The following is a 72,089-nucleotide window of genomic DNA, read 5'->3' as shown; positions in this document are numbered from 1 at the left end:
AAAGATTTCGAAACTGCTGTGAATGCCAATGAAGGCGTTGCCATATTATCAATGATATTTCATGTAAGATTTAATTTCAGTTATTTGTTGACTTTGAAGGGCGAACGAAGGCCACTCTAGAGTGGTTACATTGAAACAATGTCAGGGAATTATTGGTTCTTCGATCGAATATCGCACTACAGTAATTTTATGATATTAACAGAACTCGATAATTTTATAACATTTGCTTTTTTACAAGAGAGATAATATATTTCATGTAAGATTTTCGAGAGAGTAAAATTCCATCATCTGTGCTCTCCGCAAAAAGAACAAGTTAAAAACATTATGTTCGGCCGGGCCGAACTTTTTATATTCTCCACCATAAAATATTCTGAACCAAAATGGAATAATTTGTTTCGTGCTAGGGGCAAAAATTATTTTACCACCTAAATAAGGTCAAAAAATTTATCTTCAGTTCTGTTGGTATGTCTTCAGTCTGTTGGTACCTTTATATGGGGTCTATAGCAAACAACTAAAAAAGTATCAGTCGGCTTTGTCGACAGAGATATACATACCCTCAGCCTATGTGAATTTCAACTTTCATCTACGGACAGATCGAATGTGCTTAGGGTCTTTACAGAATTTTGTGGCCCTTTTGGGACATTTGAGCTTGCCTACAAAAATGTGGATTAGGATTAAAGTTCAAAAGTGTTGCGGAGAAGGTACTTTAAGGTATAGACGGACATAGTCCATTATGGTAATGGATCTTATTTTTGGAGTGATATCTTTTCGATAGATATAGAGCCCATTAGTCATTTCAGTGGGTCATGGGATAACTTTTGGTCCACAGATCTTCGAACAGACGCTAAACTGCCCTTAGACGGGGGAGGGCCATTTTAGAAGTTAAACTAATTTTAGACAAATTTGTTGCCTCGTTCAAGATATCGTGCATACCATTTTAGTGACTTTTTTAAATATTGGGAGGAAGTACCTGAAGTTGCGGACCGGTATTGCCCATCTTCTAACTGAAACTAAGTTTGGACAAAATATGACGAAGGCCAAATTTTGGACCAAATCACAGGAGTTTTTTTACACCTTTCGGGCTGTTTTCTCAAGAAGTATGGACTTGCCCCTGAAAAAACTTTCACCTTGGTAATTGAGGCAGCGAATGCCAATTGCTTCAACAAAAATCAAAGTGATTCGAGAGCAGGTCATAAAGTGAACTTATCCGAAATTTTGCGTGGGAGGACAAATATAGTCCATATTCGAACCTGATCTTTATCTGGTAGATATACTAGGATGTGTAAAGTATGGACCAAATCTGTCACTCCCGTCAAGAGTTATCGCGCGCACAATTTTTCCGAACATTTTTTAAATTTTGTGGGGGAGGTACCTGAAGAAGTGAACTAAGTTTGGACAAAATATGAGGAAGGCCAAATTTTGGACCAAATTGGTTAATCAGTTCGAGAGTTTCCTTGCGCTCCTACCACTATAGGTGTTATAGGTGTTTTTTCACCTTTCAGGCTATTTTCTTAGGAAGTATGGACCTGCCCCTGATGAAATTTGTACCGTCGTATAGGGGACAGTGAATACAAGTTGTTGAAACAAAAATCAAAGCGATTCGAGAGCAGGTCCTAAACTGAACTATTCCGAAAATTTGTGTGGGAGGTAGCCGAAGGAGTGCACCGATTAAGTGCATATTGGAACCTCCTCTACGTTCGGTAGAAATTTCACGATGTGCAAATTGATTCAAATCGGTTACACCTTTCAAGAGTTATAGTGCGCACAGATTTTCCTAACATATTCGAACTTTTGTGGTGGAGGTACCGGAAGGAGTGTACCTATATAACTTATCTTCGAACTTAAACTAAATTTGGACAAAATATTACGAAAGCTAATTTTTATGTGGAATCCGTTGATCCGTTCGAGAGTTATCGTGCGCTCCAGCCACACAGACAGACGGACGGACATGGCTAAATCAACTCCAAATTGTCTGAAACGGATTTCGTCCAAACATACTTGTTGTCTAAAAACATTATTTCGATGAGGCACATTTTGCCCGTATGAAAGTGTATATACCTGAGGGTCTAAAAATGGACCCATGTGGACTATTTTTGGTGGAGAAGTCACGGGAAGTTTTCAAAATACCGGAAATCGGGGGTACCATAACGGTACCAATGCTTCTATACCAAAACATGACGATTTGTGGTGGAGAAGCTTCCTGACCGTTAAAAACCTCAATTTTCAAATGGCAGCTGGTTCGGTAAAAAATTGTAGCTAAAATCCTCAAAATACCGAAAATCGGGTGTACCTTTGTATGGGTGCTATTCCAAAACATGGACCTACATATATTGGCGATTTTTGGTAAAAAAAAGTTTCGGGACCACTGAGAACCTCCAATGTCAAATTACAGCTAATTCAGTCAAAAAATGTAGCTAAAATTCTCAAAATACCATAAATCGGGTGGTACCGTTATATGGGGGCTATGCCAAAACGTGTACGTATCTTGGCAATATGTAGTGGGGAAATTTTTTGGTTATTGAGAAGCTCAAATGTCAAAATTTCAGCAAGTTCGGTCAAAAAATTTAGCTAAAAGCCTCAAAATACTTTAAATCGGGAGGTACCGTTATTTGGGGCCTATACCAAAACGTGGACATATCTCCACTATTTTTGGTGCAGAAGTTTTCCTTTGAGTTGTTCAAACTCCAAGTGCCATATTGGAGCCAATTTGGGCAGAAATTTTGACTAACATCCTCAAAATACCTTAAATCGGGAAGTACCGTTATATGGAGACAATTTTTAGTGGAGACATTTCTTGGCCATTGAGATCCTAAAATGCCAAATTGCAGCTAGTTCGTTATATGGGGGCTATACTAAAACGTGGACCTATAAAGCCCATCTTCGGACTTGGCCTGCCTATGGAAAAATACACTCGGGTGCAAATTTTTAACGTTCTTTCTCAATTATTGCGGACAGAAAAACAGAAAAACAAACTTGATATGTCCACCATACTATGGTGGAGGGTATAACAAAACCCTCAAAAACAAAACTTTGTTTTAGGTCAATCAAAATATGTCCAGTTTCTTAATGTCATCAATGAAATTGGCATTGACAGATGTTATTCATCCCTACACCAATATAGTCATACCCATTGGTGATGATAACATAACACTGAACAACTTCTTACCAAGGTCTATCGAACTTTTTCACACATATGAGGGTACCATGACTATGCATGATACCCCATGGCAATCTAACTGTAAAGCCAAAGTGATATGGATTGATATCGATGAATCATTAAACATTCATCCGGATGATGTAAGAAAATCGACTGAATGTGATACAAATAGTAATATTATTAACAAAATATACATACTTATATTTTTATTGATGTTGTAGGTTATGGAATTTAAGAAGTTGCTCAATTTTCGTCGCTATCCACAATTTCCTCAAGTTGAAAGATACAAAAGTCCAACGGGCATAATTTATAGCTCACAAATTGCAAAGGAGGCACAAAATAACGAAGGAGTCAATATGGGGTCAAACGTGTGGTATTTTGTTGTTATTATGGAAATATTTGTACATTTATGCCTACGATGTAAATAAATGAAAAATTAGTAAACAATTGTCTTTCAAAATTCATTGACTGATTAGATAGTCGTAGGGGATGAAAGATACTAAGCAACGGCCCTGACCAGCTTTAACATGGCAATACCCAGGGGCCTAATTACGACATTCGATTTGATCGAGTATTTGCTCGTGAATGAAAAAAGTCGAACTAGGTGCTAGGTGCATTAGCAATTTGTTACAACAATGTCAAAAAGTTTTACAAAAATAAATCATTCCGTGCAGTTTTCTAGCACAACTTCATCCCGAATTTGTTACCCTAAATGTCATTCAACAATCTCAACAAATATTTACATTTTTCATTAATAATTTTATTTTTTTAGTTTTTGCCTTAAATAAAAAATATTTTTTACAATCTACCTTCTAAATGTTCTTTGAAGAACACATAGGTTTTCATGATTCGATTTTTTATTCACGAGCAAATACTCTATCGAATCGAATGTCGCAATTAGGTCCCAGGATTTAACCTGGTTAGATGAATTTAATGGGTGACGTAGGGGATGGAAGATACCAAGGAACGGTCCTGACCGCTTTTAACATGGCAAAGCCCAGGATTTATCTTGGTCCCTCTTTCATCTCAAGTGGACACTGACCTCCCCGTGGTGTCACCTGGGGAACTGCCTTTAACACCCGTTAAAGGTAGTGAGCTAACATGTGCCGCGCGTTCTCCCATACGAACGTTAAAAACTTGGGTTTGGGCGTCGGGTTAGTAACCCTCCCCTAGAAAAAAAAAAACAGCCTACTATGAAAAAACGAAAGAAAAGAAAAACAAACCCCTCTAAAGTTGACGAACCCCGCAAACGTTTTAAGGACCATGATCTGCGAATCTGCACCTGGAATGTTCGCACTCTTTATAGAGAAGGTGCAGTCTTCGCATTGGCAGACGTACTTGGAAAGTACAAAGCCGATATTACTGCCATACAGGAAATACGATGGACTGGGAAAGATGTCACAACAACACCTAAAGGTGACGCACTGTATTATAGCTGCCATGACACAAAGCATGAGTTTGGTTGCGGTTTTGTAGTTGGTCGGAGGTTAAAACATCTGGTCTCCAGCTTCACCCCAGTGAATGAAAGACTTGCTACAATTCGATTTAAAGCAAAATTCTTCAACATCAGCTTTATCTGCGCTCATGCCCCAACCGAAAACAAGGACGAACAGACCAAAGATATATTCTACGAGAGCTTAGAAGAAACATATGACCGTTGTCCTGCCCATGACATTAAAATTGTTCTAGACGATTTTAATGCCAAAATTGGAAAGGAGAATATCTTTGGACAAACAGTTGGGAAATTCAGTCTACATAGTGAAACATCAGACAATGGAATGAGGCTGATAGACTTCGCAGCGGCAAAAAACATGGTAGTTAGCAGTACCAGATTTAAGCATCTCGATATTCATAAGGGCACTTGGCTGTCTCCAGACCAAAGAACAATAAATCAAATTGATCACGTTGTGATAGATGGAAGACATTCATCGAGCGTGTTGGATGTACGATCGTTCCGAGGAGCAAACATAGATTCGGACCATTACCTCGTTGCAGCAAAGGTACGTACCCGTCTAAACGTTGCAAATAAAGCACGGACAGACACAACACGAAAGTTGGACATCGCCAAGCTGCAAACACAACAGATAGCCACAGCATATTCCACTCAACTGACCCAATTGCTTAATGATAGCGCTTCTCGTCCCGATAACATATCAGCACAATGGCAAAATATTGCCCATTCCATGCAAACAGCCGCAAAATCAGTACTTGGATACCAGAGACCTCCACCAAAGAATCCGTGGTATGACCAGGAGTGCCGTGCTGCTACCGAAGAAAAAAATACGGCATATAGGGCTACTTTACAATCAGTAGCAACGCGTAGCGCACGAGAGAGGTATCGGGAGAAAAGGAGAGAGGAGAAACGTCTTTTCCGCAGGAAAAAGAGAGAAATGGAAAAGAGGGAGTGTGAACAAATGGAGATGTACAAGAGACAGAACGAAGTCCGAAAATTCTACCAAAGAGTGAAGCATCAAACTGATGGCTTTGGTACAGGAATATCCTCCTGTAGAGATCAACAAGGTAATTTGGTAACTGATACAGATAGTGTGCTCAGGATATGGAAAGAACATTTTTCCAAACTGTTGGTATCCGATAGCAGTGAAGACGGCGAAGATACCACATATCCAATCCCAGATGATGGTATTGAATGTATACCGCCCAGCCAAGATGAGGTAAGGACAGCAATAAACCGGCTGAAGAATAATAAGGCGGCAGGAGCAGATGGCCTACCAGCCGAGCTGTTCAAAACCGGAGGCGACACGCTGATAAGGTGTAAGCATCAGCTAGTTAGCACCATCTGGCAGGAAGAACGCGTACCCGACGATTGGAACGTGAGCATCCTATGTCCAGTCCCCAAGAAGGGTGATAAGACTGTGTGCTCCAATTATAGGGGCATAAGTCTGCTCCCTATTGCATATAAGATAGTATCTGGCATATTGTGTGAGAGACTAAAGCCTATGGTCAATGAAATTATTGGACCCTATCAGTGCGGCTTTAGACCTGGCAAATCCACCATTGACCAAATATTTACCTTGAGACAAATCCTGGAAAAGACCCAAGAAATGCAGATCGACACCTTCCATCTTTTCGTCGATTATAAAGCAGCATTCGACAGCCCTATACGTTCAAAGGTGTTCCAAGCCATGTCTGATTTTGGTATTCCTGCAAAGCTCATTCGACTTTGTAGAATGACATTAACTGAGACGAGATCCTCAGTTAAAATTGGAAAGAACCTCTCCGAAGAGTTTATTACCAAAAGAGGTTTCAGACAAGGAGACGGCCTGTCGTGTGATCTATTTAACATCCTACTGGAAAAGGTCATACGAGACGCGAAGGTCAAAAGAAATGGAACGATATACACGAACAGCCCCATGTTACTGGCTTATGCCGACGACATTGACATCATGGGTCGATCGGTAAAGGAAGTAACTGACACCTTTGCAAAAGTCGAAAGAGAATCTGCTAAAGTTGGTCTGGCAGTAAACTGCGTAAAAACCAAGTTGATGGTATCGACGCGTAATATGTCCATAAACACCGCACCATCTGTGAATGTTGGTACCTATAATTTTGAGGTAGTAAAGGACTTCGTCTACCTCGGCATCGCCATAAGCACAACAAATAACATCAGTTGTGAAATACGAAGAAGAATAGTGTTGGCTAACAGATGCTACTTTGGGCTGAGTAAGCAGTTTAGGAATAAAGCCACCTCTCGTCAAACAAAAATAACACTGTACAAAACACTGATACTACCCGTGCTAATGTATGGTTCCGAAGCATGGGTACTTGCTCAAGCAGATAAGGCAGTGCTTTGTGTGTTTGAGAGAAAAATTCTTCGAAAGATATACGGGCCAATCTGTGTTGACGGCGAATATCGGCGTCGTATGAACATCGAGCTGTATCAACTATACAATGACATCAATATAGTTGAACGAATCGAGATACAACGATTGCGATGGCTAGGCCATGTTATAAGAATGAGTGATGATGAACCCGCTAAAAAGGCGTATAAGTACGGGCCGCATGGAGGTTCTCGCAGATCTGGAAGGCCAAAGCTTCGTTGGAGCGAACAAGTGAAACGAGATATCACAAAGCTACATATCCCAGATTGGGAAAATACAGCAGCAAACAGAGAGGATTGGAGATTTTTTCTTAGTTCGGCTTATGGAACAAATGTTCTGTAAAAGGCCAGCTAAGTAAGTAAAAGTAAGTAAGATGAATTTAATACCCCTTAAAGCTAGTGAGCTAATATGTGCCGCGAGTTCACCCATAAGAACGTCAACAAATAAAAAGTCGTCCGGTCTGAACTTTTATACCCTACACCCATAGTCTTTACAGTCGGACACTCAGCCCAAACTAGTTAGCCCTGACTACTTAGGTGGCTGTCAAATACATTATTGTGACATAAAATACAAAGGAAATCAAATCACAATAATGAACAATCTATTATGTTTGTTGTCACATGTTGTTAACAGAACTCTGAATGGCCGACCTCCCGTAGGCCTTGCCTACACCATAAAATATTCTTAAGTAAAATGGAGTAATTAGTTGCATTTCCTGTCCACAATTTTAGGTGCAAAAAATCTCGACCACGAATACCCCAAATACCTAAATTATGTAAACTAATATGGGCACTAGGGTTATGACTTTTTGACATTTTTCCTCAATAATGATTTAATAGCAGGGATGAATGAACTTTTGCCTTTTAATCACTATGCTATCGTTTATTCCATTGAAATATAAAAAAAGTTCACGCACAAACGATTTAAAAAAAATATTTTTTTGAAAAAATATATGAAATGAAAAAATAACGTTTATTTCATTCAAATATTAAAAAAGTCGCGAAAAAAGTCACTTTGAAAAAATTTTAAATTTTTTGTATTTTGTTAAAAAATTATATTTTTGAATAAAAGCGTTTACGACATTTTTACGATTCTCAGGAATGAAGAAAAATAGTAAGAAATAAATTTTATGTCATTTTAATTATCTCATATGGCTCTAAAGTTTATTTTCAATTATATATCTGTTTTCAGTGACTTCAAAAAATTGTCCATAATTTTGATAAATTCAAATTTTAAAATCATTTTGTGCGTGAGGTTTTTTCACCGAATCACCTTATAATTAAGATTTTATGTAATCTCATGGCAAAACTCATCACGCTATGATACAGGGATATGAGGTTGCAAAAAGTCATAACCCTAATATATATTCTTGATCAGGGTAAAATTCTGACACGATCTATGAACGACCGTCCCTCCGTCGTCCATCTGTTGTAATCATTCTAGCATCCACAAAAATGGGGATAAAAAAATCGATGAAATAAATTCATAAGTCTACACTAAATAGTGTCAAATATTATTTTTTGGAACCCACTGCGTGTAGTTATGAAAAATATATACGTTTTTTTTTTGTCTAGTAAGTGGATGTAAAACCAGGTCAAAAGGAACCTTTTTGGAAGTTTTTTTTGTCTCAATTTTTAAGTTGTTTATAAAACTATGATAACACTGTGCAATAAAATTCAATTTTTTTCAAAATGATGGGAAAAACCGAGTTCATTATGAAAGTAGGGCTAAAAATATGAGACACGTATATCGGCGTTTTTAAAGTTTACGTCGGAAAGTAACCAAAACAGGCGGGGCAAGTTCCGCCCATTTTTAAATTTTTCGAAATATTCGAGTTTAGATATCTTGGTGTGGGAAATATTTTTGTTAAAAATTTTAACCCTCACGCGGTTCATCAAAGGGGTCTTTTTTGTCCTTTTTTCGAAAATCTTTCAAAAACTCATTAAAACTGTGAAATGTATATTTAAATTCTATAGCATGAAAATATCAGTATCAATTTTGCTAAAAAAAAAACATGAAAATATTTCCCAATTTTTTTGATGAAAATTTTTTCCTTCTTTTTTAAATGGTTTTATTTAGCTCACCCCGTTTGTTTTATTATTTATTCTTTGGTCAAATTTAGTAATTCAAATTTCACCCTCTTCCTGTCAACCGATTAATCTGAAATTTTGTATACACTTTGGATTTTGGTGACAATAAAATTATGTTTATTCATTATCATTATAAATTCAAGATGGCCGCCGCTACAAAATGGCGGATAACGTAGGTTTTATCAACCCCATCAATATGGGTATCAAATGAAAGGGCTCAACAAGCAGAATACAATATTCTATAAAAAATTGAAATCCAAGATGGCGGCCGCTACAAAATGGCGGATAATGTAGGTTTTATCAATCCCATCAATATGGGTATCAAATGAAAGTGCTCAACCAGTAGACTACAATGTACTATATAAAATTAATATCCAAGATGGCGGCCTCTACAAAATGGCGGATAACATAGGTTCTATCAATCCCATCAACATGGGTATCAAATGAAAGGTCTCAACAAGTAGAATACAATTTACTATGCAAAATTGAAATCTAAGATGGCCGCCGCTACCAACTGGCTGATAACAATTTTTTATCAATCCCACCAATATGGGTATCAAATAAAAGGGCTTGACAAGAAGAATACAGTGCACTATACAACCTCAATATTTAAGATGGGCGCAGCCACTAAATGGCGTATAATTAAGATTTAAATTTAGAAATTGTATCTGTAATTTAGGATTAATCCAGCCTGAATCCACCACCCAAGTCAAGATTTTTTATCGTGTTGAGGACTGTGTGGCGTTAGGGTGGCTAAAAATTATACGTCGTTAGCGGTACACCACCCAAGTTAAGGTGAAAGGTTAAAACGCGCCGAGAACTGTATGGCATTAGGATGGATAAAAATGATATGTCGTTAGCGTTTTCCCCTCAAGACTCAGGCGCATCTTGTTGTACATAGCCTTGCCCCTTTATTGGACCTCTGTGGGGGTCGACCGTTTAAATGTCCATTACTCGTGGGAACAAAATGGTAAAAAAATATATAGAAAATACAAACACAAATAAAACAGAAACTGCAACACAACGTAAACGAAGGCTTCAAAAAGCGAAAGAAAAGTATAAAGCAAAACGAGCTAAAGAAAGTGAAGGTGATAGAAATAGTCGATTACAGAAACGACGGGAACAATTAGCGTCAAAAACACCTGAGCAATATGAGGCCAGGTTAAAAAAGCAACGTCAGCGATATACACAAATGATGGCGTCAGAAAAGCCTGAAGAATATGAAGCCAGGTTAACAAAGCAACGTGAGCGATACACACACATGATAGCGTCAGAAACGCCTGAAGAATATGAACCCAGGTTAACAAAACAACGGGAGCGATACACACAGATGTGTGTTGCCTTTAATACTATCATGGGCTTCTACAATACATAAAATGCAGGGCAGCACTGTGGATCACGCAGTCGTATACATAGGTGCGAAACTGTTTGAAGAAGGTCAAGCCTACGTGGCTCTTAGTAGAGTAAGATCTTTGCAGGGACTACGTATAGAGGAGTTGGACTGCAATAAACTAACGGGCAAGAAACATTGCAATAATGAAGCACTAAATGAATTAAACAGAATGCGAAATAAAAACTAAAAACTTGAAAATAAAAATAGGCAAAAAAAAAACTTTTTAAGTTAAACGGTTTTATGTTAAACATACATTGCAATGTTTAAGATAAATGTACTAAAAACCAAATAAAAATAGGTAAAAAAAAACTTTTTAAGTTAAACGGTTTTATGTTAAACATACATTGCAATGTTTAAGATAAATGTACTAAAAACCAAAAAATAATAAAATAGATACAGTCGTGGGAATTATAAACATATGCATAGACTAGACTAAAATAAAACCGTGGGGCACGTCAATTGTCTACAATCGTTGATTAAAATGTTTGTTTTGTAATGTTACACTATAATTAGGCAGTTGTTCAACCGACATGGATGGACATGTGATAAGTAGGGCTAGAATGTGGAAACAAGCTAGCAAGCTCGATTATAAACGAGTTTTAGGGTTTCATAGTGGTGAGCGAGTAGTACTTTGTCGATTAAAGACAAACTACGAGCAGTGAAACGATTCCTCGCCAGCCAGCAGTGTGAATGTCCAACGAAAAACTAGTTAAAACATCTCTTTTATTTACATGGAGTGTATAACTATTGGAATTTCCATGAGCAAGAAAATAGTAAGTAATTTCCTCACCGTCTGCGGCCCAACTGCCTAACGACGAATTAAACGATTCTTCTATCGCACATTAAGTCGATAATTTGTAGACAATTGACGTGCCCCACGGTTTTATTTTAGTCTAGTCTATGCATATGTTTATAATTCCCACGACTGTATCTATTCTATTATTTTTTGGTTTTTAGTACATTTGTCTTAAACATTGCAATGTATGTTTAACATAAAACCGTTTAACTTAAAAAGTTTTTTTTACCTATTTTTTCTAGTTGATGCATGGAAGTAAAATAAAACTTGGTTATAGGTGAAAAGGGTCAATGGATGAAAAATTCTACACAAAATTTCACTATGAGTTTCAAAATAAATGATAAATCTATGTACACTATTTCCTTAAAAATTAGATTACAAATTTATATTTATTAGGATGAAATTATATGTTTTAATTGGGTGACGTAGGGGATGGAAGATACCAAGGAACGGTCCTGACCGGTTTTAACATGGCAAAGCCCAGGATTTATCTTGATCCCTCTTTCATCCCAAGTGGACACTGACCTCCCCGTGGTGTCACCTGGGGAACTGCCTTTAACACCCGTTAAAGGTAGTGAGCTAACATGTGCCGCGCGTTCACCCATAAGAACGTTAAAAACTTGGGTTTGGGCGTCGGGTTAGTAACCCTCCCCTAGAAAAAACAGTCTACTATGAAAAAACGAAAGAAAAGAAAAACAAACCCCTCTAAAGTTGACGAACCCCGCAAACGTTTTAAGGACCATGATCTGCGAATCTGCACCTGGAATGTTCGCACTCTTTATAGAGAAGGTGCAGTCTTCGCATTGACAGACGTACTTGAAAAGTACAAGACCGATATTACTGCCATACAGGAAATACGATGGATTGGAAAAGGCGTCACAACAACACCTAAAGGTGACGCACTGTATTATAGCTGCCATGACGTAAAGCATGAGTTTGGTTGTGGATTCGTAGTTAGTCGGAGACTAAAACATCTTGTATCCAGCTTCACCCCAGTGAATGAAAGACTTGCTGCAATTCGAATAAAAGCTAAATTCTTCAACATCAGCTTTATTTGCGCTCATGCTCCCACTGAAGAAAAGGACGAACAGACCAAAGATATATTTTACGAGCGCTTAGAAGAAACATATGACCGTTGCCCTGCCCATGACATTAAAATCATTCTAGGCGATTTTAATGCCAAAATTGGAAAGGAGAATGAATATCTTTGGCCCAACAGTCGGGAAATTCAGCCCCCACAGTGAAACATCTGACAATGGTATGAGACTGATAGACTTTGCAGCTGCAAAAAACATGGTAGTTAGCAGTACCAGATTTAATCATCTCGATATTCATAAGGGCATCTGGCTGTCTCCAGATCAGAAAACAAGAAACCAAATTGATCATGTTGCGATAGATGGAAGACATTCATCGAGCGTGTTGGATGTACGATCGTTCCGAGGCGCAAACATTGATTCGGACCACTACCTTGTTGCAGCAAAGGTACGCACCCGCTTAAACGTAGCAAACAAAGTACGAACAGACACAACACGAAAGTTAGACATCGGTAAGCTGCAATCACAACAGATAGCCACAGCATATTCCACTCAACTAGCCCAATTGCTTAATCAAAGCCCTCCTCATCCCGATAACATATCAGCGCAATGGCAAAGCATTGCCCACTCCATGCAAACAGCCGCAAAATCCATACTTGGATACCAGAGACCTCCACCAAGGAATCCATGGTATGATGAGGAGTGTCGTGCTGCTACCGAAGAGAAAAATGCGGCATATAAGGCTACTTTACAATCCGTAGCAACGCGTAGCGCACGAGAGAGATACAGGGAGAAAAGGAGAGAGGAGAAACGTCTTTTCCGCAGGAAAAAGAGAGAGATGGAAAAGCGGGAGTGTGAAAAAATCGAGATGTACAGGAGCCAGAATGAAGTCCGAAAATTCTACCAAAGAGTCAAGCATCAAACTGATGGCTTTGGTACAGGCACATCCTCCTGTAGAGACCAGCAAGGTAATTTGGTAACTGATACAGACAGTGTACTCAGGATATGGAAAGAACATTTTTCAAATCTGTTGGTATCCAATAGCAGCGAAGACGACGAAGATACCACAGTCCCAATCCCAGAAGATGGTATTGAATGTATACCGCCCAGCCAAGATGAGGTAAAGACAGCAATAAATCGGCTGAAGAATAATAAGGCAGCAGGGGCCGATGGCTTACCAGCCGAGCTGTTCAAAACCGGAGGCGACACGCTGATAAGGTGTATTCATCAGCTAGTTAGCACCATCTGGCAGGAAGAACGAGTACCCGACGATTGGAACCTGAGTATCCTGTGCCCCGTCCACAAGAAGGGAGATAAGACTGTATGCTCTAACTATAGGGGCATAAGTCTACTCCCTATTGCCTACAATATCGTGTCAGGGATATTGTGCGAACGACTAAAGCCAATGGTCAACGAGATTATTGGACCATACCAATGCGGCTTTAGACCTGGCAAGTCCACCATTGACCAGATATTTACCCTGCGGCAAATCCTGGAGAAGACCCAAGAGATGCAGATCGACACCTACCACCTTTTTGTCGATTATAAAGCAGCTTTCGACAGTCCGCTGCGCTCAAAGGTATTCCAAGCCATGTCTGAATTTGGTATTCCCGCAAAGCTCATCCGGCTTTGTAAAATGACTTTAACTGACACGAGGTCCTCAGTTAAAATAGGAAAGAACCTCTCCGAAGAGTTTGGTACCAAAAGAGGTTTCAGACAAGGAGACAGCCTTTCGTGTGACCTCTTCAAGATCCTGCTAGAAAAGGTTATACGAGAGGCAAACGTCAAAAGAAGTGGCACAATCTACACCAATAGTCACATGTTACTTGTTTATGCTGATGATATAGACATCATGGGTCGATCAGTAAAAGAAGTAACTGATACCTTTATAAAGGTCGAAGGAGAATCTGCTAAAATGGGTCTGGCGGTAAACGGTGAGAAGACCAAGTTGATGGTGTCGACGCGCAATGCGTGCATTGAGCTCGGACCGACTGTGGAAGTTGGTTCCTATAATATTGAGGTAGTAAAAGACTTCGTCTACCTCGGCACCTCCGTCAACACAACAAACGACATCAGTTGTGAAATAAAAAGAAGAATTGTATTGGCCAACAGATGCTACTTTGGTTTAAGTAAGCAGTTTAAAAACAAAGCCACATCTCGTCAAACAAAAATAACGCTCTACAAAACACTGATACTACCCGTGCTGATGTATGGCTCCGAAGCCTGGGTACTTGCGCAAGCAGACATGGCAGTGCTTGGTGTGTTTGAGAGAAAAATTCTTCGAAAGATCTACGGACCAATCTGCGTTGACGGTGAATATCGACGTCGCATGAACCACGAGCTGTATCTGCTATACAACGACATCAATATTGTTAAACGTATCGAGATGCAGCGATTGCGTTGGCTAGGCCATATCATAAGAATGAGCGATGATGAACCCGCTAAAAAGGCGTATGAATACATGCCACATGGCGGTGCACGCAGAATTGGCAGGCCAAGGAATAGATGGCGCAAACAAGTGGATGATGAGATGACAAGGCGCGGTATTCCAGAGTGCAAAGCAACAAATAGAGAGGAATGGAGATCTCTTCTTAGTTCGGCCTATAGAACAAATGTTCTGTAATGGGCCAGCTAAGTAAGTAAGTAAGTGCAGTTTTCTAGCACAACTTCATCCCGAATTTGTTACCCTAAATGTCATTCAACAATCTCAACAAATATTTACATTTTTCATTAATAATTTTATTTTTTTAGTTTTTGCCTTAAATTAAACATATTTTTTACAATCTACCTTCTAAATGTTCTTTGAAGAACACATAGGTTTTCATGATTCGATTTTTTATTCACGAGCAAATACTCTATCGAATCGAATGTCGCAATTAGGTCCCAGGATTTAACCTGGTTAGATGAATTTAATACCCCTTAAAGCTAGTGAGCTAATATGTGCCGCGAGTTCACCCATAAGAACGTCAACAAGTAAAAAGTCGTCCGGTCTGAACTTTTATACCCTACACCCATAGTCTTTACAGTCGGACACTCAGCCCAAACTAGTTAGCCCTGACTATTTAGGTGGCTGTCAAATACATTATTGTGACATAAAATACAAAGGAAATCAAATCACAATAATGAACAATCTATTATGTTTGTTGTCACATGTTGTTAACAGAACTCTGAATGGCCGACCTCCCGTAGGCCTTGCCTACACCATAAAATATTCTTAAGTAAAATGGAGTAATTAGTTGCATTTCCTGTCCACAATTTTAGGTGCAAAAAATCTCGACCACGAATACCCCAAATACCTAAATTATGTAAACTAATATGGGCACTAGGGTTATGACTTTTTGACATTTTTCCTCAATAATGATTTAATAGCAGGGATGAATGAACTTTTGCCTTTTAATCACTATGCTATCGTTTATTCCATTGAAATATAAAAAAAGTTCACGCACAAACGATTTAAAAAAAATATTTTTTTGAAAAAATATATGAAATGAAAAAAATAACGTTTATTTCATTCAAATATTAAAAAAGTCGCGAACAAAATCACTTTGAAAAAATTTTAAATTTTTTGTATTTTGTTAAAAAATTATATTTTTGAATAAAAGCGTTTACGACATTTTTACGATTCTCAGGAATGAAGAAAAATAGTAGAAATAAATTTTATGTCATTTTAATTATCTCATATGGCTCTAAAGTTTATTTTCAATTACATATACAGTGGTGTGAAAAATAATAAGGACACTTCAATCCATAACCAAGATTACATTGAAAACTGACTAAAAAAGTGAAAATTACATTAGTTTATAAAATTTATTGTTTTCTTAAAATGTTAAGAAAAGTATTATAAAAATATTTTGATTGCTTGTAACCATATTTTATTTATCTTTTATATTTTATGCGAATTGTCGTAGTTTGGTGTGTGAAAAATAATAAGGACACTTCATGACATCTTTTAATAAGGACCAAACTTGAAAGGAATTAATGCAGGTTTTTTCTAAATAATGGTAGATAAAGTGTTTCAGTGTCATTAATACTTTGTAGACGATCCTTTGTTTTCTAAAACGGAAGCGCATCGTCTGGGCATCGAGTCGACCAAATTTTGGCACTTCTCCACTGGTATCGCGTCCTACGCAACCTGTATAAGTTGCGAAAGGTCGCCATAATTTGATGGACACTTTCCCCTGCTTGATTTTTTAACTTCATTCCACAACATTTTTCAATCGGGTTCAAATCAAGGGATTGTATGGGCCATTCTAACAACTTAACTTAATTATCCTGGAACACCTTTTTTCATTTTGCCATCATTTTTGGGTCATTAACCTTGCTGAAGACTCATTTGAGAGGCACACCCCCTTTAGGATACGGAAGAATTATATTTTTCAAAATTTCAATGTAATCTGGCGATTTCAAAAACACTTTGAATACTGTATAGAGACCCCACAGCATAGTTAGAAAATGAGCCCCACACCATGCTGTTACCTCTGCCATATTTAGACGCCTTCAGAGTATATTTTGGGTTATATTATTGATTTTTAGGTCTTCAACCCTGATAAACTCCTCTATCGGAACCAAAAAATATACTTAGTTTCATCAGACCAAAGAATGGTACGCAATTTTTCTTAGACCAAGCGATGCGATTTCTAGCAACCTGTATTATTTGCTGAATATTTTTATACCCTACACCACTACGTGGGAAGTGTATAATTTTTCGATTAAAATGATACTTTTCTGACACTGTAAGCTCTAATGTGGCCACCACAGTGTGTTTTAGGAGTTGTTGATGCGTCAAAATTAATATTTAAGTAGTTTTTTATTTGTAAAGATGTGGTAAAAGGATATTTTTTAGTCATCGAATAACGCATTTATTATTACAGGTGCAATTTTTGGATTTCTGCTACGACTTTTATTTTTGAAGTTCACTTAGCTGCATCCTCCACCATTGTTTTTAAAGATTCGAAGCTTTTTCTGCATGAATTTCCTTCTTTAAGTAAACATTTAATGATTTCTCGAGTAGCGTGATAATAATGCGTATTTTTACCCATATTTGCAAAGAAAAACTAAAAAATACCGGTAGATTTAACATTTAATGAATAGAAATTAATTAATTTTAAACTTCTACTTACAGGAAAGAATCATAAAAAATAATATCAATTTATTTTTACTAAAACGAAAAACTGTCCTTATTATTTTTCACAGCAGAAATCACGGATTTTACGAAAAATATTTGTTTTGTATAAAAACTAAACAGAAAGAAAACAAAATCGTAACGGGATTTTTTATTGCAATACATGTACATTTTCAAAAACAAATTTCCATCGCAAATTCTTCCATTTTACACATTTTAGGGGCGACCAAAAGTTGTGAATGTCACTGTCCTTATTATTTTTCACACCACTGTATATCTGTTTTCAGTGACGTCAAAAAATTGTCCATAATTTTGATAAATTCAAATTTTAAAATCATTTTGTGAGTGAGGTTTTTTCACCGAATCACCTTATAATTAAGATTTTATGTAATCTTATGGCAAAACTCATCACGCTATGATACAGGGATATGAGGTTGCAAAAAAGTCATAACCCTAATATATATTCTTGATCAGGGTAAAATTCTGACACGATCTATGAACTACCGTCCCTCCGTCGTCCATCTGTTGTAATCACTCTAGCATCCACAAAAATGGGGATAAAAAAATCGATGAAATAAATTCATAAGTCTACACTAAATAGTGTCAAATATTATTTTTTGGAACCCACTGCGTGTAGTTATGAAAAATATATACGTTTTTTTTGTCTAGTAAGTGGATGTAAAACCAGGTCAAAAGGAACCTTTTTGGAAGTTTTTTTTTTTGTCTCAATTTTTAAGTTGTTTATAAAACTATGATAACACTGTGCAATAAAATTCAATTTTTTTCAAAATGATGGGAAAAACCGAGTACATTATGAAAGTAGGGCTAAAAATATGAGACACGTATATCGGCGTTTTTAAAGTTTACGTCGGAAAGTAACCAAAACAGGCGGGGCAAGTTCCGCCCATTTTTAAATTTTTCGAAATATTCGAGTTTAGATATCTTGGTGAGGGAAATATTTTTGTTAAAAATTTTAACCCTCACGCGGTTCATCAAAGGGGTCTTTTTTGTCCTTTTTTCGAAAATCTTTTAAAAACTCATTAAAACTGTGAAATGTATATTTACATTCTATAGCATGAAAATATCAGTATCAATTTTGCTGAAAAAAACATGAAAATATTTCCCAATTTTTTTTGATGAAAATTTTTTCCTTCTTTTTTAAATGGTTTTATTTAGCTCACCCCGTTTGTTTTATTATTTATTCTTTGGTCAAATTTAGTAATTCAAATTTCACCCTCTTCCTGTCAACCGATTAATCTGAAATTTTGTATACACTTTGGATTTTGGTGACAATAAAATTATGTTTATTCATTATCATTATAAATTCAAGATGGCCGCCGCTACAAAATGGCGGATAACGTAGGTTTTATCAACCCCATCAATATGGGTATCAAATGAAAGGGCTCAACAAGCAGAATACAATATACTATAAAAAATTGAAATCCAAGATGGCGGCCGCTACAAAATGGCGGATAATGTAGGTTTTATCAATCCCATCAATATGGGTATCAAATGAAAGTGCTCAACCAGTAGACTACAATGTACTATATAAAATTAAAATCCAAAATGGCGGCCTCTACAAAATGGCGGATAACATAGGTTCTATCAATCCCATCAACATGGGTATCAAATGAAAGGTCTCAACAAGTAGAATACAATTTACTATGCAAAATTGAAATCTAAGATGGCCGTCGCTACCAACTGGCTGATAACAATTTTTTATCAATCCCACCAATATTGGTATCAAATAAAAGGGCTTGACAAGAAGAATACAGTTCACTATACAACCTCAATATTTAAGATGGGCGCAGCCACTAAATGGCGTATAATTAAGATTTAAATTTAGAAATTGACTCTGTAATTTAGGATTAATCCAGCCTGAATCCACCACCCAAGTCAAGATTTTTTATCGTGTTGAGGACTGTGTGGCTAAAAATGATACGTCGTTAGCGGTACACCACCCAAGTTAAGGTGAAAGGTTAAAACGCGCCGAGAACTGTATGGCATTAGGGTGGATAAAAATGATATGTCGTTATCGTTTTCCCCTCAAGACTCAGGCGCATCTTGTTGTACATAGCCTTTCCCCTTTATTGGACCTCTGGGGGGTCGACCGTTTAAATGTCCATTACTCGTGGGAACAAAATGGTAAAAAATATAGAAAATACAAACACAAATAAAACAGAAACTGCAACACAACGTAAACGAAGGCTTCAAAAAGCGAAAGAAAAGTATAAAGCAAAACGAGCTAAAGAAAGTGAAGGTGATAGAAATAGTCGATTACAGAAACGACGGGAACAATTAGCGTCAAAAACACCTGAGCAATATGAGGCCAGGTTAAAAAAGCAACGTCAGCGATATACACAAATGATGGCGTCAGAAAAGCCTGAAGAATATGAAGCCAGGTTAACAAAGCAACGTGAGCGATACACACACATGATAGCGTCAGAAACGCCTGAAGAATATGAACCCAGGTTAACAAAACAACGGGAGCGATACACACAGATGTGTGTTGCCTTTAATACTATCATGGGCTTCTACAATACATAAAATGCAGGGCAGCACTGTGGATCACGCAGTCGTATACATAGGTGCGAAACTGTTTGAAGAAGGTCAAGCCTACGTGGCTCTTAGTAGAGTAAGATCTTTGCAGGGACTACGTATAGAGGAGTTGGACTGCAATAAACTAACGGGCAAGAAACGTTGCAATAATGAAGCACTAAATGAATTAAACAGAATGCGAAATAAAAACTAAAAACTAGAAAATAAAAATAGGTAAAAAAACTTTTTAAGTTAAACGGTTTTATGTTAAACATACATTGCAATGTTTAAGATAAATGTACTAAAAACCAAATAAAAATAGGTAAAAAAAAACTTTTTAAGTTAAACGGTTTTATGTTAAACATACATTGCAATGTTTAAGATAAATGTACTAAAAACCAAAAAATAATAAAATAGATACAGTCGTGGGAATTATAAACATATGCAGAGACTAGACTAAAATAAAACCGTGGGGCACGTCAATTGTCTACAATCGTTGATTAAAATGTTTGTTTTGTAATGTTACACTATAATTAGGCAGTTGTTCAACCGACATGGATGGACATGTGATAAGTAGGGCTAGAATGTGGAAACAAGCTAGCAAGCTCGATTATAAACGAGTTTTAGGGTTTCATAGTGGTGAGCGAGTAGTACTTTGTCGATTAAAGACAAACTACGAGCAGTGAAACGATTCCTCGCCAGCCAGCAGTGTGAATGTCCAACGAAAAACTAGTTAAAACATCTCTTTTATTTACATGGAGTGTATAACTATTGGAATTTCCATGAGCAAGAAAATAGTAAGTAATTTCCTCACCGTCTGCGGCCCAACTGCCTAACGACGAATTAAACGATTCTTCTATCGCACATTAAGTCGATAATTTGTAGACAATTGACGTGCCCCACGGTTTTATTTTAGTCTAGTCTATGCATATGTTTATAATTCCCACGACTGTATCTATTCTATTATTTTTTGGTTTTTAGTACATTTGTCTTAAACATTGCAATGTATGTTTAACATAAAACCGTTTAACTTAAAAAGTTTTTTTACCTATTTTTTCTAGTTGATGCATGGAAGTAAAATAAAACTTGGTTATAGGTGAAAAGGGTCAAAGGATAAAAAATTCTACACAAAATTTCACTATGAGTTTCAAAATAAATGATAAATCTATGTACACTATTTCCTTAAAAATTAGATTACAAATTTATATTTATTAGGATGAAATTATATGTTTTAATTTTGGACTGTTAATTTTACATAATTCCATACTGGATCAAAATTCTTTACTTTTTGGGAATATTGTTAAAGAAAGAAATGTTCCAAATGAAATTTCATTATGAGTCTCTGAATAAAAGAAATCTGTAACCATAACACATAACATTCTTAGCAGCACTTGTTTTTGAAAAATATAAATATCTTATTGATGGTTTTTCGTTATAAATTCATACAGAAGATGTTGTGCGTTCAATTTAAACAGCATTTAAAACATTTGTGGTGAATATATATTTGAAAAATATAAAAAACCAGATCGGACCTGCCAACATTGCGTATTTTTAATACTTTCAACTTAAATTCCGTAGTTAGGATAAGTCATTGGTTACTTATGTATATTGCATGCGAAAATACATTAGAGGTCTACGACTATGGTCCAGTAGAAAAGTAAGTGTCATATGGGCTCTCACATGCACAATTTGGTGTGATTTAAAAAACTACAATGATGGGACTCACTCCTACTTTGGTGGCATTTACGGAATAAACCTTATAAATTGACATAAATACTATATCCTGACTGGGTTTGCTATGGTCATTCATGATACAGCTGTTTATGTCAATTGTTAGGGTTTATTCCGTATATGCCACCAAAGTAGGAGTGAGTCCCATTGTTTTCTTTTTTGGGCTCGGTTGCAGTTTTACTTGGCAATTTTTGTATTCTTCCTTGGTCGATTCGAGCTTACTGACGTTTGTATACATCGCATTTTCGATACCTGAAGATCAAGTTGACTGTTGTTTTGAGATGCAAAATTATTTTAACTGCAATAAATGGGAAAAATAAGCGATTCTTGCCGTCAAAGTGGCGTTGGAAAACCCTCCAGACTTTTTTGACGTTGAAATTTGCGCCACATTTATGAAACTTTTTTAAAAAAAACTGGATTTAGTTTTTTGATTGATACTCTTTTTTTAAGCAATCTGAAATGATCCTTGCCTCTGACAACAACAGACTCACCTCCTCTCCCACGTTAAAAATTTGTTTCTTAAAAACTGCTTTAAAGTGTTGAACAAATTTGCATTTTGAAAATAATTCGCGTACAACATCTAAACTAAATTACTCGTTGGACATCGGCGATCTAAAAAACAACGATCTGTAAAAAGTTTTCCTCAAATTTGTACCTGTAAATCCCCAATAATTGCCCTGAATCTATCATTATTTCGCACCAAAAATAAGGGAAAACATTTTAAAATTTTACAAATTTTTATTTTGTCGCAAAATGTCATGGGGAGTGTCCAACTCCATAATACAAAATTATAAAATCCTATAAAAGTCATCGGAATTATGAAAAAATAGAAATGTACATGTGAACCTACCCAGCAAAATATTTGTAGCCAAAGAAGTAGTTGAATCATGAGTGCAAGTGATTTCGGACTACATCTTTTTACGTGAAAGAAGTCATGATTTTTACAAGGGTATGGTGCAGTGAAGATACTGTCTAATTTGTTTCTTAAGTACACATTTTGCATTAGTTCTTTGTAGTGAATAAATATACATTCCATGGAATGTATTTTGAATTGATTTTTCGATTCAATTAAAAATTGATACGCAAGCATGCATTTTGAGGTTATGGGAGAAGTTAGCATCTATTAAGCGAGGATTTTCACTGATTTGAGACGTCAGTAGTGCAGTTCTCTAACTCATTTTTTGAGTTACCGACAAATGTCGGTAAAATTAAAACGCAAAATTATGAATGAAAAGTTCAAATAAAAGTTGACAACACTGATGCTGTCGGTAGAACTTTACGACTACTTTTTTTGGTCGCTAACTTACCGAAAAATTTCGTTAATTACCGAATTTATAAGCATTTTAATTTTACCGATTTTTGTCGGTAACTCAAAAAATGTCTGAGAGAATCGCACATTTGGAAAAACATTTAAAAGAATTGTGGTAACCTTCTTATTAATATTCATGGCCTCTTTCTCTAGTTTCGTTTAAATTACTACCAAACTCATGTTTTTGTAGAACATTCTTGTTTGAAAAAAATAGGTAAAAAAACTTTTTAAGTTAAACGGTTTTATGTTAAACATACATTGCAATGTTTAAGATAAATGTACTAAAAAGCAAAAAATAATAAAATAGATACAGTCGTTGGAATTATAAACATATGCATAGACTAGACTAAAATAAAACCGTGGGCACGTCAATTGTCTACAAATTATCGACTTAATTGGCGATAGAAGAATCGTTTAATTCGTCATTAGGCAGTTGGCCCGCAGACGGTGAGGAAATTACTTACTATTTTCTTGCTCATGGAAATTCCAATAGTTATACACTCCATGTAAATAAAAAAAAAGTTTCAACTAGTTTATCGTTGGACATTCACACTGCTGGCTGGCGAGGAATCGTTTCACTGCACGTAGTATGTCTTTAATCGACAAAGTACTACTCGCTCACCACTATGAAACCCTAGAACTCGCTTATAATCGAGCTTGCTAGCTTGTTTGCACATTCTAGTCCTACTTATCACACGTCCATCGCTGTCGGTTGAACAACTGCCTAATTATAGTGTAACATTACAAAACGAACATTTTAATCAACGATTGTAGACAATTGACGTGCCCCACGGTTTTATTTTAGTCTAGTCTATGCATATGTTTATAATTCCCACGACTGTATCTATTTTATTATTTTTTGGTTTTTAGTACATTTATCTTAAACATTGCAATGTATGTTTAACATAAAACCGTTTAACTTAAAAAGTTTTTTTACCTATTTTTTTCAAACAAGAATGTTCTACCTATTTTTATTTTCTAGTTTTTAGTTTTTATTTCGCATTCTGTTTAATTCATTTAGTGCTTCATTATTGCAACGTTTCTTGCCCGTTAGTTTATTGCACTCCAACTCCTCTATACGTAGTCCCTGCAAAGATCTTACTCTACTAAGAGCCACGTAGGCTTGACCTTCTTCAAACAGTTTCGCACCTAAGTATACGACTGCGTGATCCACAGTGCTGCCCTGAATTTTATGTATTGTAGAAGCCCATGATAGTATTGAAGGCAACACACATCTGTGTGTATCGCTCCCGTTGTTTTGTTAACCTGGCTTCATATTCTTCAGGCGTTTCTGACGCTTTCATCTGTGTGTATCACTCACGTTGCTTTGCTAACCTGGCTTCATATTCTTCAGGCGTTTCTGACGCCGTCATTTGTGTATATCGCTGACGTTGCTTTTTTAACCTGGCCTCATATTGCTCAGGTGTTTTTGACGCTAATTGTTCCCGTCGTTTCTGTAATCGACTATTTCTATCATCTTCACTTTCTTTAGCTCGTTTTGCTTTATACTTTTCTTTCGCTTTTTGAAGCCTTCGTTTACGTTGTGTTGCAGTTTCTGTTTTATTTGTGTTTGTATTTTCTATATATTTTTTTACCATTTTGTTCCCACGAGTAATGGACATTTAAACGGTCGACCCCCCCAGAGGTCCAATAAAGGGGCAAGGCTATGTACAACGAGATGCGCCTGAGTCTTGAGGGGAAAACGCTAACGACATATCATTTTTATCCACCCTAATGCCATACAGTTCTCGGCGCGTTTTAACCTTTCACCTTAACTTGGGTGGTGTACCGCTAACGACGTATAATTTTTAGCCACCCTAACGCCACACACGATACAAAATCTTGACTTGGGTGGTGGATTGCGGCTGGATTAATCAGAAACCTAAATTACAGATTCAATTTCTAAATTTAAATCTTAATTATACGCCATTTAGTGGCTGCGCCCATCTTAAATATTGAGGTTGTATAGTGCACTGTATTCTTCTTGTCAAGCCCTTTTTTTGATACCCATATTGGTGGGATTGATAAAAAATTGTTATCAGCCAGTTGGTAGCGGCGGCCATCTTAGATTTCAATTTTGCATAGTAAATTGCATTCTACTTGTAGGGACCTTTCATTTGATACCCATGTTGATGGGATTGATAAAACCGCCATTTTGTAGCGGCCGCCATCTTGGATTTAAATTTTTTATAGTATATTGTTGTTGAGCTTGTTTAGAGATAGTATTTACCGGGTATTTACCCGGTAAATACCCACACGGTGGGTAAATACCGGGTAAATACCCATTTGTGGGTATTTATTTGGGTATTTACTATATTGAATGGCAAATACAACATTTTACACCCTATTTCTGGGTTTAGGTTGTAAATTCGTTTCAAAATGGATAGTTTTACAATACTTTAAACTAGTGGGTAAATACTTGGGTAAATACCCGAGTATTTACCCAAGTGTTGGGTAAAAACTCATTAACTGCCGAACCACTTGACGCAGCCTGACAAAATTTGGCTTACATCTTTCTTATGTCAACAGAACTTCTGGTACTGAACATGGGGTCTCTGGGTCCATGTTTTGATATAGCCCCCATATAGCCGTACCTCCCTATTTAAGGTATTTTTAACTATTAGCCACATTTTACAATCATACTGACTGTAATTTGGTACAGTGAGTTCCCAATATGTATAAAATATCCTTGCAAAAAAATTGTCGACGTAGGTCCACGTTTTCTTGTAGCCCCAATATGGGTTTCTGAAATCGGGAGGCTATATCAAAAAGTGGACCCAGGGACTCCATTTTCAATACCCTTATATGGCGGCTGCAAGAAAGCGTAGACCTACGTTGACAAATATGTGCAAGGATATATTATACTCCTTGAGGACTCACTGTGCCAAATTACAGCCAAGTTGGTTGTAAAATTTGGCTAATTGATGAAAAATACCTTAAATCGGGAGGTACGGCTATATGGGGGCTATACCAAAACATGGACCCAGGGACTCCATTTTCAATACTTTTAATACTATTGGTATAAGAAAGTTTTGAGCCAAATTTTGTCAGCCAGCGTCAAGTGGTTCGGCAGATAAGGAGTTTTTACCCAATATTTGGGTAAATACTCGAAATCGGGGTACCCATATATGGGGGCTATAAGAAATGTTTGCAAGGATATTTTATACTCATTGAGGACTCACTGTGCTAAATTATAGCCAATTTGGTTGTATAATGTGGCTAATAGAGCAAAAATACCTTAAATCGGGAGGTACGGCTATATGGGGGCTATATCAAAACATGGACCCAGAGACCCCATGTTCAGTACCAAAAGTTCTTTTAACATAAATAAGATTTATGCCAAGTTTTGTCAGCCTACGTCAAGTGGTTCGGCAGTTAAAGAGTTTTTACCCAACATTTGGGTAAATACTCGAAATCGGGGTACCCTTATATGGGGGCTATTAGAAAACGTGGACCTATGTTGACAAGTTTTTGCAAGGGTATTTTCTACATATTGAGAACTCATTGGGCCAAATTTCAGCTACTATGATTGTACAATGAGGCAAATAGACAAAAAATACCTTAAATCGGGAGGTACGCTTATATGGGGGCTATATCAAAACATGGACCCAGAGACCCCATTTTCAATGCTAGATATTCTCTTGACATAAGTAAGATATGAGCCAAATTTTGTCAGCCTACGTCAAGTGGTTCAGCAGTTAATGAGTTTTTACCCAACACTTGGGTAAATACTCGGGTATTTACCCAAGTATTTACCCACTTGTTTAAAGTATTGTAAAACTATCCATTTTGAATCTATTTCATAGCCTAAACCCAGAAATAGGGTCTAAGATGTTGTATTAGCGATTCAATATAGTAAATACCCAAATAAATACCCACAAATGGGTATTTACCCGGTATTTACCCAATTTACCCAATTTACCGGGTATTTACCCATTGGGTATTTACCCACTGTCCATCTCTAGTAATGCTGGCGACATTTCCTGAGTATTTAAGCCATGAAAAACTTCTCTACAAGTGGTGTCGTAAGACACGCCGTTCGGACTCGGCAATAAAAAGTAGGTCCCATATCATTGAGCAAATATGAATCGGCGTGCACTCATTGATATGAGAGAAGTCTCCCTTGTCCCATATGGGATGTTTGTGGAACAATTATATATTATTATTTTGTATTTGGCATTTTCGTTTTTACGTGGCATTTTCTCTTGCAGATATGTTCAGATTTTCTTTGATCCAGAATGTCAAAATATAGTAGAGGTCACTTCCTGGCGTTTGGGTATAATTTAGAGTTTTGATGTATTCTTGGACATATAGTAAAATTTTATGGCGAAATATTCCTCACATTTTTGTCAGTAAAGTTGCCAAATACATTATACACCTAAAGTGCAAGGATTCCAAGTGATCTCAACTCAAACCTGTAGAAATGGTAGAAGTTTGCAACCTCATTTTAGTTTCTTGGTTTTTTGGCAAAATTGATACCGATATTTCCTTGGTATATAATGCAAATAGAGATTTCACTTCTTTGGTAACTTATAGTGAAATTTAGCGTAGAACATTTTGTCATTCTTCTAAAATTATGCTTTGTATGACAATTTTGCCAAAACTCAAACATGAAGTACGCCCTTAACCCTAAAATGTGTTTATAATTTAGCATATTTTTGGTATATTCTAAGACCCATAGTAAAAATTGATGGCGAACAAATTTGTAGAATATTTTGATCTTGTACGATCGCAATTTTTAACCGAACTAGTTGTAATTCGACATTTGAGGCTCTCAGTGGACACGAAAGTTCACCACCAAAAACCGTCACCCCATATAACACTACCTCCCAATTTTCGATATTTTGAGGATTTTACCTAGAATTTTTAACCGAAAAACCATTGACAATATAGCAATTCCTTTATCCGCTTTTAATGCTTCCTCGTAATCATCATATTTCACGCTGTAGAATACCAAATGTAGTTCACCGGGAAAACTGATATTTTTGAATCCCCATTCATCTGGTAATTTATATGAATGATGGAAATACATAAAATGAAAACGATAATATCCTCGTCCATCCATGGGACCCCCTTCTATGGTAGGTATCTTTCCAACATCATCATAGTTCAGGTATACCGTTAACAGTGCACCAGTATTCGCAAGAATTATATTTTTGGGCATTTCATTGCAATTGTAACAGTTTATTGGTGGCATAGAAGCACCTTTCGCTGACGCATACTTCGAAAATGGTAAATTATATTTTCCAATACATCTGGTTCCAAATTTCAAGGATTGGGTAGCTGATGTTGGCACAGAAAGAGACATTTGAAGGATTTAAAACGACTGTTGAGGTGGATATGGGTGAACTTTTTATATCATTCAGCATAAAGAGAACAAAGTTTCTTCTAACAAAAGGCCAATTGATCATTCATAGGAAGACCCATTGGTCTTGTATAGAATAGTCTATTGGTCTTCCTGCCAAAGGATATAAAAAGTTCGGCCGGCATATATTCCAAGATCTTTTGATAACATACATTCTGTCCATACTCCATTAAGTGTTACAAAGAGCACTGCAAATAAAATTAAGATTACATGTTCCTCAAGGGGTCCACTTCCAATGTTCTCTGTTTTTACATACCAAATATACAAATGATATTTTTAAAATTTAGAATACCCATATTCTGGGACATTTGTTAACGGAGTGGTGGAAGGATTTCAACGGGCTAACTTATGATGTTGTGTTTTTATTATTTTTGGTCTCTAGGGACTTCTGGTACAACTGCATTAAAGTGAGTAGTTCTAAATCTATTTCATTTGTGAATAGATTTAATAATAATATAATATTAAAATATGTAAGAAAGGGCAATAGTCTGACGGGGCCGACCATTTTATTCCCTGCACTATTACCTCTGGGCAAAAAGACATAAGTTGATGTATACGACAGCATACCATAGAGATAGCATATCCATACACCGTCATTACTGGAAACATAAGACGTTTTTCCTTATGTTATAATGGACAGACGGGCGGGCAGTTTCAAAAATAGTGGATTCTTTAAAGAATATTTTTTCACAAATCGTGGATTTTTTAAAGAATATTTTTTCACAAATCGTGGATTTTTTAAAGAATATTTTTTCACAAATCGTGGATTTTTTAAAGAATATTTTTTCACAAATCGTGGATTTTTTAAAGAATATTTTTTCACAAATCGTGGATTTTTTAAAGAATATTTTTTCACAAATCGTGGATTTTTTAAAGAATATTTTTTCACAAATCGTGGATTTTTTAAAGAATATTTTTTCACAAATCGTGGATTTTTTAAAGAATATTTTTTCACAAATCGTGGATTTTTTAAAGAATATTTTTTCACAAATCGTGGATTTTTTAAAGAATTTTTTTTCAAAAATCGTGGATTTTTTAAAGAATATTTTTTCACAAATCGTGGATTTTTTAAAGAATATTTTTTCACAAATCGTGGATTTTTTAAAGAATATTTTGTCACAAATCGTGAATTTTTTAAAGAATATTTTTTCAAAAATCGTGGATTTTTTAAAGAATATTTTTTCACAAATCGTGGATTTTTTAAAGAATTTTTTTTCAAAAATCGTGGATTTTTTAAAGAATATTTTTTCACAAATCGTGGATTTTTTAAAGAATATTTTTTCACAAATCGTGGATTTTTTAAAGAATATTTTTTCACAAATCGTGGATTTTTTAAAGAATATTTTTTCACAAATCGTGGATTTTTTAAAGAATATTTTTTCACAAATCGTGGATTTTTTAAAGAATATTTTTTCAAAAATCGTGGATTTTTTAAAGAATATTTTTTCACAAATCGTGGATTTTTTAAAGAATATTTTTTCACAAATCGTGGATTTTTTAAAGAATATTTTTTCAAAAATCGTGGATTTTCTAAAGAATATTTTTTTAAATTCGTGGATTTTTTAAAGAATATTTTTTCACAAATCGTGGATTTTTTAAAGAATATTTTTTCACAAATCGTGGATTTTTTAAAGAATATTTTTTCACAAATCGTGGATTTTTTAAAGAATATTTTTTCACAAATCGTGGATTTTTTAAAGAATATTTTTTCACAAATCGTGGATTTTTTAAAGAATATTTTTTCACAAATCGTGGATTTTTTAAAGAATATTTTTTCACAAATCGTGGATTTTTTAAAGAATATTTTTTCACAAATCGTGGATTTTTTAAAGAATATTTTTTCACAAATCGTGGATTTTTTAAAGAATATTTTTTCACAAATCGTGGATTTTTTAAAGAATATTTTTTCACAAATCGTGGATTTTTTAAAGAATATTTTTTCACAAATCGTGGCTTTTTTAAAGAATATTTTTTTTAAATTCGTGGATTTTTTTATGAATATTTTTTCACAAATCGTGGATTTTTTAAAGAATATTTTTTCACAAATCGTGGATTTTTTAAAGAATATTTTTTCACAAATCGTGGATTTTTTAAAGAATATTTTTTCACAAATCGTGGATTTTTTAAAGAATATTTTTTCACAAATCGTGGATTTTTTAAAGAATATTTTTTCACAAATCGTGGATTTTTTAAAGAATATTTTTTTCACAAATCGTGGATTTTTTTTAAAGAATATTTTTTCACAAATCGTGGATTTTTTAAAGAATATTTTTTCAAAAATCGTGGATTTTTTAAAGAATATTTTTTCACAAATCGTGGATTTTTTAAAGAATATTTTTTCACAAATCGTGGATTTTTTAAAGAATATTTTTTCACAAATCGTGGATTTTTTAAAGAATATTTTTTCACAAATCGTGGATTTTTTAAAGAATATTTTTTCACAAATCGTGGATTTTTTAAAGAATATTTTTTCACAAATCGTGGATTTTTTAAAGAATATTTTTTCACAAATCGTGGATTTTTTAAAGAATATTTTTTCACAAATCGTGGATTTTTTAAAGAATATTTTTTCACAAATCGTGGATTTTTTAAAGAATATTTTTTCACAAATCGTGGATTTTTTAAAGAATATTTTTTCACAAATCGTGGATTTTTTAAAGAATATTTTTTCACAAATCGTGGATTTTTTAAAGAATATTTTTTCACAAATCGTGGATTTTTTAAAGAATATTTTTTCACAAATCGTGGATTTTTTAAAGAATATTTTTTCACAAATCGTGGATTTTTTAAAGAATATTTTTTCACAAATCGTGGATTTTTTAAAGAATATTTTTTCACAAATCGTGGATTTTTTAAAGAATATTTTTTCACAAATCGTGGATTTTTTAAAGAATATTTTTTCACAAATCGTGGATTTTTTAAAGAATATTTTTTCACAAATCGTGGATTTTTTAAAGAATATTTTTTCACAAATCGTGGATTTTTTAAAGAATATTTTTTCACAAATCGTGGATTTTTTAAAGAATATTTTTTCACAAATCGTGGATTTTTTAAAGAATATTTTTTCACAAATCGTGGATTTTTTAAAGAATATTTTTTCACAAATCGTGGATTTTTTAAAGAATATTTTTTCACAAATCGTGGATTTTTTAAAGAATATTTTTTCACAAATCGTGGATTTTTTAAAGAATATTTTTTCACAAATCGTGGATTTTTTAAAGAATATTTTTTCACAAATCGTGGATTTTTTAAAGAATATTTTTTCACAAATCGTGGATTTTTTAAAGAATATTTTTTCACAAATCGTGGATTTTTTAAAGAATATTTTTTCAAAAATCGTGGATTTTTTAAAGAATATTTTTTTAAATTCGTGGATTTTTTTATGAATATTTTTTTTTAAATTCGTGGAATTTTTTTAAGAAATTTTTTTAAAAACGTTTATTTTTTAAGATTATTTTTTTAAATCGTGAATTTTTTAAAGAAAAATTTTTTCAAATTTCGTGGATTTTTTAAAGAATATTTTTTTTAAAGTCGTGGATTTTTTAAAGAACACGTTTTTCAAACTTCGTGGATATTTTAAAGAATAGTTTTCTAAAGTCGTGGTTTTTTTAAAGAATATTTTTCTAAAGTCGTGGATGTTTTAAAGATTACGTATTTTTCTAAAAAGCCGTGAATTTTACATCTTTGTGTTTATTTCAGCTTGAGTCCATATTTTGTTGTATTCAAGTATTTGAATAACAACAAACTGCTTTAGGGCCATACCGCAAATTTCTCATTTTGTTTAATTTGTTGGATGGGCTTATTGACCTGTTTATCGATACAGAGTCGGCGGAAAAGGAAACTGATGAAGTTGTTTGGTGACAACTGAAATTATAGTATTCCCTACCCTATAAATTTCATATCCACTGTAAAACATTTTGTTGTTATTCAAATACTTGAATACAACAAAATATGGACTCAAGCTGAAATAAACACAAAGATGTAAAATTCTGCAGTCCAAAGATAAAAAACGCCAACAAGTCGTGAATTTTTTAAAGAATATTTTTTAAACAATCGTGGATTTTCTAATTTTTTTCAAAAACCGTGGATTTTTTAAAAATATTTTTTTTTTTCAAAAATCGTGGTTTTTTTAAAATATTTTTTTTTTCAAAATCGTGGTTTTTTTAAAAATATTTTTTCAAAAATCGTAGTTTTTTTTTTTTAAATATATTTTCCAATATCTTGTATTAAAAAAGAAATATTTTTTAAATATCATAGAGGATTTTTTTAGAGAATATTTTTCTAAATTAGTGAATTTTTTAAAGAATACTTTTTTAAACCTTTAGTTTGTAAGAATATTTTTTTAATAGTCGTGGATTTTTTAAAGAATATTTTTCTAAATTCGTGGATTTTTTAAAGAATATTTTTCTAAATTCTTGGATTTTTTAAAGAATACAATATATATAATTGTTCCACAAACATCCCTGAAGGGACAAGGGAGACTTCTTTCATATGAGTGCACCCCGATTCATATTAGCTAAATGATATGGGACCTACTGTTTATCGCCGAGTCCCAACGGCGTGTCGTAAGACATGGCTGAAATATTTTGCCACCGCTGAAAAATTTTTGATGTTGCCTGGCCGGGGAATCTAACCCACGAATTTCAGCGTGCAAGGCGGGCGTGCATACCATTGCACCACGGTGGCACCCATTTTTTTTAAGAATACGTTTTCAAAATTGTGGATTTTTAAAGACTACGTTTTCAAAAATTGTGGATTTTTAAGAATATTTTTTTTTAATCGTGGATTTGTGAAAGAATATTTTTTATACAATCGTGGATTTTCTATTTTTTTCAAAAATCGTGGTTTTTTAAGTGAAGATGGTAAGACATTAAATAACAAAAATTGACATCTCCAAAACTGAAGTCATTCTGGGCAGAACTAATTGCAAATTTTCTTACAGATTTTTTATGAATATTTTTTATACCAAAAATCGAATATTTTTGAATGAATATTTTTTGCCTAAAATCGTGGATTGTTTAAGAATATTTTTTTTTAATAAAATCGTGGATTTTTAAGGAACAGTTTTTCCATAAAATCTTGGATTTTTAAAGAATATTTTTTTCAAAAATCGTAGATTTTTTAAAGAATATATTTTTCCACAAATCATGGATTTTTTTAAAGAATATTTTTTTTTTTCAAAAATTGTGGATTTTTTTAAGAATATTTTTTTCCAAAAATTGTGGATTTTTTAAAGAATAGTTTTTCTATAAAATCGGGTATTTTTTAATAAATATTTTTTTCCAGAAATCATGATTTTTTTAAGAATTTTTTTTCCCATAAAATCGTGGATTTTTAAGGAATATGTTTTCCATAAAATTTTGGATTTTTTAAAGGATATTTTGTGCAAAAATCGTGAATTTTATAAAGAATATTTTTTTACAAAAATCGTGGATTTTTTAGAGGATACTTTTTTTCAAAAATAGTCGATTTTTTAAAGAATATTTTTTAAAGAATACTTTTTCAATGTCGAAGTTTTTTCAAGAATATTTTTTCAAAAATCGTGAAGTTTTTTAAAGAATATTTTTTTTCAAAAATCGTGGATTTTTTAAAGAATATTTTTTTTTTAAATCGTGGATTTTTTAAAGAACATTTTTCAAAAATCTTGCGTTTTTAAGAATATTTTTATATGTATTTTTTAAAGCATATTTTTATAAAAAATAGTAGATTTAAAAAAATATTTTTTTTATAAAAATTGAGGATTTTTAAAGAATATTTTTTCAAAAATCGTATATTTCAAAAATTGTATATTTTTAAAGAATATATTTTCAAATATCGTGGATTTAAAAAATAATGGATTTTCAATGAAAACTTGTTTTCAACATTCTTAGATTTTTAAGGAAATTTTTTTTTTTCAAAAATCTTGAATGTTTTAAAACAATTGCGAACATTTGTGGGACCTTTAGTAGTAATTCCAGCATTTTCCTACTAAACCAAGTGCATGTGGGTATGTCCTGCCATCTATTTACATTGAAGAACGTTGCCAAGCTTAATTGGGCTCTATTAAAATATAACAATAATAATATATGAACTTTTTATTATGCATTGCTTTAAATTGAATTGCCTTAATTCCATGGAGATTTCCGAGTTCTAGGCATTTTATGGAATTGTTCCTCATTTTATAAAATAAAGTCAAGCAAAAATGAACAAGTTGCATTTGAACAATTGGATTTTTTTATTTGGTAAGTTTAGAGACCTTTTAATTCCATATGTCTTCAAGCACATCCCCACTCAAGAGTTTATCATGTATGTCCTTATTTCCATAAATGGAAATAAGAATGGAATGAACAATTTCGCAAATTTATACATACGGTGGTCCTAGAAGTTCTAAAATTTTTGGTTTTGTTATATTGCAGTTTGTCTTGGGATCCAAATTATATTGGATGATCATGTGGTTAATGGTAAGTCGCAGCTTGTGCAGTTTTCTATTTTAAACAAAATATTTAAATTTTATTCTAATTGAAAATAGCTGATGTTGGCAATCGCATTTGCGCTGGCAAATATTCCATACCATTTTACAACCAAGCGGTTAAGGAACTTTTTATGACACCAATAATGTGTGTAAATTGCACTGAAATTGCAGATTCGATATTATTGAAAAATAATGGAGATCAGTTGGTGATTCACTTGAAATACGATGACGAAGTGAAAATTCCAATATTACGCGGTGGACCATTGGAGGGTAAAGGATTCTTTCGTTTTGAATTTATGTACTTCAATTTTCGTCCCAGCATGCCCGAAGAATGGGGTCTAAATAATGTGAGTTTTCCTGCGGAATTACATTTGGTCTTTCGCAGTCTAAACTATCCCACCTATGAGAAGGCATTGGAAAAACACAATGGTATAGCGGTGGCTTCTATGGGATTTCGGGTAAGTTATGGGATTGATCTATTAGCAAGTACACAAGAATCATTTAATAATAACGGGAGTGGGGGATTAAATTTCCTGAGCATAGACCCCTAATTAAATAAAAGGTCGATGACAGAGAAGCCACTCCACAGCCAATATGTCTGATGAGCTGCTATCAACGGCGGCTTTTCTTTTTCACTTCCAAAAAATTATCGGTAATAAAGCTCGAATCCATCGAGAAACTAATTGAAATTAATTTAACAAATTATCTTCGCCCTGATAGGCAACATTATCAAACAAATATCGTTTTCGTAGTTGACCAAAGACGATATGGAAATTTGCAACCTGTGTCGGTAGGTATCACAAACAGTGGCCCTATTTATTCCACTGACAGATCCAAGCTAGCTAGACGGACCACTATCGTGGGAAACGATGAGAATAAAATTATAGCATTGTAATAGAGACCACAAAGGCTACTGCCACAGTACCGCCAGTCTTCCCAACATCAAACACAGCATCTAACACTACAAGTTTTTGTTCAGTGGTGCGGAAATGCATCATTCCTGCAATTCAATTGCAACGGTCTCCGCAATAATGTCAGCGAAATTGTGGACTTTATGAGTCGAAAAAACATCATGGTCACCTCGATCCAGAAACAAAATTCACCGCCAACTGTTGCTAGCAACGATGATTAGAATGTTTTGGTGGCCCATACATGAAACATCCATAGGTACTATCGAGGTAGAACTGTGTACATACCGCCGAAGAAAAATACGCCTAGCGTTATATGCCCGATGCTTGGGAACTTAAATGTCCATCATGAGCTTTGGTATTCCGTCCTATGTAATGCCAATAGGGGTACAGTCCTGGTCGAGCAAGTTGATATCACATTTGTGGCACCAGGTCTGATAAACGACGTATGCTGGCAACCCGTCATTTCCCTTGGCTCAGACCACCCTACTATCATCGCCTCCATAAATAGACCACCAGACTTCATAACCTCTGAACGCCGTACTTTTCTGAATCATGAGAAAGCTGATTCCTTGCCAATCAGCTTTCTCATGATTCAGAAAAGAAAGAATTTAACTGCCCATTCTCTCAGATCCTCGAGTAGCTGAGTGAATTTTTCGGGACATCATCACTGCAGCAGCCGTTTGCAACATTCGACCAGCAGGATAATACCCAAAATTAGACCAAATTTCCTGGCAGAGGCGACGGGACTAGCAAGTGAGTTGTACGAACCCTGAAGACCCAAGATTTAGAGAACTTACATTTGAAGTCAATAGCCTAATAGGCGAACATAAGCGGAAGATGTGGCTAGATCCTGACGCAATGCAACATCGGTACAGGATTAAGTAAATTGTGGACAACGTTTAAATCACTCTCGAATACGGGACAGAAGGATACTGTGTCGCTTTCAGCGACGTGACAGTAACTGACCCAAAGAGGTGCGTGTGTTATTTTAACGAGCAGTTTATAGAGCACTCTCGTCGTATAAGAAGATTACTCCCAGTCGAGGAGATACTACGACAATTTACGATGGACAATGTTGCAGACATCATCCGAAATGCGAAATCATCCAAAGCCTGGAAAGTCGGCAGGGTGGTCCCGCTACCGGCAAGGGATGCCAGCAGAGGTGCATCGTACAGGCGATAGCACAGACCGCCCTATCGTGTTATATGTGGTCAACAAGGTTTTCTTGTCTACGCCCTCGGGACTTGAGCAACTTGTTCCTACATCTCAGCTTGTCGCAGATAGCTGTGGCATGTGCGGACAGCGTGAACATGCTGTCGAATATAATCCCCAGAATCTTTTGGTAGTTAATGGTTGGAACCTTATTACCATCGACCTGAACATTAAACTCTGTGCTCATCTCCGCACGCCATGTGGTGAATAGAGGGACAGACATATTAGTAGCGAATATATGTATATTCCTCGTTCGAAAAATGTGAAATATCCGATGCCGAGATCACAAAATTAAACTTAGTTTTCCGCTTGTAACGCATTGAAATAATCATGTGCGACCCTATTAAGTCTAGCCATGTCCGTCTGTTGTAATCACTCCTCCCGATTTTCGTGTTTATACCCTCCACCATAATATGGAGGGTATAATTAAGTTTGTCATTCCGTTTGTAACACATTGAAACATTCATAGGAGGCCCTCTAAAGTATATATATTCTTGATTAGGGTAAAATTCTAAGTCGATATAACCATGTCCGCCTCTCCACCGAAAAACTTAAATTTGTTATTCAGTTTTCCATGGGCTTATCAAATATTCCAGAAGAGAATTATCAGTATAGGTCCGCGAGTTCCTATATCTCCCATAGAAGCGTACCTCTTGATTTTCGGTATTAGGAAGGTTTTTCCGAAATATCGGAAATTCGGGGCATACTGGGCAGATGTCTTGCACGGTGCGATCAATTCCCGCCCAATAGAAATTTAGGTGACTGCAATATCCCGAGCGTAATTGAGCCAAAACTACTCTGGTTTGTCGTGGCAGCTCTTCAGCTGCGATAGATGGGGGATGTACTCCGATGACTGCAATCACACAATAATTGCTTATGGCCTTGGCAACTGTGTCCGTGTGAATGCTGGTTCAAACCTGCCTGATATGCCTGTTGATGTAGAGGTTCTCTCCTATATTGTTGGACCTCCGTCTCTAGAGCTTGAATACCTTCCTGATATGCCTGTGTTTATCGTTGGCCAGCAGATGGTGATTGGGATGGCTCTCACGGTAACACCCGAGCAAGTACTGCAACGATAGCATCTCATTATATTGTCGGACTGCAAGAATCTTTGCCTCCTCATGTAGATGGTCCACTGTAGATTTGAGGAGGCACCCTGTTGCTGTTTTCAGGGTGTCGTTCTGACAAATTTGAATCTTATCCCACTGCGTGTCACATAAATTCGGGGACCAAACTGGTGCTGCATAGCATACCACAGACCGACTTATCGCTTTATACGTGGTCAACAAGGTTTTTTTATCTGCACCCCAAGTGCTGCCGGCTAGTGTCTTGAGGACCTTGTTCCTACATTTCAGTTTATCGCAGATAGCTGTGGCATGCGAGGACGACGTGAAAGTGGTGTCGAATGTGACCCCTAGAATCTTGGGGCAGTTTGTGGTCGGAATTCTGCTACCATCGACCCTGATATTCAACACTCTTCTATACTGCGCCGTCCATGTGGCGAACAGAGTGGCCGTCGATTTAAATAGGAGTTCAGTCGCTCACAGATGTCATCAAGGTAGGTACCTGACGCCAGGGTCGTACAATCATACGCATACGTTACGATCACAATGCCGTCTGGAGGGGGCGGAATACAGGAAAGGTAGAGGTTAAACGGTTCCGGAGATATCACCCCTCCTTTGGGAAACTCCCTGTTTCACTCTACGGGGCTCTGATTTCTTGTTCCTGAATTCCACATACGACTGGCGACCACACATATAGTTGATTATCCAAAGTTTCAGACTTGGCCGGAGGGTTGCCTCGAACATCGTGGAGTGCTTGACAGTAACAAAGGCTTTTGACCTTGAGCCCTCGACAAATATGTGTGGAGATGGCGTGCAGCGCTGTTGTCGTGCTGTGCTGCTTACGGAATCCATGCTGATGATCGGTAACTTGATAGCTATTTCTAATGCTGGGGAGGACTAAGGCCTCAAGGGTCTTCGCTACAGGTGACAAAAGCGAAATCGGCCTGTACGATTCACCTTTGTTGGCATCCTGCCTGACTTCAGCAGCGGGACCACCCTGCCCATTTTGCAGACTTCGGGAACAATAAGGGTGGCTAGCGACAGGTTGAGAACTTTAGTGAGATACTCCACTCCCGGCTCATCCAGCTGTTTCAACATTACCATGGAACTTCCGTCAGGGCCCAACGCCTTGGATGATTTAGCGTTCCTGATGGCATTCGCAACATCATCCATTGTAAACTGTGATGGTTCATCCTCGGCAGGAAGAGATCTAATGCGACGTAGCACTCTTCTCTTCGCCCTGTCACTCTCCGGGGTACTCGATAAACTGTCGATTGAAGTAACTTGCACACCTCTTCGGGTCAGTCAACGTAACGTCGCCAAACGTGACTGAGGTCCTGCCATCCCTCTTTCCGGGATTCGAGAGTGACTTAACCGTTGCCCACAATTTACTTATACCGGCTCTAATGTTGCAACTCTTCAGATGATTTAAACACTTGTTTCGCTTATGTTCGCCGACCAGCCTGTTAACTTCCAGTGTCAGCTCCCTGACTCTGGGCTCGTCGGGGTTGGTTCGACGAAACTCATCACGCTCATTTGCTAATAGTGGTCTTACTTCGGGTATTCGACCAGCAGGTATATGGCGAGCGGCTGCAGCAGTGATGATGTCTCGGAACGTCCTTTCCGCTACCCGAACATCAGAAGGATTGGGCAGTTCTCTGAAGCGGTGATTGGTGAACTCTCTGAAACTCGGCCAATCAGCTTTTCCATGATTGACGATTGTGCGGCGTTCAGAGGTGATGAAATCGGGTGATCTGCTGATGGAGACAAGACCACATCCAAGGGAAATGACGGGTTGCCAGGTGACGTCATTTGTCAGACCAGGTGACACGATGGTTATGTCTGGCGAACTGTGACACGCTCCTCTAATTCTGATAGGGGCGTCCTCATTGACCGAGCAAAACGTAGAGCTATCAATCTGCTCAGCCAGCGCTATACCCCTCTGGTCGTTTCCGAGGGCCGAATGTCACATCTCATGATGCGCATTAAAGTCCCCCAGGACCAGACGATTATGACGTTCCAAAAGCAGGCTAATGTAAGGCACGTAATATGAGATACAGCTATTTCTCGGCGGGATGTATACGATCAGCAACTCTATCTCGGCATTTCCACACCTGACTGCTACCTCCATACATTCCATGTACGGGTCATCAGAGGCAGGCTCAACCGAGATAGGTCTGTATTAAATAGACTGGTGGAAAAGGAAAGCTAATATGCCACCTCCACATCTGGTGCGACCCTTCCTTATTACGTTGTAACCATCACAACGTACTGAGCTGTGGTCGTTCAGCATGGTTTCCTGCACCGCCGCGACCTTGATCTTCTTCCAATTCATAAATTCCACTATTTCATCCATCTTACCTCGGAGTCCATTGCAATTAAATTGCAAAAAGGATGCATTCTCTGGAATTGGAACAACAACGGCTGGTGTTAAATGCTGTGCCTGCGGCTGCTGTTGGGGGGACTGCGGGGAAGTTTCGTAATCTGACGACGAAGGGGTTCCGTAATCTGACGACGAATCACTGGGAGCTGTGTTTGCGCAGCATGCAGCAACATAGTCCCTATCGTAGTCCCTCGCGTGGAAAAGTCCAGAGCAACCCCTTAAATGCACCCACTCCTGACATCTATTGCATCTCACCGAAAATTGGATAAGGGTGAAGATGCGGAAGTGACAAACCGAGCTCAAATATATTTGTCCTGGGTTTTCCTCGGTCCCGGCACGGACCAAAAGAATCCGGAGAAGACATTCTGGGATATACTGCTCCCAGCACAGAAAAACGAAACAAATACAAACCCATGTACACTGAGGTGACAACCGCTGGCCGGAACGCTGATGTTGTGTGCTCCCGGCTCAATCCGGTACAGAGAACCCGCTGCCGTAGGATTGAAAGGAAACTAATTCTTCCATTTTACTTCAATACAACTCGTGGTTGAGGGTGTAACAAGTTCGAACAGTCCGAACTTAATGCCGTTCTTACTCGGTTTTTTTGATGATTTTAGATACAATTTTTAACCGAACTAGCTGTAAAGTGATATTTGAGTTTCCCTGCAGTCACAAAAATTCTCCAACAAAAAATGTCAACATATGTCATTGTTTCGGTATAGCCCCCATTTAACGGTACCTCCCGATTTTCGGTATTTTGAGGGTTTTAGCTACAATTTTTAACCGAAATAGCTGTAATTAAGCTTTTGAGATTCTCAGTGGTCACAAAGCTTCTCCACCAAAAATCGTCAACATAGGTCCATATTTTGATATAGCACCTATATAACGGTGCCTCCCGATTTTCGGTATTTGGAGGATTGTAGCTAAAATTTTTAAGCGAACTAGCTGTAATTTTACATTTGAGGTTTTTAGTGAAACTTCTTCACTAAAAATCGTCAGCATAGGTCAATGTTTTGGTATAGGTAACTTTTTTAACCGAACTAGCAGTAATTTGACATTTGGTGGTCATGAAACTTCTCCACCAAAAATCGTCAATATAGGTCCATGTGTTGATGGTCACGAAACTTCTTCACCAAAAGTCGTCAACATTGGTCCATGTTTTAGTTTAGCCCCCATATAACAGCATCTTCCCATTTCCTGTATTTTGAGGGTTTTAGCTAAATTTTTTGACTGAATTATCCGTAATGGGACATTTGAGGTTCTCATGGGTCACAAAACCTCTTCGTAAAAAATTGTCAACATAGGCCCATGTTTACTTATATGCCCATATAACTTTTTTTGACTTTACAGGGATATTTGCGATCTTGTCCAAACCTAAATTTCCTCTGAAATCATTAGGTTCGGGGTATAAAATATAAATAAATAATATTTTTTTTTCTTTTTTAGGTTCGTACCCAAGCAACAAGTCCCTTCATAACCCTGATAATAAACGACATAGAAGATGTCCGCGGAATCGATACAAATGCAACATTACCGGCCAGCAAGAAAATAACGTTATCCAGTTTTATGCCTCAATCCTATAAATATTATTACACATATTTGGGTACTATGATTTCGACCAGATCTCCAACACCGACCGCATGTCTATCGAATGTTATTTGGATTGATTTTGACGAATGGCATAAAATACATCCAGATGATGTAAGTTTAATGGCTCCGTATCCCAGAATTACATATGTTAATTAATTAATTTTATTTTTTTTCTGATATTTTTAAGATCAAAGAATTTGAAAAATTACGTACCTTTACGAAATATTCCCACACCACACACAACCTGAACTATAAGGAACCAAAAAGTGAAATAAAAAAGCCTTGGGTACCTACGACAACAACATCAACTTCTAAGAATATACCGAGCGGAAATACCAACAACAATGGTTCTCAAGCAATTCCCAATGGCCAAAAGTCTTTGGAGACCTGCGTAATGCAACAGGGTTTGATGTTGATTATCCTCGCTTTAATTGTGCAAGTGTAAATGAGGTTAATGATCAGCAAGATTGCGGAATAAATATTTGATTTGATCAAATGAAATAAATCTGAAAAATCTGTCTTGGAAAATTTAAACATTGTTAACCGAACCACAAGGACTACCTCAAATGTCAAATTACAGATATTTGGGATAACAAATGCAGCTAAAATGCTTAAGATACCGAAAATCGGGAGGTATCGTTATATGGGGGCTATGGCAAACCCTGGACCTATGTTGACAAATTTTGGTGGAAAAGAGTTGTGTCCACTAAGATACTCAATTGTCAAATTGCAGATAGGTCGGTCAACAAATATAGCTGAATAGCTTAAAACATCCAAAACCGGGATGTACCGTTATATCCCAGCAAAAAATCGGATCCGTTAGTCATTGTGTAACCTATTACAAAGCGATGTAAACAAAAATAACTACTTATATTACCCCTTACTAAGTTATTAATACGGTGGCACTGAGCGTGTGTGTCCGACTACAAATCAGAGGATTGTGGCTGAGTACTTTTTGTTCAAGAAACAAAGAATAGTTGATGGTGCACATGCAAACGCTTAACCAACCCTTAATGTTCGTGTGTGTGGCCTAGTGTGTAGTGTGTTCGGCTACAAATCAGAAGTTCGCAAGATCAAATCCAGCAGGGGGCGAAACAAAAACATAAATTAAAAAATGAAATGTGTTGAAATTGAAACAATTCCACCTCAACTGTTCTAAAAATAGAATTTTTTGCTTATAGCTTATTTTTCAACTTCTAGTGGCCATGGAATAACTAGTAATTCTAATTCATTCTTGTTAAAGTAATGGGTTAGTAGGGGGATTTGTATTTAGTTACGGCTGCCAAAAATCCCTTATAAAACCCATTATTTTGGGAGGATTATTTTTGCTGGGATCGACCTATGTTGACAATATTCGGTGTAAAAGTTCTGTGACCACTTAGAACCTCAAATGCCAAATTACAGCTAGCAAAATGCTCAAAATACCCAAAATTGGGAATGTACCGTTATATGGGGGTTATAGGAAACCCTTGACCTATTTTGAGAATTTTTGGTGGATATGAGTTGTGCGAAATTTGGCAGGAAGAGAGCATACCCAATGATTGGAACCTCAGCCTACTATGTCCCGTACATAAGAAAGGAGACAAAACGGTTTGTGCAAATCACCGAGGTATAAGTCTCCTTCCCATCGCATATAAAGTGTTGTCGAGCATACTGTGTGAACGGTTAAAACCCATGGTCAATGAAATAATCGGGTCATACCAATGCGGTTTTAGCCCTGGTAAGTCGACAATTGACCAAATCTTCACACTGCGCCAAATATTGGAGAAGACCCACGAAAGACAGATTGTCACATACCACCTATTCGTCGACTATAAGGCCGCGTTCGACAGCCCAATTAGAACAAAGGTGTTTCAAGCTATGTCTGAGTTTGGCATCCCTGCAAAACTAATTCGACTATGCAGGATGCCATTGGCTGACACAAGATCAGCAGTTAAAATAGGAAAGAACCTCTCCGAGCCTTTCAACACAAAACGAGGTTTCAGACAAGGTGACAGTCTATCGTGTGACCTATTTAATATCCTACTGGAAAAGGTCATACTAGATGAGAATATATAGACGGTCAGAGAAAAAGCAGCACGATATACAAAAAAGATGTAATGTTGCTTACATACGCAGATGACATAGACATAATAGGTAGATCAGCGCGAGCCGTAACAGCCACCTTTGCAAATATGAAAAAGAGTCTGCCAAAGTGGGTCTGGCAGTCAACGGCGATAAGACGAAGTTTATGCTATCAACACGCAAGTCGTCCAGTAGACTCGGACCAACTGTGGATGTTGATAATTATAAATTTGAGATAGTAAATGACTTTATCTATCTCGGCACCGCCATAAATAAAACCAACAATATAAGCCTTGAAATAAAGAGAAGAATATTATTATATTAAAAGCAAAACCACCTCTCTTTAAACAAAACTTACACTTTACCGGACACTGATACTACCCGTTTTTATGTATGGATCTGAAACATGGGTACTTGCGAAAGCAGATGAGGCAGAACTTGGTGTGTTTGAGAGAAAAATTCTTCGAAAGATTTATGGACCAATATGCGTCGAAGGTGAATACCGAAAATCGGAAGGTATCGTTATATGGGGACCTATGTTGACAAATTTTTAGGTGAAGAAGTCTTGTGGCCACTAGGGACCTCAAATGTCAAATTACAGCTAGTTCGGTTAAAAAATATACCGAAAATCAGGAGGTGCCGTTTTATGGTGGCTGTCCCAAAACATAGACGATTTTTAGTGAAGGAGTTTCGTGCCCACCGAGAATCTAAATTGTCAAATTACAGCAAGTTTGGTTACAAAATGTGGCTAAAGTTCTCAAAATACCGAAAATCGAAAAGTACCATTATATGAGGGCTATATCAAAACATGGACCTATGTTGACTACTTTTGTGTGGAAGTTTCGTGACTACAGAGAACCCCAAATGTCAAATTACATCTAGTTCGGTTAACAATTTTAGCTAAAACCCTCAAAATACCGAAAATCGGGAGGAACCGTTAAATGGGGGCTATATCAAAATATGGACCTATGTTGACAATTTTTGTTGGAGAAGTTTTGTTACTGCAGGGAACTTCAAATGTCAAACTACAGCTAGTTCGGTTAACAAATGTAGCTAAAAACCTCAAAAAAAAAAATGAAACGAAAATCGGGAGGTACCTCTCGTATAAAAATATAGCGCTCTAGAGTAATTTTTTGAACGCCAGAGTGATTACAACATACAGACATCGCTAGATTGTCTCAGAATTTTATAGTATATAGTATTTTATAGGGTGTTAAATGATTATTTCAAACGGAAAAAAACGTAATATACCCTCCATACTATGGTGGAGGGTATACAAATCCAAGTTCGGTTGTTGTCTTGAAGCATACATTTTGCAACTTCTACAGACGCATCCATAAAGTCTGGGGGACAGGTGAGTGGGTTTAGGTTGACAGTTAAATATATATATAGCGTATCGTGCGGCCCCAGTCCTGCTATCAAGTCGCACCGTCTGAATCTTAATTGAGCTAAAACCTTTCGTGTTTGCTTTGGCACCCGGGAAATCTTCGCTTCATCATGAAGATGGTACTCTGTTGCAGGGCGGCAGTCTGGTAGGTTTTTTTCCACTGCATAGTGCTAACATTTGCATACAGCACTGGCGCGGGATAGCATATCACAGATCAACCTTTTGTTGGCGTACTGTGCATTTTCCGGACTCCATGCTGATGTTGAGCAACTGTAAAACAGCTTCTCATAAAGGGGAAGAGTAATGCCTCTAGGATCTTCACTTATGGCGACAGGAGGGAAATCGGACTGTAAGATTTGCATTCGGTGACATCAATACATTGCGGGTGATGTTATAAAGGCGGGTGGTCTGTAATGAAGATGAAGGGAGGAAGGTGGTAGGTGCTGCGTTTGTTTGCTCTTAAAAATCTTCAAAAAATCTACACTTGGTGGCTCCTCTGTTTGTTACAAAAACCGTTAACCAAGCCTCGTAGGGTGCTCCTAAAAGCCTTTTAAATAATCCAATTAAGGTTGCCTCTTTTATTGTTCCCAAAAATCCAAAGTATATGAATTCTTTGGTTGCTCCTAAAAATCTTAAAAAATTTGGGCCCTTGAACACTTCGGTTGCTCCTAAAAATTACAAAAAAAGAAAAAAATCAGGAGCAGTGGTCTCTTTGGTTGCTCCTAAAAATCTTTAAAAAATCCACGCTTTTTGGCCTCTCTTTAAAAAATCGAAGTTTGGTGGCCTTTGATTGCTCCTAAAACATTTTTAAAACTCTACGTAGGGTGGCCCCTTTGATTGTTTCCAAAAATCTTTAAAAATCCACGTGGAGTGGCCTTTTTGATTGCTCCTAAAATATTTAAAAACTCCACGTGGGTTGGCCTCTTTCGTTGTTCCTAAACATCTTTAAAAAATCCACGAGGATTGGCCTCTTTCATTGCTCCTTAACATCTTTAAAAATCTACGAGGGTTGGTCCATTTGATTGGTTCTGGAAATCTTTAAAAATCTCACGAGGGGTTGACCTTTGGATTTTCCTAATATTTTAGTTGACATCTTTGGTTGCTCCTAAACTCTTAAAAAATACACTTGGGGTGGCCTCTTAGGTTGCCCCTAAAATATTTTAAAAATCCGCAAAGGGTGGCCTCTTTGGTTGCTCTTAAAAATCCTTTAAAAATTTTCGTGGGATGGCCTCTTTGATAGCTCCTAAACATTTTTAAAAAATCTACGTGGCGCTTTGGTTGCTCCTAAAAATCTTTAAAAAAATCCAGCTTTTTTACCTATTTGGTTGCTTTAAAATCTTAAAGAAATACCTATGGTTGGCCTCTTCGGTTGCTCTTAAAATCCTTAAAAACGCGTTTGTTAACCTCTTGTTGCTCCTAAAATATTTTAAAAACTAGCAAAGGGTGGCCTCTTTGGTTGCTACTAAAAACCTCTAAAAATCCACGTCATGTGGCCTCCTTGGTTGATCCTAAAAATCTTTAAAAAATCCATGTTGGGTGGCCTCTTTGATTGCTCCTAAAAATCTTTAAAAAATCCAGGTTGGTTGCTCCTAAAAACCTCTAAAAAGCCACGCGGGGTGGCCCCTTTGGTTGATCCTAAAAATCTTTAAAAAATCCATGTTGGGTGGCCTCTTTGATTGCTCCTAAAAATCTTTAAAAAAATCCATGTTGGTGGCCTCTTTGGTTGCTCTAAAAAACCTCTAAAAATCCACGTGGGGTGGCCCCTTTGGTTGATCCTAAAATCTTTAAAAATCCATGTTTTTTGGCACCTTTGATTGCTCCTAAAAATCTTTAAGAATTCCACGTTTCTTGACCACTTTGGTTAATCTTAAAAATCTTAAAAAAAATTCCAAGTCTGTTGTCCTTTTTGGTTGCTTAAAAAATCCACGATTGTTGACTTCTTTGGTTGCTTCTAAAAATCTTTTCTTTTAAAAAAATCCATGTTTGTGGCATCGTTGGTTGCTCCTAAAAATCCAAATGGGGCGGACTTTGTAATTGCTTCTAAAAATCTTTAAAAAAATCCATTTGAGGTGGCCTCTTTGGTTGATCGTAAAATTATTTTAAAAATCTACGAGACGTGGTCACTTCGTTTGCTCCTAAAAGTTAAAAAAAACCTACGATTGTTGACCTTTTTGGTTGATCTTAAAAATCTTAAAAAAAATCACTTGGTTTCTCCTAAAAATCCCCCTCCTAAAAATCTTTAAAAATACACGTTTGTTAGCCTATTTAGTTACTCCTAAAAATCTATAACAAAATCCAGATGGGATGGACTCTTAGGTTGCTCTTACATTTTTTTTAAATCCAGGGGCTGGCCTTTTGGTTGCTCTTAAAAATATGTTAAAAATCCAAAGGGGTGGCTGCTCCTAAATATCTTTAAGAAAATCCACGTTTCTTGACCTCTTTGGTTGAACCTAAAAATCGTTATAAGACCGATTGATGGTCTCTTTGGTTGCTCCTAAAAATTTCAGATAAATCCTTTTCGGTTGCTCCTAGAAATCTTTAAAAATCAAAGTTTCCCGACAGTGTAAGTTTTTCTTACAAATCTTTCAAAATAGCATAACAACAAATCTCCACCGAAAAAAGAAAAACCAACAAGGAAATTGCCCTCCTTATCCTCAAAATCTTTGTTGAACAGAGTTGATTAGCTTTTAATCTGTGGACGATTAAAAAGTGATACCTCCTTTGCACTTAAGATGTAATGCACGATTTTCATTTAATTCCACCTCTTAATTGAAGGACGTACAATAGAAGAACAAGACGACGAAGTAGAAGATGATAACAATGAAGATACTGGGAGGGAACATAAAGATTAAATCGCAATTTTTATCAAAACATACAATTAGTTTTTAACCTCTATTAACTTTTCATCTTCTTTCGCCAACATTGTTGAACATCTATGTAGGTGTGTGTATGTATGCGTTGACTAATCTTCAATGTAAACTGATTCGTTTTTGTTTTTGACTTCTGCATTGCTTTCCTTTTTTGGAAAGGATTGCATTGTGATTAAAACGATGAAAGTTTAGAATTACAAAATAAGACCCGAAATTATGGAGATGTGTGTGTCACCATATTCAAATTTATTAATACAAAAATCAAATTGTGCGTATAAGTGTTGTCGTTATGTATATGTGAGGGGGTGTTAAAACTACCTATGTGAATATTTCATTATTTTCTTGCATATCTTTTTGAAAAATGCTTTATTTTCCACATTTGTAACCACTGTTTCCAACATTGGACTCCCGCATTAACGCATACAATGAACTACAAAACACACAAAAAAAAGCTTAATGGCCTTGTATTTTCTCTCCATTTCGTTCGGGTTTTTTTGCTGTTGAACGCCTGGTTTGTTTGACTGAACCCTTTTTTCTTGGACGTCTAGTAATCATTATGGCATTCTTTTCTATGATACCTCCTTTAGTTTTTCCTTCACATTTTTTTTTCGCCATTACTTCGTCATTTAATATTCATGGTCTTCAGTTTCTTGTTTTTTAAGCGTAAGTAAGCATATCGCGGATTTTTTTCGCATTCAGCTTTAGTGAACAAATATTTTTGTGAAATGAACATGATGAGGGAAATCTCATCATCATTTTAGAAAAGACAACTACTACAAAAATGTCAGCAATGTAATATGCTTGGAATAGAAGAATATGATGAAGACGTAGAGAAAAAAGAGTTTTTTTTAGACAAAAAACTAAAAAAAGGAAAACAAACAATGTTGAACCAAACTAAATAAAGAGAGAAGAAATCACATAAAATTCATGAATGGTCTATTATGTTTAGCCAAGCAGGTAAAAGTTCAAATAACGGAATGGAGGGAGTATCGTCGCTTAATAATGCGGTGGTATGATCAGACTGTAATAAATGCAGAATTTTTAAAGGTTTTTAGGAACAACTAATGAGGCCACCAGAAGTGGATTTTTTAAAGATTTTGTAGGGGCAACCAAAGAGGCCACCAAACCTGGAATTTTAAAGTATTTTTAGGAGCAACCAAAGAAGTTATCAAATGCGATTTTTTAAAGATTTTTGGGAGCAAACGTTGATTTTTTAAAGAGCAACCAAAGAGGCCTCCACTCGAGGCTTTTTTTTTAAGATTTTTAGGAGTAACCAAAAAGGCCACCAAACTTTGATTTTTTAATGAGCAATCAAAGAGGACTCTCCACTCGTGGATTTTTAAAGATTTGTAGGAGCAACTAAACAGACCACCAAACTTGGATTTTTATAGACTCTTAGAGTCAAACAAAGAAGCCACCAATAATTGTTTTTAGAAGATTTTTAGGACCAACAAAAACGCCATCAAAAGAGGATTTTTTAAAGATTTTTTATTAGCAACCAAAGGTCCACCAAAAGTGGATTTTTCAAAGATTTTTAGAAGCAGCCAAAGAGACCATCAAACGTTCCTATTTTTAACGATTTCAGGAGCAACTAAAGATGCCATCAAACATAGATCTTTTATAGATTTTTAGAGGCAGCCAAAAAGGCCACCGAAATTTGTTTTTTAGAAGATTTTTAGGAGGAACCAAAGAGGCCACCAAACATGAATTTGTTAATGGTTTTTAGTAGAAACTAAAAAGGCAACCATACTTTGATTTTTTTAAAGATTTTTTAGGAGCAACAAAAAGGTCACCAAACGTGGGGCAACCAGAGGTACCACCAAAAGTAGATTTTTAATGATTTTTAGGATAAACAAAATAATTTTAGAAGCAAACAAAGAGGCCACAAAACGTGCATTTTAAAGATTGGGAGCAAGCAAAGAGGACACCAAACGTTGATTTTTTAAAGAGCAACCAAAGAGGCCTCCATTCGAGACTTTTTTTAAGATTTTTAGGAGTAACCAAAAAGGCCACCATCGTTGATTTTTTAACGATTTTAAGGACCAACCAAAGAGGCCTCAAAGCGTAGATTTTTTGAAGATTTTTAGCAACAACCTAAGAGGCCACAAAACGTGGATTTTCAACGATTTTTAGGAGCAGCCAAAGAGACCACCAAATGTTGATATTTTTAATGATTTTAGGAGCAACTAACGTTGAATTTTTTAAGATTTTGGGAGGAACAAAAGAGACCACCAAACGTGGATTTTTTTTTAAAGATTTTTGTATGCAAACAATGAGACCACAAAAAATTGATTTTTTAGAAGATTTTTAGTAGAAACTAAATTGAAACTTTTACAGATTTTTAGGAGCAACCCAAAAGGCCAACAAATGTGGACATCTTAAAGATTTTTTGGAACAAATAAAGAAGCCATCAAACGTGGATATTTTTAAAGGAGCAACCAAAGAGACCATCAATTGTGGATTTATATAACGATTTTAGGAGCAACAAGTAAAAAGTCGTTAAGTTCGGCCGGGCCGAACTTTTTATACCCTCCACCATAAAATAGTCTTAATTAAAATGGAATAATAAGGGTCCTTTCACAATTTTAGGTGGAAAAACTTTTCGACAATGGATAGACTCCTACTGCCTCCCACTATTGCTTAAATTACACTGTGAACACACATGTTGGGGCAGAGATATTTCCTTTTGAAGATGAAAGCCCTTGGTGTGTGTATATTAAAAACCCCGAAGGACAGATGCGCCGTGAGTCGAACTTCCGCGTTATGGCGTGATGAAGTTTTTGCAAGAGACCCTGTAAGCCACCATTAATTAGCATTATATCTTTGTTTGTTGTTTTTGTAGAGCACTTAAGCAAAAGTGAACAAAGATATAACGCTAATTCCTGATGGTCCACAGGGTCTCTAACAAAAATTTCATCACGCCATAACGCGGAAGTTCGACTCACGGCAGATCTGTCCTCCGGGGTTCATAATATACTCACCAAGGCCTTTTTTCCCCAAGAGGAATCTTCTGTGCCCCAGACTTTCACCTCCATTTTGTTGCACATTGTTATCTAATCTAATCTAAAAAAAATGTGTTCAGCTAGGTGAAAGGTACCACCTACGGGGTTATATCAAAGAGTCAACATATCTTTAAATTTTTTTGTCGAAAAGTTTTATAGCTGCAGGGAACTTCAAGAGTCAAATTGAGGGTAGTTTCATCAAAACAATGTAGACCCTCAAAAATGGACCCATGTTGACGAATTTTAGTGAAGAAATTTCGTGACCACTGAAAATTCCCGAAAATCGGGAGGTACAGTTACATGGGGGGATATACCAAAACATGGACCTATATAAAATTCTCAAAATACCGATCATTACAGCTAGTTCGGTTAAAAATTGCAGCTAATAATTCTCAAAATACCGAAAATCGGGAGATACCGTTATATGGGGACTATACCAAAACATGGACCTATGTTGACGATGTTTTATGACCACTGAGAACGTCAAATGTCAAATTACAGCTATTTCGGTTAAAAACTGTAGCTATAATTCTCAAAATACCGAAAATCGGGAGGTACCGTTATATGGGGGCTATACCAAAACATGGACCTATGTTGACGATGTTTGGTGGAGATATTTCATGACCACTGAGAACTTCAAATGGCAAATTACAGCTCGTTCGGTTAAAAATTGTAGCTAAAAATCTCAAAATACCGAAAATCGGGAGGTACCGATATATGGGGGCTATACCAAAACATGGACCTATGTTGACGATGTTTCGTGGAGATATTTCATAACCATTGAGAACCTCAAATGTCAAATTGCAGATAGTTCGGTTAAAAATTGTGGCTAAAATTCTCAAAATACCGAAAATCGGGAGGTACCGTTATATGGGGACTATACCAAAACATGGACCTATGCCCATATCCTTTGGGATATAAGTTTGTTGATCACTAGGAACCCTAAGTGCCAAATTATAGCTAATTCGGTCTGCAAATGTGGCGAATAACGTCAAAATACTTCAAATCCGGAGGTACCGTTATATGGGGGCTATACCAAAAAGTGGACCGATATAGCCCATCTTCGAACTTGACCTGCCTATGGAGAAAATACCCTCGTGTGCAAAATTTCAGCACTCTATCTCAATTATTGCGGACGCTAGAGTGATTACAACAGACGGACAGACGGACGGACAGACGGATATGGCTAGATCGTCTTAGAATTTTATCCTGATCAAGAATATATATACTTTGTAGGGTCGCAAATGATTAGTTCGATGTGTTACAAACGGAATGACAAACTTAATATACCCTCCATACTATGGTGGAGGGTATAAAAAAGACGCCATCAAACGTGGAATTTTTAAAGATTTTAGGAGCAAACGAAGTGGTCATCAAATGTGCATTTTTTAACGATTTTTACGCGACATATTAAAAATTTAGGAGCCACTAAAAAAGCCTCCAAACAATCAAACAGGCCTGCACTCGTGGATTTTTATAGATTTTTAGGAGCAACCAAAGAGTCCATCGAACTTGGATTTTTTAAAGATTTTTAGAGGCAACCAAAGAGGCCACAAAGTTTTATTTTTTAGAAGCAACCAACAAAGATACCATAAAACGTGGATTTGTCAAACATTTTTAGGAGCAATCAAAGATACCCACAAACGTGGATTTGTAAACAATTTTTAGGAGCAACCCAAGAGGCTACCAAACGTGGATTTTTTAAAACTTTTAGGACCAATCAATGAAACCAACAAAGGTGGATCTTTCTAAGATTTCTAGGAGCAACCAAAAAGACCAACAAACGTGGATTTTTAAATGTTTTTAAGAGCAACGAAAGCGAACACCAAACACGAATTTTTAAACATTTTTAGCAAGCGACCAAAGAGGCTACAAAGCAACGATTTTTTAAAGACTTTTAGCGGCAATCAAAGAGGTCACAAAGCGAAGTTTTTTATAAAGATTTCAGCGACATCCACAAACGTGGATTTTTTAAAGATTTTTTGAAGCAACCAAAGAGGCCACTAAATGTCGACTTTTTAAATAATTTTAGTGGTGACCAAAGAGGCCACAAAGCGTAGATTTTTTAAAAATTTTTTGCGGCAACCAAAGAGGCCACAAAGCGTGGATTTTTTAAAGATTTTTAGCAGCAACTAAAGAGGCCACAAACGTGGATTTTTTAGAGATTTTTAGAAGCAACCAAAGATGCCATCAAACATGGATTTTTTAAATGGTTTTATTTAGCTCACCCCGTTTGTTTTATTTATTATTTATTCTTGGGTCAAATTTAGTAATTCAAATTTCACCCTCTTCCTGTCAACCGATTAATCTGAAATTTTGTATACACTTTGGTGACAATACAATTATGTTTATTCATTATCATTATAAATTCAAGATGGCCGCCGCTACGAAATGGCGGATAACGTAGGTTTTATCAATTCCATCAATATGGGTATCAAATGAAAGGGCTCAACAAGCACAATACAATATACTATAAAAAATTGAAATCCAAGATGGCGGGCGCTACAAAAATGGCGGATAACGTAGGTTTTATCAATCCCATCAATATGGGTACCAAATGAAAGGGCTCAACAAGCAGAATACAATATACTATAAAAAATTGAAATCCAAGATGGCGGCCGCTACAAAATGGCGGATAACATAGGTTTTATCAATCCCATCAATATGGGTATCAAATGAAAGTGCTCAACCAGTAGAATACAATGTACTATATAAAATTAAAATCCGAGACAGTCGTCATTTGACTGCGAAAGCAATCGAACGTCTGCGCTTCTAAGTGAGAGTTTGTTTCATAACTAACAATTCAATTAGTTCAATAACCAAAGCCATGAATTTCGATCTCGACAAAAATAAGATATTCAAAAACATTACCATTGGACCAAAGTTCCTTTTAATGTCTAGAATAAATAGTGAAGATACATTAAAAAATGTTTCTCCCTTTTTAATTAAAAAAGTGATAGACAGTGTTTGTGGTGAAGTAGACTCGTGCAAAAAACTCCGTAACGGCGAGTTACTCATAAAAACAAAAAATGCAACGCAAGCTACCAAATTGATCCAATTGATTTCTCTTAATAACGAAATAAGAGTTGAAGTCAAAGAACATACCAGCCATAATCTCAGCAAAGGTGTCATATACAACAATGATTTAAGGGGTATTTCTGAAGAAGAAATTCTAAGGGAATTGAAACCTCAATCGGTTGTTGAAGTTCAAAAAATATTAAAAAAAGTGGACGATAATTTGGTCGAAACTGGCCTCATAATACTCACGTTTTCATCATTAAATCCACCAGAAAACATAAATATAGGGTACGAAAAAACCGACATTCGCCCATATATACCCTTACCATTAAGATGCCGCCACTGTTTTCGTTTTGGTCACCTTACAAAAATGTGCAAAAATAATAAACTTTGCATAAATTGTGGAGAAGAAGAACATCTAAATGACGATGAGCTTTGTGATAAAACAATGATATGTGTAAATTGTTTTGAAGAAAATCGGAGTGAAGTCAATCACTCTGTGCTAAATAAGAAATGCCCAGTATTTATAAAATTCAAAGAAATACAAACAATAAAAACCATCGATAAAGTAGACAATAAAACTGCAATTGCCAAGTATAAACAACGTCATCCAAGTGATGACTCTTTTTCTAAAGTTATACGCAAGGTCGTTAAATACGACGATTTACCAGAGAATGAAACAAAAAAGAAAACATTAGACAAAAAAGATCAACAAAAGTCAAACGAACTTCCAACAACAAGTGCTAACGCCAAAAAAACAACAACGGTTAATATTCTCCCGAAAACCATATCAAAACGCACGAGAAGTGAATTGAAAAATAAAGCAGCTGTTTTCAAAACCAACAAAAAACCGTGTATTAACAATACTGAGAGCGAAGAACCGGACAGCGATATATAAACACCTGATACATATTTCTCATCATACTTTCTCTCCTTGTATATTCTCTCATTGTTATTCTCTCACTTTTTATTTTATATAGTTTGCTCTTAATTTTTTTCTCTTCCTTGTAAATAATGGATCTAAAGATTTTACAGTGGAATATTAAAGGTTATTGTAATAATTACAATGAGCTTCAAAATTTAATAAAAAACACCAACCTAAAATAATATCATTACAAGAAACACATTTCAAAACACCCAAAAATATCCCTATACCAATTAATTTCTGTATTTATTACTCAAATAACTCTGCTGTTTTGATTCACAATTCTATTCAGCACGAATATATCGGCAGCCTTAATAATATGGATTCTGTCATTGTTAAAATTATATCTAAATCGACGTTTTATTTCTATTCTACTTATCTAAACCCATCAAGGACATTTAATATTAGAGACCTTGAAAATCTTTTCTCATCTCAATATCCTATGGTTATAACAGGAGACATGAATAGTTGGCATCCATTATGGGGCTCCAAAAACAACAATCCTAGAGGAAAAATACTCGCCAAATTTATAACACAATCTAACTTAATGATCTTAAACGACGGCTCCCCAACTCACTTCTCAACGCACAAAACCTTTACCCACATAGATATCACTTTAGTTTCCTCTATTTTATCACTACATGCAGATTGTAAAATTGAAAGTGACTTATATGGTAGCGACCACTTTCCAATTATTACAACTCTATTCCAAGAAAATAATTTTATAAGAGAATATCGTCTCAAACCATTATTTAATACAAATAAAGCTTACTGGGATAATTTTAAATTACTATCAGACAAAATTAGTTCTGAAAAGCCACTTAGTACCAACATTAACAAAGAAACTGCAAACATACAGAAAATCATTCTTCAATCTGCAAATGAATGCATTCCTCAACATAAAATCCCTTCTAACAAACATTTTGTGCCTTGGTGGAACAATAAACTTGATGACCTCAAGAGACAAAGAAACCATCTTCTTAACAAATTCAGAAGAAATATCACGAACGACAATCTTATTAAATACCGCAAAATAAATGCTCTCTACAGGAGAGAACTCAAACGCTCAAAGAAATTATCAGTAGAAATGTTCACATCTGAAATAAACAATTCTAGCCCAACAGGAAAAATTTGGAGTAATATTCGCAGATTCTGTGGAATGAAACTTAAAACATCTATACATTGTATCTCTGATGCCAATGGTAACACAATTACCAATCCGTCAGATATTGCTAATGCCTTTTGCAGTTCTTGGTCTGAATCATCACAAGACAGTTTTTTTCCAGATGAATTCCAATCATCTAAGAAAATGTATGTGGAAAGTCCCACAGCTTTAGCCCCAACCAAAATCGCTGATACTATAGAACAAGACTTAAGCCCTTTGGAACTCAAGGTCGCTCTTAATCAGCTTAAGGGAAAAACTCCAGGTATAGACAGAATAAACTACGAAATGATCAGGAATCTGGGTTCTAATAGTAAAACACGTTTATTGTCACTTTACAATAACATTTTTAATTCGTACATTCCGCAAATTTACAAAAATAGCCTTATTATTCCCATTCCCAAACCTAATGCTGATAAAACATCCTTGATATCTTATCGACCCATATCTTTGAATGTTTGTTGCTCCAAAATTCTTGACAAAATTATTGCTAAAAGATTGTGGTGGTTTATTACCACTAACAAACTTATTAGCCCTTTTCAATTTGGCTTCAAACAAGGTAGGTCTATAGCTGACCCACTCATTTTCTTAGATTATCACGTAAACAGCTCTTTGAAAAATAATAAACATATTTCGATACTATCTCTAGATTTCTCGAAAGCATTTGAAAAGATCGGCTTGCATGCCATACTTTGTCAACTACAAGAATGGAGTATAGGACCAAAAATACATAATTATATCAGAAACTACATGATAAATAGAAAAATAAACGTCAGAGTCAACTCTTACCTCTCAGAAACGAGAAATCTTTATAATGGCATACCTCAAGGGTCGCCACTTTCGGTTGTTTTATTCATAATATCATACAACAAACTTACTCAAATACTGGATCTTCACAAAGAAATTAGATACGTAGCTTATGCGGATGACTTTGTAATAATAAAAAACTTATCTGATAAAAACCCAACATCTATTAACATGGGCAATATTTTGCCTGAAATTGGGAGATGGTGCTCATTTTCTGGAGCGCAACTGTCTTTAGAAAAATGCAAGCATCTACATATATGCCGAAAACGAAGTTGTTCTCCTAATTTGGTCTGTGAAAATAGTACAATTCCATCTGTAGAAAAGTTGAAAATTCTCGGATTAACAATTAACTATAAATATAATTGGAATTCACATATTGACGAATTATTAATTTCTCTACAAAACAAACTTAATATAGTTAAATGTTTATCCAACAACAAGTTTCAGTGTAACACATTTACACTAATTTCCATTATTACCTCCATCATTATTTCAAAAATAAACTACGGAATTTTTCTATACGGATATACTGCTAAATCTAATTTAAACAGGATTAAAACCATATATAACTCAGCAGTGCGAATTGCTCTAGGAGCACATCGCACAACAAGAATAAGCAATATGTTATTTGAAGCCAACTTATTGACTATTGAAAATTATAGAGAAATCGCCACAGCACGACTTTCCAAAACAATATTGCTGAATGATAATTCCCCAGTTGTCAAATTATTAAAAAGCTCAATCAAAACAAAAAAATTCTTTAAATTTGATTCAGCTCTTAAAAGAATAAAAAACTATTGCGATAAATTTAATATCCCTCACAGCCGCACGGCTCCAGTAACTAATAAACCTTTTTGGATCTCAAACTCATTTTTAATTAATACCTCTCTTCGCAAGTATCCGAAGGATAATACTCTATCAGAAATTTACGTACAGGAATTTCGTAATATCCAAGAAAAATACAAACATTACAAATTTGTTTATACCGATGGATCCAAATCCAACAACTTTATTAGCTACAGTATTGTAATGAATAATGAAATCCTCAAATTATCGCTTTTACCAGATTATTCTTCAATTTTTTCTGCTGAAATAATAGCGATTTATGAAGCTGTAAAATTAACTAAAAATTTAAGTGGGAAGTTTGTAATTGCATCGGATTCATTATCAGCATTAGACTGTATAAAAAATCCTTATAACCAAAACATCTATGCATCCTTGATCAGGGAAAACATCAATCATCAAAAACAAACATTATTATGGGTACCAGGACACTCAGAAATAAAAGGAAATGAGTTTGCAGATTTGGTCGCAAAGGAAGCTATCAATTATCCTCTTACATGTACTGAAAATATACTTTGGACTGATATTAAAAAATATATCAATAAAGAATTTTCCCATGATAAACTTCTCAGTTGGAGCAATACATCCGACTGGTATAAGTTTATAAATAATAAAAAATCAATATTAAAACTTATCTCCAACAAGAAAATACCCTTTCAAGAAACGATCAAATAAAAATCATTCGCTTAAGGTTAGGACATTGCCGTGCAACGCATGATCATGTCATAAACAAAGACATCAAAAAAGAATGCACATTCTGTAACTCTAACATTATTGACATGAACCACTATTTACTAAACTGCCAATATATTAAGAGATATACTAACTCAATTTTTCCCAATAATAACTTATTGGATATTTTACGAAACCCCGTAAATACAGCTCAAAAACAAAATATAATAACATTATTAAAACAGTGCAACCTTTACAATTCCATATAAATTAATTGACTTATTAAAATTAAAATAAATTATAACTCACAAAAAATGTATATTCTTTATATAATATATAAAAATTTATGTATATTCATACTATATATAGCTTAAGGCCTCAGTAGCCAGAGCTTATCCAAATTATTATATTTATAATATATTATAGATATAATTGTAAATAAATAAATAAAATCCGAGATGGCGGCCTCTACAAAATGGCGGATAACTTAGGTTTTATCAATCCCATCAACATGGGTATCAAATGAAAGGTCTCAACTAGTAGAATACAATTTACTATGCATAACTGAAATCAAAGATGGCCGCCGCTACCAAATGGCTGATAACAATTTTTTTATCAATCCAATATGGGTATCAAATAAAAGGGCTTGACAAGAAGAATACAGTGCAACGTACAACCTCAATATTTAAGATGGGCGCAGCCACTAAATGGCGTATAATTAAGATTTAAATTTAGAAATTGAATCTGTAATCTAGGTATCTGATTAATCCAGCCTGAATCCACCACCCAAGTCAAGATTTTTTATCGTGTTAAGGACTGTGTGGCGTTAGGGTGGCTAAAAATGATACGTCGTTAGCGTGGTGTACCAAGTTAAGGTGAAAGGTTAAAACGCGCCGAGAACTGTATGGCATTAGGGTGGATAAAAATGATATGTCGTTAGCGTTTTCAACTCAAGACTCAGGCGCATCTTGTTGTACATAGCCTTGCCCCTTTATTGGATCCATTACTCGTCGGAACAAAATGGTAAAAAATATAAAAAAATCAAACACAAATAAAACAGAAACTGCAACACAACGTAAACGAAGGCTTCAAAAGCGATACAATACATAAAATGCAGGGCAGCACTGTGGATCACGCAGTCGTATACTTAGGTGCGAAACTGTTTGAAGAAGGTCAAGCCTACGTGGCTCTTAGTAGAGTAAGATCAGGGACTACGTATACAGGAGTTGGACTGCAATATACTAACGGGCAAGAAACCTTGCAATAATGAAGCACTAAATGAATTAAACAGAATGCGAAATAAAAACTAAAAACTAGAAAATAAAAATAGGTAAAAAACTTTTTAAGTTAAACGGTTTTATGTTAAACATACATTGCAATGTTTAAGATAAATGTACTAAAAACCAAAAAATAATAAAATAGATACAGTCGTGGGAATTATAAACATATGCATAGACTAGACTAAAATAAAACCGTGGGGCACGTCAATTGTCTACAAATTATCGACTTAATGTGCGATAAAAGAATCGTTTAATTCGTCTTTAGGCAGTTGGCCCGCAGACGGTGAGGAAATTACTTACTATTTTCTTGCTCATGGAAATTCCAATAGTTATACACTCCATGTAAATAAAAGAGATGTTTCAACTAGTTTATCGTTCGACATTCACACTGCTGGCTGGCGAGGAATCGTTTCACTGCTCGTAGTTTGTCTTTAATCGACAAAGTACTACTCGCTCACCACTATAAAACCCTAAAACTCGCTTATAATCGAGCTTGTTTCCACATTCTAGCCCTACATATCACACGTCCATCATTGTCGGTTGAACAACTGCCTAATTATAGTGTAACATTACAAAACAAACATTTTAATCAACGATTGTAGACAATTGACGTGCCCTACGGTTTTATTTTAGTCTAGTCTATGCATATGTTTATAATTCCCACGACTGTATCTATTTTATTATTTTTTGGTTTTTAGTACATTTATCTTAAACATTGCAATGTATGTATAAAATAAAACCGTTTAACTTAAAAAGTTTGTTTTACCTATTTTTATTTTTAAATATTTATAGAAGCAACCAAAGATCCGATTAAACATTGATTTTTTTTTAAATACTTTTATGAGCAACAAAAGAGGAGTTTTAAAAACTTTTAGAGCAACCAAAAAGACCACAAAACGTGAATTTTTTAAAGATTTTTAGCAGCGATCAAAGAAGTCACAAAGCGTGGATTTTTTAACGATTTTTAGCAGCGACTTAAGAGGCCACAAAGCCTGGATTTTTTAAGAATTTTTAGCAGCAACCAAAGAGGCCACAAAGCAAAGATTTTTTTTAAAGATTTTAGCAGTATCCACAAACTTGGACTTTTTACAGATTTTTAGAAGTAACCAAAGAGGCCACTGAATGTCGACTTTTGAAATAATTTTAGAAGCAAACAAAGAGGCCACAAGGCGTAGATTTTTTAAAGACTTTTAGCGGCAACCAAAGAGGCCACAAAGCTTAAATTTTTCAAAGATTTTTAGCGGCAACCAAAGAGACAACAAAGCGTGGATTTTGTAAAGATTTTTAGAAGCAACCATAGAAGCCATCAAACATTGATTTTTTAAATATTTTTAGAAGCAACCAAAGATGATTTTTTAAAAAATTTAAGAGCAACCAAAGTTCCACCAAACTTGGATTTTTTATTGATTTTTGGGACTAACCAAAAAGGCCAACACACGTAGATTTTTTTAAAGATTTTTAGAAGCAACCAAAGATGCCATCAAACATGGATTATTTAAATATTTTTAGAAGCAACCAAAGATACAATTAAACATTGATTTAATTACTTTTATGAGCAACAAAAGAGGAGTTTTAAAAAGTTTAAGAGCAACTAAAAAAGGCTAAAAAACTTGTCTTTTTAAACATTTTTAGAAGCAACCAAAGAGGCCACTAAACGTAGATTTTTTTTAAAGATTTCTAGGATCAACCAAAGAGGTCACCAAATGTGGATTTAGTAATGATTTGTAGGAGCAACCACAAGGCCCAACAAACGTGGATTTTTTGGAATCAGCCCTAATTTAGCCCTTTTTTACACTTGCCATGCATTTTCTCCCATACCCCTCAAATTTTCTGCAAACAAATTATGACCACACAATCAAATGCTCGTGCAAAGGAAGACAAGACTATTTTACTAATACCATCAAAATCCTGACATCTAACATCAACATCATTATCTTCGTTACCGTAAACCCGATAGCAGGAAAAACAGTTTTCCAGAAAAACAAAGAGGGGACCAAAAAAGACAACAAAGCAATAATTAAAAGGGCAACCTTGATGGAAAAGGATGGAATTCTTACGAAAGCCAAGACCCAGATTAAACGAAAAAATACGCTAAAGACAAGTAAGCAAAATGTGGTTTAGACAGCGATAATACATACACTCTACGTGGTCCATGTTCTCTATTCTGTATAAACAATTTTTTGTTGGCGATTATTGTTCGGCATTTCCACATTACTGCGAACCAGGATGCCGTTCTTCAATGCTTTAATGTTTGTTTGCGTATTAGGCGTATAGTTATCGTACTTTCGGCGTTACGTTAAGACGACTGTGATCTATCGGAGTTCCTGGATATTGTGTTCAAAATTTAGTTAAAGTTTCCTTATCCTTTACAATCTTTGCATGGTTTACAAACATAACGGTAAAAATGTTTTGTTTATAGTGCGTTGTTTATTTGCAAGGACGGGTTACTTACCAACAACCAAGCAACAAAAAAAAAACATTTGCTTGCTTAGAGAAATAAATAAGTTTAGAATTTGTGCTTAACACACATAACAACATTCATGATGTTGTTAATGACAATGGAGAAGAAGAAGATGAAGAAGGCACAACATCTGCATCTCAAAATCAGCATAAAACAATGACGACAACAAAAAGGGAACATCATCGGAATTGGTTCATTCGTTTAAAATAATGAAGTTTCTTGCTTTAAATGTAAAGACGCCTGGAAACAATAGACAACAAGAACAACAGTTTCTGAAGGAAAGTAAAATCCAAAATATGTACCATAAATAAGACTTCTTTCACAGAAAATTTTTGGTATAAAAACTACATTTACAAATTTAAATTTCCACTAGCTATATTTTATAAAACCTCTTCTTCTCTTTAGCAGAGAAAGCTTCAATATGTACTCTCTCCCTTGAATCCAGTCATAGAGTTTGCAATTTCATTACCTCTAGGCTACAGGAATTCTTGATATAATGGCGAGTTTAAGCCTAAATTCTGTTGTTTTTCCGAACTCCGCTTGAGGCACCGTAAATGATTTCCATTTTTCTGACCATAAAGCTTATAAAAAGTACGGTCAAGCTGAACGACTTAACGTCCCTTTTTAATTGTTGGACTTCTTATGTATGCCTTTTAATTCTTCAGTTGTTGACTACATCACATCACTCATAGATGAATTTTTCAAGCGAAGCTTCTTATTGAAAATATGTTAAAAGAAATTACACACACTCACACAAAATGCAAGGATGCGTGTAAGCTATTGGCAATATTTGCATTACATGGGTCGCTTTAAACATTAATGCCACTTCATTGCTGCCACCACCATCACAGTGTTGGGTTTCCTTTCTTTGGCTTTTTTGCGTGTTGAAATTGTTTCATTTTTAACCGGTCAAGTGTAACGACAAAAGTCGGTTAAATGAGTTTAATTGATGTAGTGGTGTTGCTGTTGTTGTTGTTAAGACTTGCTAAGAAAGATGCAAACTCCAAGAGCCTTTGTTAGGTCTGTCTTTCCTTTCTTTCGTTTTTTGTTTGACCCAAATTAAATGTTTTCATATCATTAAGAATTTATAATGGGAAAAAGGTAATTTTATTAAATAAATAACCTTTTCTAAAGACATGGTCATGCGCCATCATGTCATGTCATGGTGACTTGTGTTATAATTTTTTTTTAATTTATTAGAAGTTAATATTAAATTTTAAATTTGTTGTTGGTTGTACATTTTTATACCTTCCACCATTACATAGAGGGTACGAGGGGCACTAGAAAACTTTCTGGCCTAAACAACACGCGGTGTCGCCAGGCGTCATTTGAGATTTGATCAGGACCGTTTGACATACGACCATGTGTTGGGTTGTTTACAGTGGTTTGATTGAGATATCTCCAAAACATTTTTTTTAATCGCTTTTACATTATCTTCTGGCGACGAAAATAGTTGACCACACCTTTTTTCTTGATGTGCCCCAGTCAGGGATGTACAGCGCATGACCCATCAATTCGATATGTTGTCCGGTCAAACCGGCTCTGGTTTGAATCGATGTGTGAAAACTCGCATTGTCATGATAAAAGACGATTCGTGTTCTTTTGTCGTTTTCCTCAGGAGACTTCAGGCAAACAAATTGTAGTGTACTACTCAGAATAAACCGTCCAACATTTCTCAAGCCGTATAGTCATCACACGGTCAGTTTTGCCGAAGAAACAGGCGACCATTTGCTTCGAAGTTCTTTTTCCATGAACAACTTTCGTTGGATTTGGCTCGCATTCGAAGATCAAAACTGTCGATTCATGTTTCGTTTCGAGCTCCTAAGCATAAATCCAATATTCGGTGTCTGTAACAATCTTATAAATGTCGTTTGAAGCACTGCGATTGTTTTTATACACAATTTCTTGGTGCAAATTCACTAGAGCCTTGTTTTTTTGGCCATTGACCAATTTGTGCTGGATCTAACGAGAAAAATCTATTTTGCGGCTAGGTGTTTATGCAATATAAAATGTTAGTTGGTGAAAGAAATGCCCAAGGGTGCCTTTATCTCACGTTATACAACATGGCGATCTTGCATTATCCGTTCACGCAGTGCTTAATTTCTTTCTGGCACAACCTCCGACTCTCACCAGCGAGTGTCGCCCACGATTGAATTCATTAAACCAGTTTTTCATAGTGCTATAGGACGGTCCGTTATCGGCATACAAAGATTTAATTTGATCGATGCACTCTGGCCATGGTTATCCACGTCGAAAGTTGTGAAAAAATGTCCACAAGTAAATTCCATTTTTTTCGCAAAGTATTTTTTTCAAATCACTATAAACAACCCAACACATGGTCGTATGTCGAATTTCCCTGAGTACGCTTAGGCTAAAAACTGTCAAACTTCCGGGTTGCCTAGGCCAGAAAGTTTTCTAGTTCCCGTCGTATATAAAATTTGTTGAAATAATCATTTGCGACCCTATAAAGTATATATATTCTTGATCAGGATAAAATTTTGTTTCGATCTAGCGATGTCCGTCTGCTCTAGTAACTCTAGACTCCTCAATAATTGAGCTTGAACGCTATATTTTTGTAATCGAGTTTCTTTTTCCATAAGCAGGTCAAGTTCGATGATGAGCTATATCGGTCCACGTTTTGGTGTGACCCCCATACAATGGCACCCCCGATGTTGGGTACTTTGAGATTGTTTTATTTTTTATTTATTTATATTTATAAATTGTATACATGACAAAGAATACCTGAGTTTAAAGATTATATAATTCAAAACTTATATCAAACAATTAATTTTCTAATAATTCTTTAAATGTACACGAAGTACTTCATAATCTTGGCTCCCCAGCCAAAAAATGTTTAGAATAAGATAAATTTTGTCCAATGAGCTATAACTCTATTTATGTAATACTAGCAAAATGCCCGCTACTTCGTATGCGGAAAATGAAGAATATACAAATAAACAATACTTAATATGAAAAAAATTGATGTATCAACACATATTTTAAATGATTTTTAATTTAATATTGTTCGTAAACCTTTAGTTCCAATTTCTAAAAAAAAAGAAAACCTTGTCGCATTACAACGGTGCGGGTAGTTGTATCCACTGTTTCCAACCGAAGTAGTTGTAATTTCGGAATTTGTGATATCAAAATGTATTTCCGCATTTCCAACAACAGCTTAATACCTTAGCCCTCAGTGGCCTCCATACCTAATTTCGCATATAAAAAACCTCCTTATCTAAAAACTAACACTGAACCTAAACAAAAATTCGAAATTCCAGCTATATCCCTTTATGCAACAACAAAACGGTACCAAATTTAGTACTAATAATAGGTAGTAGTTTCAAAACTTACATCCCTATATCAAAAGCTATATCGCAACAGCGATACCTATTTAATGATCCTTATCTCCATTCTATACCCCAACCGCTATCCTAATGCCGAGTTTCACAATTTCAGCTTAACCTTTTATGGTACGTACATACATCCACAATGACATCCATAACTACCTACACACCAACAGCAACTATGGTACCAAATTTCCGAATTCCATATACAAAATTTAGTACCATTTAATACTTTTCATACGAAAGTACAAATTTCAATGACTAACTCAATCCTCCACTTCGGCAGTAATCTTAGCTCTATATTTCAGGACTTTAGCTCGATGCGTTAACCAAATCCAAATTTTATCACGTTAAGTATAATTTAGTACTTTTCGTACACATAAGAACGAATTTCAAAGGTTACTTAAATCCTCCACTCCAACAGTAATCTTAATTCCAAGTTTCAGTACCATTTAGTACTTTTTTATTACCTAATATTAGATATTTCCAATATCATTTCAGCCATCAACGACCCTCAAACCAAATTTCAGAATTTGTACGCATTAAAAAATCCTACCAAATTTAGTACTTTTCATACACGTGGGTTTAACCTCAAAAAATTACTTTCTTATATCAACCATCTGTACCAACCGCGATTCTCATTTCCAGCTCTATCAGTTCCCCCAAACTAAATTATAGTACTTTACAAATACATAAGAACGAATTTCCGAAACCTCCTCCTAAAATTCCAAAGCATCCTGCTAACCCCTTTACACAATAACAAATTATATCAAATTCTATACCACTTACTACCTTTTATAGTATGCATTTCCAAAACCATCTCCATATCTTAACCCTTCATACCAACAGTGACTCTAAGAACAAATTTTAAAATTCCACCCGTGCCTACACCCGATACAACATTAAGACATCTTTAGTACACTTCGTAAATATACGAATGTTACACACCACTCTCCGTTCAACCATATCTAAATTGTACGAAATTTAATACTTATCATAACGATAAGTACGAATTTTACAAAACTCCCTCAATCCTACAACTCAACAGTAATCTTAATTCCAAATTTCAGGATTTCATCGCTATCCGTTCATCCAAATCCAAAGTGTACCAAATTCAGTACCATTTAGTACTTTTCGTACCCACAAGTATGAATTTCCAAAACTTCCTTAATCCTACAGTCCAACAGTAATCTTAAATCCAAATTTCAGGATTCCAGCTCTATCCGTTCACCCAAATCGAAATTGTATGAAATTAAGTACCATTTAAAACTTTCCGTACCCATAAGTACTAATTTCCAAATCTTCTTCAATCCCACACTCCAACTGTAACCTTATCTCCAAATTTCAGGTTTCCAGACCTATACGTTCAATCAATTCCAAATTGTACCAAATTTAGTACTTTTCGTACACATAAGTACAAATTTCCTAACCTATCCCATATCTCAATCCTACACTGCAACAGTAATCTTAATCCCAAATTTCAGTTTTCCAGCTATTTCCGTTAACTTAAATCCAAGTTGTACTAAATACAGTACCAATTAGTACTTTTCGTTCACATAATTTACGAATCTCCAAACCTATCTCAATCCTACACTCCAACAGTAATCTTAATTCCAAATTTTAGGATTCCAGCTCTATCCTTTCACCCCAATCCAAACTGTACTAAATTTAGTACCATTTAGTACTTTTCGTACACATGAGTACAAATTTCCTAAACCATTTTCTTTTATAACACCACTTCCCAACCTTTATTTACATACCAAATTCCAAGTTTCTAGCTAAATCCGTTCAAAATATACAGCTGGTACTAAATTTTGTAACTTTTAGTACTTTTCGTGCACTTATAGGTCGAATTTCCAAAAACCCTTTGGTACATCTTTCTAACTCTCCATCAGTTACCTTCGTTCCAAATTTCAGAATTCTAGCTCTTCCAGTTTGCCTAATACTAAGGGTACCATATTTAGTACCTTTTAGTACTTTTCGTACCCTTCTAGGTCGAATTTCAAAAAACCCAGCCTTATCTCACCCCTACACACCGACATCAACCCACAGTCAAAATTTCAGCTTTCTAGCTTCAGCCGTTTCGTCTGGGCGATGATATATATGTCAGTCACTCACTCACTAACCTCTTTTATATATATAGATTATTTATGATTTATTATTTACTATTTATTATAATTTCCGGATTCCAGCGCTATTTCTCCATACAAATGCAATTTATACCAAGTTTAGTATTTTCCGTACTTATAAGTACGAATTTCAGAATTACCTCAATCCTACACTTCAAAAGTAGTTGTAATTCCAAATTTCAGTATTCCATCTCTATGCGTTAACTCACATCCAAATTGTACCAAATTTAGTACGTTTCGTACCCATAAGTACGAATTTCCAAAACTTCCTCAATCCTACACTGCAACAGTAACCTTAATTCGAAATTTCAGGATTCCAACTCTATCCGTTCACCCAATTATAAATTGTACCAAATTTAGTACATTTAGTACTTTCCGCTCCCATAAGTATGAATTTCCAAAACTACCTCAATCCTACACTCCATCAGTAACCTTAATTCGAAATTTTAAGATTCCAACTCTATCCGTTCAACTAAATGTAAATTGTACCAAATTTTGTACCATTTACTACTTTCCGTACCCATAAGTATAAATTTCCAAGACTAACTCAATCCTACACTCCAAAAGTAATTTAATTCCAAATTTCTGGATTCCAGCTCTATCCGTTCACCCAAATATAGATTGTACCAAATTTAGTACATTTAGTACTTTCCGTTCCCATAAATATGAATTTCCAAAACTACCTCAATCCTATACTCCATCAGTAACCTTAATTCGAAATTTCAGGTTTCCATGTCTATCTAAATCCAAATTGCACCAAATTTGGTACCATTTAGTACTTTTCGTACACATAAGTATGAATTTCCAAAACTTCCTCAATCCTACACTCCATAAGTAATCTTATTTCCAAATTTAAGGATTCCAACTCTATCCGTTCACCCAAATATAAATTGTACCAAATTTAGTACATTCTCAATCCTACACTCCATCAGTAACCTTAATTCGAAATTTCAGGATTCCAACTCTATCCGTTCAACTAAATTTAAATTGTACCAAATTTAGTACCATTTAGTACTTTCCGTACCCATAAGTATAAATTTCCAAGACTAACTCAATCCTACACTCCAAAAGTAATTAAATTCCAAATTTCAGGATTCCAGCTCTATCCGTTCACCCATATTCAATTTGTACCAAATTTAGTACTGTTTACTACTTTTCGTACCCATAAGTAAGAATTTTCAAAACTACCTCAATCCTTCACTCCATCAGTAATCTTAATTCCAAATTTCAGGTTTCCATGTCTATCTAAATCCAAAGTGTACCAAATTTGGTACCATTTAGTACTTTTCGTACACATAAGTATGAATTTCCAAAAGTACACCCATATCTCAATCGTACGCTTCAACGGTAATCCAAATTCCAAATTTCAGGTTTTCAGCTCTATCCGTTCACCCAAATCCAAACTGTACCAAATTTAGTACCATTTAGTACTACTCGTACACATAAGTACGAACTTCAAAAATAATTTCCTTATATCAACACCACTTCCCAACCTTGATTTCCATACCAAATATGAACATTGTAGGTATATCCGCTCAAAATATACAATTGGTACCAAATTTAGTAACTTTTCGTACACTTATAAGTCGAATTTCCAAAAACCCTTTGGTACATCTTTCTAAATCTCCATCAGTTACCCTCCTTCCAAATTTCAGAATTCTAGCTCTTCCCGTTTGCATAATACAAAGGGTACCATATTTAGTACCTTTTAGTACTTTTCGTACCCTTCTAGGTCGAATTTCAAAAAACCCAGCCTTATCTCACCCCTACACACCGACAGCAACCCACAGTCAAAATTTCAGCTTTCTAGCTTCAGCGGTTTCGTCTGGGCGATGATATGTCAGTCACTCAGTCACTCACTAAGCTCTTTTATATATATAGATTAAAAAAAACAGTTAGTTTTGAGATAGCGAATGAAAATGCCTCAACATTTTTAAGCGGAATACATTATTGCTGTGAGAGAAAATTCGCAGTTCTGCCGGTAAAAATTCCAGCAACGTCCTACTCTGACAATAACACTGTGCAACAAAATTAATTTTTTTCAAAATGATGGGAAAACCTGAATACATTATGAAAGTAGAGCTAAAAATATGAGACACGTGTATCGGCGTTTTTAAAGTTTACGTCGGAAAGTAACCAAAATAGGCGGGGCAAATTCCGCCCATTTTTAATTTCTTCGAAATATTCGAATTAAGATATCTTGGAATCCTTGCATTTCAGGTATATAGTGTCTTTGGAATATTTTTGTTAAAAATCAAAGGGGTCTTTTTTGTCCTTTTTTTGAAAATCTTTCAAAAACTTCTTAAAATTGTGATCGTATCAAATCCAAATATTCTACAAAATTGTTCGCCATAAAATTTTACTATAGGTCTCGGAATACACCAAATCTGTAACCTTTGTCTAATCGCCAGGAATCTCTAAAAATGAAAAACACGTTTTTGGGTTAAAGTCGGACTTCATCTGAGTTTATTCAAATTTGTTCCACAAAACATAATTTTAGACAGATGATGTCAGAGACAAAAATATTCTTCATCAAATTTCACTATGGGTCATTAAAGAAATGAAATGTCTATTTACATTTTATAGCATGAAAATATTAGTATCGATTTTGCTGAAAAAACATGAAAATATTTCCCAATTTTTTTGATGAAAATTTTTTCCTTCTTTTTTCGAGTTGATACATGGAAGTAATATAAAACTTGGTTATAGGTGAAAAGTGTCAAAGGATGAAAAATTCTACACAAAATTTCACTATGAGTTTCAAATATACCATACATATATGTATATTATTTCCTTAAAAAATTAGATTATAAATTTATATATATTAGGATGAAATTATATGTTTTAATTTTGGACTGTTAATTTTACATAATTCCATACTGGATCAAAATCTAGCAATATCCTTTACTTTTTGGGAATATTGTTAAAGAAAGAAATGTTCCAAAAGAACTTTCATTGTGAGTCTCTGAATATAAAAAATCTGTAACCATAGCATTCTTAGCAGCCCTTGTTTTTGGTGTAGAGTTTAGGGCCGTATTTCACAATTTTTAACCAGATTGTCGTTGTGATTAAAAAATATAATGTCCAATTTACATTAGCAACTTTTTCGTCATTTAGAGCTGTTTCGTAATTTATTTGCTAAAACAGGCAACATTTTGCGTCATTTACCATACAAAAACAAGTAAAAAAAGTATCAGTCAGCTTAGCTGACAGAGATATACCCTCAGCCTGTGTATATTGAAACAATTAGGGTGTTTTAAAAATTGTGGATGTATGAACCGACAAAAATGTTGATTAGTATTATAGATCAAAAGTTTTGCGGAAGAGATATTTAAAGGATCGACATTGACCATTATGGAAGTGGATCTCCAGCCACTACATATGGCACCATAGGGGGTTTTTACACCCTTCGGGCTGTTAGCTCAAGAAGTATGGACATGCCCCTGAAAAAAAATTTACCACCATAATTGAGGTAGCGAATGCAAGTTGCTTCAACAAAAATCAAAGTGATTCAATAGCAGGTCTTAAAGTGAATTTATCCGAAATTTTGTGTGGGAGGTACCAGATGGAGTGGACAAATATAGTCCATATTTGAACCTGATCTATATCTAGTAGATATATTAAGATGTGTAACGTATGGACCAATTCTGCCACTCCCTTCAAGAGTTAGCGTACTAACAATTTTCCGAAAATTTTTTAATTTTTGTGGGGGAGGCACCTGAAGGAGTGGACCGATATGGCTTATCTTCGAACTTAATTTATGTTTGGACAAAATATTACTAAGGCCAAATTTTGGATCGAATCGGCAGATCCCTTCGAGGGTTATCTTGCGCTCCAACCACCTCACACGGTGTCATAGGGTTATTTTGCAACTTTGGGGCTATTTTCTCAGGAAGTGTGGAGTTGCCCCTGATGAAACTTGTACCGTCGTATAGGGGACAGTGAATACAAGCTGCTAAAACAAAAATCAAAGCGATTCGAGAGCAGGTCCTAAACTGAACTTATCCCAAATTTTGTGTGGGAGGTACCGGAAAGAGTGGACCGATTGAGTCCATATTGGAAACTCATCTAAGCCTGGTAGACATTTCACGATTTGCAAAGTATGGACCATATCGGTTACTCCCTTCAACAGCTACCGTA

General features: G+C 35.5%; 2 protein-coding genes across 2 annotated transcripts in view; both read left to right on the top strand.

Annotated features, from left to right (window-relative positions):
* The window catches only part of LOC141392479 (carbonic anhydrase 2-like), a 12,737-nt gene extending 9,152 nt beyond the window's left edge, over positions 1-3,585 (top strand). Inside the window, exons 3-5 of the mRNA XM_073965417.1 lie at positions 1-63; positions 3,040-3,297; positions 3,379-3,585. The exon at positions 1-63 is cut by the window's left edge and continues 362 nt beyond it. Of these exons, the coding sequence (XP_073821518.1) occupies positions 1-63; positions 3,040-3,297; positions 3,379-3,585 (528 nt within the window). The remainder of the gene's footprint in view (positions 64-3,039; positions 3,298-3,378) is intronic.
* A 30,958-nt stretch (positions 3,586-34,543) lies between these two features.
* LOC141393260 (carbonic anhydrase 7-like) lies at positions 34,544-42,452 on the top strand. Its single transcript, XM_073966243.1, has 5 exons — positions 34,544-34,595; positions 34,770-34,814; positions 34,883-35,283; positions 41,842-42,096; positions 42,173-42,452. The coding sequence occupies exons 1-5, from the start codon at positions 34,556-34,558 to the stop codon at positions 42,428-42,430; spliced, it is 999 nt and encodes a 332-aa protein (XP_073822344.1). The 5' UTR covers positions 34,544-34,555; the 3' UTR covers positions 42,431-42,452.
* The last annotated feature ends 29,637 nt before the right edge of the window (positions 42,453-72,089 follow it).

The sequence above is a fragment of the Musca autumnalis genome, unplaced genomic scaffold (genome assembly GCF_047663935.1).
Source record: "Musca autumnalis isolate F117 unplaced genomic scaffold, ASM4766393v1 scaffold_2, whole genome shotgun sequence".
NCBI classification, from domain to species: domain Eukaryota; kingdom Metazoa; phylum Arthropoda; class Insecta; order Diptera; family Muscidae; genus Musca; species Musca autumnalis.
Note: the sequence above shows the minus strand (reverse complement) of the source record. Positions and strands in the feature narration are given on the sequence as shown.

Coding starts and splice junctions, on each gene's coding strand:
- LOC141393260 (XM_073966243.1), top strand. CDS start 34,556: ATGAACAAGTTGCATTTGAACAATTGGATTTTTTTATTTG. Junction 34,815..34,882: donor GGATGATCATGTGGTTAATG/GTAAGTCGCAGC, acceptor AATTGAAAATAG/CTGATGTTGGCAATCGCATT. Junction 35,284..41,841: donor TGGCTTCTATGGGATTTCGG/GTAAGTTATGGG, acceptor TTTCTTTTTTAG/GTTCGTACCCAAGCAACAAG.